We start from the raw sequence: 71,679 nt of genomic DNA on the forward strand, positions 1-71,679 counted from the left end.
TGCTAAGTAAATAAAACTTATATGAGTATGTTGTAAAGTTTTCTTCTGTTCCCCAGTATCTGTCATGTTTACTTAAGCCAAATTAGATAAGATAAAGAGATGTAAGAGATGCTAAATTTCTACACATTCTTGGTTCATTGAAAGAATTTGATTTATAAAAAAGACATGAGTAAGAGCCCATTTTCTGTCTATGCAATCATTGAGGGGCAGAACAGTCAATGACTTTGTCCCATCAGTTAGAATATTCAGCTTTTGGATATGAGAAAGGAGGTGGAGGCAAGGTAAAGTTCTGGGGATCCAGGAAGAAGCCAGGTGTGATGGATTTTCCCCTTTTTCTACCAAAACTTATGGGGAGTGAAATCCTAAGTCCTTTCTATTTAGCATGTGATCCTGAGGGGTGGTTTCTGTCAGGGCAGTTGCTGGATGTTCCCCTTGCTTTGTCAGTCTTGTCCAGGTACCATGCTTTTAAAATTTTGGTTCCTAAAAGTGACCCTGCAACCAGAGCAAATGTCTCCTGCTTTTTGGTGTTGAGGCTGAACAGTAACACTGAGAGCTGTGTTAATGAAGTCCAGCCTAGGTCCTTGGAGCCTTCTTCAAAAATCCTTTGTACAAGCACATTTAGATTGGCTGAGCAGTCACCTGGCCCTGAAGTCTGCAGTTACCCCAGCAAAAAACATTTGGAAGAGAAGGTGGAGAAGTTGAGACCAGACTCAAGGTTAGCTCAGCCCTGAAGGGAACCAGTGGTCCAACTGCTTTAAGGTAGTAGAAGTACAGAGGTAAGACCTTCCTCTTGACAAAGGCAATGTTTGAAAATTTGGGCCTAATCTTGCTGTTTTAAGCAGGCATGAAACCAGTGGCTAAGGTGACTTCAGTGAGATGTGCTGTCTTTCTCAAGAAGGGTAGAAGTTTACCATGTGTTTCTATCATTTGAGGAGAATGTGATGAATTTTTCATTACAGTTTTTAAAAATGTGGTTGTTTGCACGGCAAAGTATTATTTGATGAAAGTTTTTTTGAGGATCATCAGAACGTATGAAATAGTTTGTCAGTGTGATACATTCTCACTTTCTAATCCTGGGGATGAGCAGTGTCACTGTGTTTCAGTTAAAATTGAATTCTTGATTATAACTCAGTATTTTTAGTGAAGCTATAAAGTAGGTGAAGGTGGTATTCATGAGTGAAATGCTTGACTATTTATCTAATGCTATAGTTCATTTGTATCCTTTTTAAAAGTTATTAGTGTTTGTTCCTGAGGCTGTACTGCACTATTTGAATGATGCCATGCATAAAGCTTGATTTTACTTTGTTTGGCTGATGTAACTTTTAAGTATTAGGTTTTAATTACTTGTAGTATCAAAGGTGATTAAATCATTTTGTTTGGAAAAAAGAACTTGGTTGTTAGCATAATAGTAACCTGGTCTTTTATGTCCTCTCCTCCCTTCTCTTTATGCCAGTGGTAGCATTTCTATGACTCTAAAAAGAGACTGGGTGATCATCTGGATGTCTGTTTATATAGCAGCCACCAGCCTAAAGAACAAACACAAGTCTGCTCCTCAGAGTGAAAAAGCAGTGTGGTAAATTCTGTCTGCCTATGGTTTTCTATTCACAGTTGCTGCAGTCATCACTAAGAAAAACCTAATTTGATTCTAATTGTGAAAAATGAAAGTTCACTCTTAGAATATTTTTCAAAAATTTAATAAGGTAATAAAAAAAAGACAATGTCCAGTGCTGGTATGTTCTTGGCAAACAGCCAAAGAAGATGCCCATACATTAAGACAGTGTTATCTATATACTGTTACTTTACTAAGGTACATATATAGTCATAAGTTTCATGCATTATTCAAACATTCTTGTGAACTGTTTGATGTTACAGGAATTCTTCTGTTTGGTTTCTTCATACTCTGTCTTATCTGCATGACAGTCTGTGTGTCAAGTTAATATATTTTATTCCTCCTTGTGTCTCCATCTTGTTGTTTTACATCCTCTGATAAGGATTTAGTATGTCTTCTTTAAATTTAACATGGTATTTTCCAATTGTCCTCCGGTGCTCTGGTTTGTATCACAGTTATCACTTGGAGAGGTCAGTCAGCAGATGTGAGAAACAACTTAATTGCTTTATACAGTTCTCTTGGTTACATAGAAGTATTTTAACATTTTATATTTTGCTAAGGCTTACAGTACAATGCATTAATCACACTATTATTTCTATGAACTATAAGGTGTATATATTAACATAATATATTCATTACACTATTATTTCTGAGCTATATGGTGTATACTTAAAATTAAAAATTAGGTTATGTTAGTAAGCAGCTAAAAGGGGTTATAAATTGCGCTATACTTACAATCAACAACAACATATAAAGACTAATACACAAATGCAAACCCCAATATTATAGGGTTATTTTTAACACTAATAAACACTGTGGATGGTCCTCTCCACCAGAATCCATCTCTCTGCCTGGCAGCCGAGATCTCTGCAAGCCAGGCTTCTGCTCCCTTTTCACCTCGAAGATGTGGCACTGTCACCTGGGATTGATTCCCTGGCCGGCTCCAGTATCTGCTGTTTGACAAGAACTCAGTTTTTTCCCCCCCAGAATGCTGTTGACAGGATCTTGTGTCCTGCTCTGAAGCTGGCGTGAGGATAGCTTCTGCTCTGCTAGTTTGAAGATGGCTGTGTTTTTTCCAGTTAAACGTATTTTGTGTTTAAATTATGTCAGTAGCTATTAGCACTTTGCTCTTATTTTACTGAAAAGCGATATTACCTGGGAAAACAGCGCCGTGCCTGTAAGTATCAAGCACTCGGTTGTTGTGAAAGCCTAATAACGCCGTTGTTGTGCAAGGGGCAGCGGGTAGGCAGGGGATGATGCCGAAGATACTGGCACAGGCACCGCCTCGGCGCACGCCGTGCTGCCGGCTGGCCCCGCCCGTTCCGCTATGATGGAGGGGCGCTTCCGGCGGGCACGGAGGGAGGGACGGCCCGGCCGGAGCCGCGTGTGAGCAGCGCCGAGGCTGTGGGTGCCCGCTGGCCCCGGCCTGCCCGCTCGGCGCCCCCCGCCCGCAGGATGTTCAAGAAGTGAGTGTGGCCGGGCTGGGGGCGTGGGAGGCGCGGGGGAAGGAAAGGGGCCGGGCGGGCCCGGCGCTCCCGACGCCCCCGACGCTCCCTCAGCCCCGGGCTCGGCGCTGCGCTGGCGGATGTGGCCCCGCGGCCTCATTGGGCAGCGCCACCCGCAGCCCTCGGCTTTGCTTTGGGCACTCGCTCGTTAAGTGGATCTGTCATTAACTTGTCCCAACTTCGAGTGGTAGAAAGTGCCGTTCGTATTTCTGTGGTGGACGTGAAGGATTCGCATCGGGACAGGGCTGTGGGTGTTTGTGTTACCAGCAAAATACTCTTGGAGTTGAATAAAATAGCACTGTGTGCCAAGGTTTATCTGTGATATTAAACACGTGTTTTGTGGCTGTACAAAAAGTTAAGAGATGAAGACAGGCTACTGAGGGGGGACCCCTGCCGTCCCCCAGCCCACTGTTCCCAGGAGACAAATTTAAGCCTCATGAAATCCTGCATTTGAAAGTTGGCTAGTCAGTCTACTATTAGACTTTTACAGTGAATTTATAAACATTTCTAAAGACAGCTGCTGAAAAATGCATCTTTTGTGCAGCAAATTGTGCATTTCTAAAATACTTTCACTCACTTGACAGATTTGATGAAAAGGACAATGTATCAAACTGTATCCAGTTGAAGACTTCAGTTATTAAAGGTATCAAAAATCAACTGATAGACCAATTTCCTATTATTGAACCATGGCTAAACCAAATCATGCCAAAGAAAGATCCAGTCAAAATAGTAAGATGGTAAGTATCTTTTCTCTTAAACTTTGCTTTTAAGGTGCTAGGATTGCTTCCTTTGTATGTTTACTTTGTACAGTAGATAAACCTAGCACTTTGGATAGGCGTCCATCATCTCTTAATAGCTAGTAGTCTGTGTTATGGCCAAACTAGAAAGTTGGCATGTGCTCATTGTGCTTTAAAGGCAGATGCTAGTAGGATGCTTGAGGAACTTAAAAATGCTGCCTAGAAGTTAATGTGCAGTGTATTCAGGGTCTCTCCAAGGATCAGCCTATTGTTGAAGGGAAGCATTCAGCTTTATGGACATGGAAGCTCAAAATTGTTTGGATTCCTGTCAGTAACATTTTGTACTATTTTTGGGCTTCCAGATATTATCTTGATTATTTTCCCTTTTTCTAAATAGAGGGTAGTACATTTTTGCTGAGTTCTTCTCCTTATTCACTCCTTGTATTGCATTCAAAAAGTAATGCCAAAGAAATGCAGTTTGTGTATTTTGTCAGTAGGTTTCTTTTTCTCTTAAAGGGGGAAGAAGTGAACAGGAGACCACTGCTGAAGAACAAGTCATACAAAAGGATAATATTTTTAGTTTTAAATTTTGTTGCTAATTGACTGTTTTTATTCTCAAGTGTTAAGATAGACCAGACTCCATAAAGTAAAATACTCTATTTAAACTATAGAAGGGTTAAGTAGCTCTTGGAATTTTATTTTTTTTTATTAATCCTGCAGTCATGAACATATAGAAATCCTCACTGTGAATGGGGAGTTGCTGTTCTTCAGGCAAAGAGAAGGGATTTTTTACCCAACGCTAAGATTGCTTCACAAATGTAAGTTTCCTGAGGGTGGTCATGCTGGGAAGAGAAGGGTAACAGTGTGATTCCACAAGACATCTGTAGAACCAAATTAAAAACAGCTTCCATTCCATATATTCCATGCATATGCATAATCCAGAATAGATCTTAAAGATACAGTATACTTTCTTAACTTGAATTTATTAATTTTCTATTTCACATGTCTATGTGAATTGCTTCCATGCTATATGTTAAGCAGTCTGAACTTTGATAGGTAAGAATTAAATTGTGCAAAGCTCTGTAAAAAAATCTTGAGAGGCTCCCCTTGGACAGAGATATAAATTTGCTGTTGTTGGTCCCTATCTTTTTTCTTCCAAGTCTTGTTATTATACAAATACTTGTAAGTTCTCAAAAGAAAAATATTCTGTCTTCCTGAGTTTAATGATGTAATGTATATCTGTCTCCTGTAGGAACTTGCGCTGCATTTTTTTTACTTTTCACAATTTACTCTTGCAATTTTTTTCTCGCTGTTCTACTTGATTGTGTTACTTTGTTTTGGATCCCAAAAAACGTTATTCAGTCAGATCTCAGTGTTGGCAATACTTCAAGAGGGTGCCTGCATGTGCAGGATGGCTTGTAGAGCTGACAGCTTTCATGAATTTTGTCCATGTTTGCCTGTTTTGTTCTGTTAACATTAAACTGTTTTTCTTTCATGTTGGAGTAATTTGTAAGAGTACATGGAGTTTGCAGGATTTAAGACCCCTTGGTTTTAATATCTCTTAGGATGGGCACTTCCTACCCTTTCAGGACACTCTATATCTAATTGTCCCATTTAAACTGACTTGATAATGAGCTATTCATGTTGTCATGGTGCTGTATTAATTGCAATGCTGTATCTTTCCCCTCCTAGACCCATTTATTCTCCCGCATCAGCAGGTTGATAAAGGCGCCATTAAATTTGTCCTGAGTGGAGCTAATATAATGTGCCCTGGCCTGACGTCTCCTGGAGCAAAGCTTTACCCTGCTGCTGTTGACACTGTCGTTGTATCCTTCTTAACTATGAATTATTGCTCACTGCGAGATGAGTTAAATGTCTGTTCTTGTGTTGTCAGTTGATCATTATTTGTATTACCTTGGATTTTAATTTGATTTCATTAAACAGCTACTAATCAGAAAGGAGCTGCAGAGGTTTAGATATTGCTAGGCAAGGTTAAAATTGTTCATATTTTTTCACTTACTGTATGTTCCAAACCACATAACTATTCCTGCTGTACCATTGGGTGGGCTGCTGTTCCATTAATCTCATTGGTAAGTGGAGCTCTTTAGTGATTTTATGCAGAATGGTAAAAGTAGATGAGGTGCAATGTAATTTGTCCCCTGCCTCCTTAGTCAATCTTGCATTCCCCTCACAAGAATTCTCTCCTGTCCCTAGTGAATTAGGAAAGATGTTTAGGGTCAGCTTTACTGCAGTCAGGACTTGCTCTATGTGTCTGATGAAGTTAGCATATGTAAAATGAGGAAAGTGTGCTAATTCACTCATATTACTGAGAAAAGAACCCTGAACAAACACAGCATTTATAACACCAGGCTGTGCTGCTTTTGTTGCTAGTTAGATGCTATAGGAATAGATCAGCAGTTAACATCACGTGTTGCTAAGCTCTGAAAAGGACACGTGATTTCAGTACTTGTGGTTTTTAAATTGGTGTCTCAGTTCTTCTCTGCCTTGGAATCTAAAATGGCCCCACAAACATGTGCTGTTTTGTTCCAGAAAGGCAGAGACTGTCATCTCTGTGTTGGGCACAAAGGAAGAAATGTAGCACTGGGAGATTTTTTCTGTAATTGCTGTTCCAAGTTCATAAATACATGCTTTGTTCTACACACTGATTCAATTGTTAAATTCAGTGCATTGTTTTGCTTATCTTTAAGAGCTGGAGCTCTAGAATTACTGAAAGGTTAAAAGTTCAACACTGGCTTTTGAAAGTGTTTTTGGAAGTAATTTATTCATATTGCTTTTACTTTTCTGAAATAGTTTAAAAAGAAATGTTTTCCTTAGCAATAATTTGTAGGCAATAATGGCAGAGGGAAAGCAACATGCATTATGTGTGGGAGTAATGAAGATGTCAGCTGAGGACATGTAAGTGTTTTATAACATGTAAGCTGAAATATAACCTGTCCCATGTTGTTATTTTTATGTGTTTGGAGTATAAGCACCACTGTCAAGGTTATTGCATTGCTGTTGCAGTATGTGTTGTTCAAGTACAGAGTTTGTAAGATTTCATTTTGTTGACTGGTATTCAGGGAAAGAAAAGGAGGCAGGGAATGTCTTCTCTCTTTATTGGGAATCAAAATAGTTCTTTTCATGTGAATATGGATTTTAAGACACAAAACAGTACTACTAGAATGTTAGTATTTCTAGTGCTCTGATCATACTTTCTCAAAGATCTTGTTGAACAAAAACATGGTTTTATCAAGTATTTACTACCTGGGCTAGGCAAGAGATGTAATTTGGATTTGAGAGGATTGAAAACATTGAAGAGAGTTTTGTCTGCAGGGACAGCAGTGACTCAAGTCCTACTGGAGCTTGATTGCCTGTCTAGGCTTATTTTTCTCTGTGGTCTGCTCTTTTTCTTTAGGGTGTACCCACATGCAGCATTCCTGCTTGCTATGCTCACTAACTTAGCTGAGCCTCTTGTGAAATTTAGAGGTCTGCTCAGGGGATAAACTGAAAACTATTTGAGAAGGAAAAGAGATATAGAAAATGGAAATGGATGTTAGTTGTTTTGGCTTTCAGATAGTGCTAAATTATAAGTAGCTAAATCACTTTGTCATTTTAAGTTCTATTAACGTCTTGCAGGATGTGAGGTGCACCCAGCAGGTTTGGGCTGTGTTGGTTTCCAGACCCATCAGTCACTTGTGGCAGTGAGGAAGCTTTTTTGGTGAAAACAAGTCACTGTTTTGTGTGGTTAATTCTCAGCAGAAGCCTGTCCTAAGCCGTAATAGTAGCACAAGGCAGAGGGTTGGGAATGTCTTAGAGGACAGGGATAGAGTGGGACTGCAGAAACCTGGATTTGCCCCGCTGTAGCTGTTGAGGAATTATATTCTTCAGGTTTCTTTGTGGTGCTTCAAAAGACTCCAAGAGTAAGTGGAAATAAAAACTAATTGTGTCCCAGTCCTAAGAGTGCAGTGATACACTGTGGTCATTGCAAACCAAGGTCCTTTGTATACCTAACTTCAAATCCACCAGCCTTGTAGCTGAATATCCTGTTCCTGTGAGAAGCAACATGAACTGGAGAGGAAAATTAAATTATACTCCTCTCTGCAGCTTGTTAGCTGCTTTTTTTGTGACATTGTTCCACAATTTTCTGGTTTATGCAGTGGGATTTCAATCTCTTGGTATGATTACTATATATAATGTGTTAATATTGTGTTAGCAGCATTTTCCTTCCTGATTACTTTTGGACAGGTTAAGTAATAGAACACTTGGTATAAATAGAGTAAGTTATATTCCCCAGGGGAAAGAAACTTGTTCTCACTCCCAGAAAGAGATTTGTCTTGTTTATTGTGGCAAAATTACTTCATTTTTTTTTTACTGGAAAAATAAACACATTGAATGCAGACACAAACCAGCAATTTTTTAAAGATGACATGACTCAAAAGATATAATATTATAGAGGATAGCATGTCTGTAACAAACTGCAAGTCCTTGGTATGTAAATTTAGCATTTTTAATTCATTATTAAGTGGGTAGATGACCTGCAGCTAAAGTGAGGCAGCTCACCTGCATTTGATTGTGTCAGTGGCACACTTGGAGCCAGAACTTGTTAGATTCCACATTCCAGTTGTCTTGTACCACATTCTTTGTTGGGAGGGGAAGGCTCACAACTGCTGTGCTACTTTGATAGCGAAATGCTAAAATTAAGAAAAGTAGCAAAGTGTTGTCTGAAGAACTGTGTCCCACAAAGAAGTAGTAAAAATACTGTGGAAAGCTGTTGAAAAAATGTGGAAGGCAAATATTGTCCTCTTATCAGTTAGCAATGTGGGCACATGTAATAACAAATATTGTTTCTTGTCCACCTGCTGTGGAAGATAATGACTTTGTGGTTGATAGTTTTCCCCTTCCAGTTGACAAATGTTTCAGTTTTTGCTTGAAATAATATATTTTGTAGTGTTCTCCTATTTAACGTAGCTAATACTTCTGTATGTTTTTTTTTTTCTACAGTGAGAAGGTCAACAAAGGGATTGGTATTGAAAATATTCACTATTTAAATGATGGCCTTTGGCATATGAAGACATACAAGTGAAACAACAGGAACTGTTACTCCAAAGGAATGCACTTAGATTAAATGTGGACTGCTTTGTAATTCCTTGTTTTTGATGTGACTGAATGTACAAATTATTTTGTTCTGTGGCTATGCTAAATAAATCAGTTGAATGCAAGTTTTCTAGATTTCTTTTTATTACAGTTATTTTGTTTTGTCTTAAACCTGAGTCTTCAGTGACTGAAGATATTTGATGAAAGATTCTGCATGGACCGTGAATAAACTGTTTCAAATGGAAAGGAGGAAAAAGCCAAGAAATGTTTACATTTTTTTGCTCTTCTGAAAGAGTAATATAAAGTGTGTGTGAAATATAAATAGGGTTTATAAAACCTCTGAACCATTTCAGATTTTTTTCTTCTGATTGACATCTTGTTAGTCTACCTAGTTTCTTGAATGTGGAGAAATCTGGTTTTCTTATTGTAATAAGTTAGCCGAGACTCCATGATTTTCATGCAGGAAAAGCCAATTCTTTATTTTCACAACTCATTTTATACAGTTTTTACAGATCTCGTGTGATAAAAATAGGGTAAAAATTCGTGTATAAAATAATAATTCGATGTATAATGAAACAAAGCTAAAGTAAAATTGTAAAATCCAATAGAAGGGTAACCGTTCTCTCTCAGCCTGCTAATCTCAGTTGCAAGGACAGGACGAAGGTCATCAACTTAGACAAAAGACACTGGCCAACCCTGATAAGAATCACTTCCTCGCCAAGGCAAGGAGAAATTCCTTCCTGACGACGATGCCAATTTCACCAACCTTCTGGTGCCACAAGCGGAATGAAATCAACATAAGACGGACTTTTGGAATTGACATAAGAAAGGAGCCTTCCCGGAATGAGACAACTAGACTTAATGAGGTCCGGGAGGGCCATCGAAAAGAAATCCGGACTATTCAACCCACCTTGGACACCTGGACTGCCTAAGGGCAGAAAATTCCTATAAAACGGTGGACTGAGAGCTGCACTGGCGTGGACTAGGGCGTCTGGCACATCGGTGCGGACCTCTATCCACCCAGCGCGCGCTGACAATTTCCTATTATTGTGGTTTTTCTCTTTTTCAGGTGCTCGATATTCTGTTATTAATAAATTGTCATTTATTAACCTGAAATTTGCCTTTGCATTTATAACAGATTTGGTGCCGTGACTCGGATTCGGAGGAAGCTGCGGGGACCTGCGATCCAGGGGGGTACCCCCGCTGATTTCGGCGGCCTGGTGAGTGAGGAGACCCCGCGGCTCCACCCGAACCTCCGAACCAAATTTAGGAGCGAGAAAACCACAAAAATAGGACAGGGGAAAGAACGGATCCGGGGGCAAAGAGAGCTCGGGAAGGCAAAGGGCCTTCGGAAAAGCCGCGGCTTGCAATTGCTCGTAAAACGTCTACGTGCACGAAGACATCCACGCAGGAAAAGGAGCTGTAAGTACTGCTGGTTGAGCGGGTGATTGGGCGAGTGTGTGAGACGTGATCTGATCACGAAGCGAGTGTGGACTTCAAGGTCGCAGTTCCGTCTTTTCCCGCGAGGGGAGCGGTCGGCCGCGAAGGAAGCGATTTCGTGTGAAACTCTCTTGCATTGCTCGTCAAAACCGGGACGAGGGAAGTCTCGGGGACCGATCACGGAGTGGGCAAAAAGGGGAAGGGTACGTCCTGTTGAGCTCGGGAATCGGTAAACCCTTTTTGCCAGCGGACCAAGGTAAGGGTCCAAAGAAAATCCGAAAGGATTGAAAACCGATCAGGAACCCTCGGCACAGCTCGCTGGAGGGGGAGTGATCGAAAAGCCCCATCCCCTGAGAAACAACCAAAGACACAACGCACAGGCAGAAAAGTCGACTTGCAGAGAATTTCGAAGATTTGGTAAGGAAATTCGCGAAACATGGGACAGAAAAAGAGTAAACCCCAGAAAAAAACCCCAGAAAGACCCCCCACTGGTAAGGGAAAGGGAACCATGAAAATCCCTCGAAATAGTCCCTTGGGGTGGATGTTGGAGCATTGGGGAGATTGTCCACAGAGGAAAGAGAAATCTAAGGAAAGAATGATTTACTATTGCATGGATGTGTGGGGTGGAGAGAAATTGGGGGAACACCTCACATGGCCGGTAATGGGATCATTTGAAAGCTGGACATGTAGTAAGTTAAATCGCTATGTGAAAAACAAGAGCCCCTCGGATCCCGAGGAGAAGGAATACGCCCGGCTTTGGCTAAACACCCGAGCTGGTTTATTCCCGATAAAACAGAAAGGGCGGCCCGGAACTGGGACCGAGCCCTGGGAGCCCCTAGATCACCTCCCACCTCCCTACATTGGGCTGGATTCCCCACCCTCTCCAGAGCAAGTGGTGCCCACAGCCCCCTCCGATCCTCCAAACCAGCTTTTGGGGGCACAGGCATCTCAGGTGGGGAGTCATGCCTCCCCTCCATTGTCCCCACTGGCAGCTCCCTCACTGCCACCCCCGCTCCTGCCTCTCCCGTCTGGCCTGGGTCCGTCGGCGGCGCCCCCGCTGATAGATGCCATGGCCACGGGAGCCCCCTCTGAGATCCCGTCTGCGCCAGCTTGGGGGCACTCTCGATCACCTTTTCCGCCGCCACCAGGGTTGCTCCGAGCGGAGGAAAGACCCCCCTCTGCTGCACAGGCGGCAGTCCCACCCCCGCAGTCCGGGAAAGGGAGACAACCCACTGCTACCAGTTCTCCCCCTGCTAGCAGAACCCGATTGAAAGCAAGGATGGTGGGTGATGAATGGGGAGAGAATGAGAATGTGGGACACAGTTTACTTCCATTAAGGGAAGTACCAACTGCCCCAGGGATCATTGGATTTGTAAATGTGCCTCTCAACACAGGAGACGTAAGAGCGTTCAAAAAGGAAATGGGGCGATTGTTGGATGATCCTTTTGGTGTGGCGGACAGGTTGGATGAGTTCCTAGGGAGCAGCATTTATACATATGAGGACCTGATGGCAATCCTGAGGTCTTTATTCAATAGTGAGGAAAGAGAGATGATAAAACAGGCGGGTATCAGAGACTGGGACCGGAGGAACCCACAGGGGACACCTGGGGATCAAAAGTGGCCCAGCTCTAGCCCAAACTGGAATGCACAAACAGAGGACGGGAGAAGGAGCATGATAGATCTAAGGAACATCATAATTCAGGGCATCCGGGAAGCTGTCCCAAGGGGTCAGAACATTAGCAAGGTTTTCAATGAATGTCAGGGGAAAGATGAATCCCCCACTGAATGGATTGAGCGATTAAGGCGAAGTCTACAGATATATTCTGGGACGGACCCTAATTCCCCTGTGGGGGAAGTTCTGCTCAAAACTCAGTTTGTGGCAAGGTCATGGGAGGACATTCGGAAAAAATTGGAAAAGATAGAGGGTTGGCAGGACAAAAGCTTGCAGGAATTGTTGCGGGAAGCCCAGAAAATATACATGAGGAGGGAGGATGAAAAGCAGAAAGTACAAGCTAAGGTTTTGGTAGCTGCGGTGAAGGAGGTCCAGAGACAGGAACAGGCTTCGGGGAAATATAAAACCTTACCCCGAAAGTCTCAAGGCCCCCGAAAAGCAGCCCCAGACACAAGAAGGGAACTGCCCGAGTGCTACTATTGCAAAAGGGTAGGACACCTTCGGAGGGACTGCAAAAAGAGAATGAAAGATGAAAAAGTATTTCAGGAAGATTAGGGGTGTCAGGGGCTCTTCACCTTGGGGACCAGGACATCTAACGAGCCCCTGGTAAAACTAAAAGTAGGTCCCCAGCGTCAAGAAACCGTTTTTCTGGTGGATACCGGGGCAGAAAGGAGCACTTTACAAAATCTACCAATAGGGTGCACGGTCGGTAAGGAGAAAGTTGTGGTGGTGGGTGCAAAAGGGGATCCCTTTAGAGTACCTGTGATAGAAAGCGTGGAAATTGAATCAGAAAATAAAGTCTGCCTAGGGAATTTGTTGTTGGTAGAGGAAGCTGATTACAACTTGCTAGGGAGAGATATGATTATCGCCCTTGGAATTAGCATAGTTGTAAGAAGTTCCGATCTTGTGGTGAAAATGTTTAAACTCACTGAGAAGGATGAGGCAGACATCAATCCAGAGGTATGGCACTCTAAAGGGGAGGTGGGGAAGCTAGAAATAGACCCTATTCATATTATAATCGAGAACCCCGAGGACCCTATACGGGTCAAACAGTATCCCATTCCCCTGGAAGGGAGAAAGGGATTGAAGCAGGTTATCGATGACCTCTTGAGGGGAGGAACAATAGAGCCATGCATGTCCCCCCATAACACCCCTATACTGGCTGTAAAAAAGGCAGATGGAAGCTATCGGTTAGTTCAGGATTTGAGGGCAGTGAATGCCCGAACCAGGACTAGGTTTCCGGTAGTGGCCAATCCGTATACTTTGTTGAATCGGCTCACGCCTGAGGATGTGTGGTATAGTGTGATTGACCTGAAGGATGCATTTTGGACTTGCCCTTTGGATGAGAAAAGCAGGGATTACTTTGCTTTTCAGTGGGAGGACCCCGATACCAACAGAAAACAGCAGTTGAGATGGACAGTGCTTCCGCAAGGATTTGTAGAATCCCCTAATCTATTCGGGCAGGCCCTGGAGCACCTCTTGACTCAGTTTACCCCAAAGGCAGGGACAAAATTGTTGCAGTATGTGGATGATCTGCTAATAGCAGGATCTTCAGAGGAGCGGGTGAGGGAATGTACAGTGGAATTGTTAAACTTTATTGGAGCTAAGGGTCTGAAAGTTTCAAAATCCAAACTGCAGTTCACGGAGCCCGAAGTGAAGTACCTGGGGCATTGGCTGTCCCAAGGGAAAAAGAAATTGGACCCTGAGAGAGTCGCGGGAATTATAGCGTTGCCCGCGCCAAAAACTAAAAGGCAAATACGCCAATTATTAGGGCTCCTGGGATACTGCAGGCAGTGGATTGAGGGTTTCAGTGAAAAGGTAAAATTTCTGTATGAAAGATTAAACACCGACAGGGTGAAGTGGACCGAACAGGATGAATTAGATTTTCAAAAACTAAAAGAGGTTCTCATGACAGCCCCAGTACTGACCCTTCCAGATGTGAATAAAGAATTCCAGTTGTTTGTAGATGTTAGTGGGCAAACTGCACAGGGAGTCCTGACTCAGGAATGGGCCAACAAAAAGAAACCCATAGGATTTTTATCAAAAATCCTGGATCCTGTGAGTCGAGGTTGGCCTACGTGTTTGCAGGCTATAGTTGCAGTGGCACTCCTGGTGGAAGAGGCGAGAAAGATTACCTTCGGAGCCTCTCTGGTAGTTTACACCCCTCACAATGTGAGAAACATTCTGCAACAAAAAGCGGAAAAGTGGCTGACCGATTCCAGGCTTCTGAAATATGAAGCCATTCTGATCAGCTCCCCGGGATTGGAGTTGAAAACCACCTCGGCACAAAACCCTGCACAGTTCATGTTTGGAGACCTTTCTGAGGAACTATTGCATGATTGTGCTGAGATTGTGGAACTTCAGACAAAAGTAAGATCAGATTTGGAGGATCAGGAATTGGAGGGGGGAGAGAAATGGTTTGTGGATGGGTCGGCAAGAGTAGTCGAGGGGAAAAGAAAATCAGGATACGCAGTGGTGGATGGCAGAACAGGAAGAGTGGTGGAATCGGGTCCCCTAAGACCCGAATGGTCGGCCCAGGCTTGTGAGCTTTATGCTCTGCTGAGAGCTCTCAAAGGGTTAAAGGGAAAGAAGGGGACCATATTCACTGATTCTCGGTATGCGTTTGGGGTGGTTCACACTTTTGGGAAAATTTGGGAAGAAAGGGGCTTGATAAACACAAAAGGGAAAGGTTTGGTCCACGGCGAAATGATTCGACAAATCTTGGAGGCAATCAGAGAACCAAAAGAGATTGCGGTAGTGCATGTGAAAGGGCATCAGATCGGATTGCAATTTCAGACGCGTGGGAATAACCTGGCTGACCAAGAGGCAAAAAGGGCAGCATTACTCACAGTAAGAATCCCCGAGGTGATTGGGGAGGAAAACTCCGGAATCCAAATATGTCCCTCTGAAAGGGACATTGAAGGATTTAAGGAGATGGGAGGGGCATTGGAGATGGGAAAATGGAAATTGCCGGATGGAAGGGAATTGGTCCCGAAAGGTGTGGCCCGAGGGATCCTGAGACGCCTGCACGAACAGACCCACTGGGGAACACGGGCATTGGCTGACCAGTTTCTGAAATTCTTTGGGTGCAAGGGGATCTTTGAGTTGGCAAAACAAGAGGTACAGGGGTGCGTGACTTGCCAGAAAGTGAATCGATCCAGATCCAGACAAGCGGCTTGGGGAGGTCGTCCTCTTTCATACCGGCCGTTTGAAAGGATCCAGGTGGATTTCACTGAATTACCAAAGGTCGGGAGGTATAGGTACTTATTGGTTATTGTGGACAAATTGACACACTGGGTAGAGGCATACCCAAGGGCAAAAGCCACGGCTCAAACGGTTTCCAAAGTATTATTAGAGGAAATAGTCCCCAGGTATGGAATCGTGGATTGCATAGATTCAGATCAAGGGACTCATTTTACCTCGAAAATCATAAAACAATTAACCGAGGCCTTGGGAATCAGATGGCAATATCACACCCCCTGGCACCCTCAAAGTTCAGGGCAAGTAGAAAGAATGAATCAGACCTTAAAAACTCAGTTGGCAAAACTCATGCTGGAAACTAAGATGTGTTGGGTAAAATGCCTTCCCCTTGCTTTGTTGAACATAAGAACCATGCCTCATTCTGATACGGGACTGTCCCCCTTTGAAATGTTGTATGGGATGCCATACAAACACGGAATGCCTGTGGGACATCCCCGAGTCGAGGATGTGCAGTTACAACCTTATCTCATCACTGTAAACAAAAATTTACAGGAGCTCAGAAGGCGTGGACTCATCCCCCAAAGTGCCCCTCTCGGATTTGCGATTCATCACATTCGGCCCGGAGATAAAGTGTTAATCAGGACTTGGAAAGAGATTCCTCTCGCCCCGCAGTGGGAAGGACTGTTCCTGGTACTACTCACGACTGACACCGCAGTTCGAACCGCTGAGAAGGGTTGGACTCATTCATCAAGGGTGAAAAAGATCGAGGACTCAAAAGCCTCGGACTGGAAGGTCACCACCCCTCCTGGAGAGCTCAAAATCAAACTCAGGCGTCAACCTAGATGACCGACCAGATAAGTTGTAATACCCCAGGTTGTGAGTGCTTTCCTTTCATTCACTTTGAATGCGTGTACTGTAAACAGGTTTAGGTCACCCATTGTTGGAGAGGGAGTCGACCTAAAGGTTTGTGCACTAACTGTCTAATCGAGGAGCAGGTTAACACAGACCGCCTCTTAGTACTTGCCACTCGGGCCGGACTTTTTGAATTAGATTCTCCTGAGTGGTATCAGATTTTCAAAAAGGGAATAAAGGGAAAATTGGACGCTAAAGCAGAACCCTTAGCAACTGAGTGCCGGAGGACCATCAAGGTACCTTGCCGAGGAGATACAATCAAATTATCCCGGTGGGCAACCTATAAGAGAAGGTTTGCCATCAGGACCACACGGGCCCCTGAAGCAAACCCTTGCTGTCGGGAAGATGGTTTACCCCGCCGTATGTTCCCATACGGGCGATGGGCAAGGCAGAGGGGTTTTTCGGTGGGGAATCCTGACGGTCCTGAGCCTAGCCGTGTGCTGGGCCAAGGGGGCCCTTCCAAGGGCGCTCCTGGGGGAGAATCCTCCCGCGAAGTGTGAATGGTGCTTAACAGCACCAGAAACCGGGCCGATAATGGATTGTCCTCTAAAAAGGCAGTTGGGTGATTGTTGGGCTAATGGCACTCGATTTCACCTTTGTGAATTAGAAGGAAGGGTCCGGTGCCAACGCTCAGGGGCAAGTCCTAAGGGCGGGCTGTTCAGGGATCCTGCTCACTCACTCGTTAGACGAAGGCGGGAGCTCGAAACTCCTCACCCGGTACCAACATGTCAACAATGTAACAAAACTGTATGGATGGGAGGAAAAAGGCAATCTACCTTCCTTGCCTACTATAAGGTGAACCCCCTGTGCTACGACAAAGCGAAACTAAAAATATGTAATATGGGTGGAAAATTGTATTGGGAAGGGAGGAATCTCAAACATGAGGAAACGGGTTTCTTGGACTCAGAACCCATCATTTTCGAGTTATTGCCTCCGGGAGATAAGCGTGTGTGTTTGCAGTTTGACCAAGTTTTTTGTTTTTCAAGGGACGAGGAAGGGATGGACCCTGAAAGTAAAATGAAACAGGTAACATTGGAACTCAGGAGAAAGGAAGCTGAGGCCAGAAAGAGGAGAATTGAGCAGGAAAGGTTGAAATCGCTCAGTGAACAGTACGAGCAATTGGAAAGGCAATACGGGGATGGGGGATTTCCGGCCCCTAACCAAAACCTCTTTGTAGAACTAATGCAGGAGATAGCCACTGAATTGGGGCTGACGGATTGCTGGATTTGTGGGGGATTAAAGTCAGCCGAAAGGTGGCCCTGGAAAGGAGAAGGATTAGCCCCGGAACAACTTCTAAAATGGGAAAGCTCTAAATTGTCAAAAATAGTAAAGAGACCGGAGGGATGGATTTTGGAAAAAAGGATAGTAGGAACTATCTGCATCAGCCGGGAGGGGAAGGAGTTCACCGACCTGGTGGGTTATACTCCTTGCATAAATACCCTAACGGTGAATGACAAAACACGGGTCTGGCAACCTGAACCACCCTCCGGATATTGGAGCCAAATTCGAGAAAAAGATTGTGAGTGGTTTGAGACTATGGGACTTTGTTGGCACAAAAGTCCCGGGGCTAATCCATTTCAGGCACTAGCGGGACTGAGAGAGTACTGGGACGAGCCGGGTAGAACCAATATAGGCTGGAAAGCTCCAGATGGGATATATTGGATTTGTGGAAAGAAGGCCTATAGCGAACTTCCCCGGAAATGGAAGGGGTCCTGTACCCTAGGAATGATAAGACCCTTCTTTTTCACCTTGCCCAGAGCCGAAAGCAGTTTGTTAGGAGCTCCTCTGTTCGAAACATTAAACCGACAGAGAAGGGAGATAAGACGAGTGTTACCCATAGCCGGAGGCAACCAGAAATGGGGGGAGGAGGAGTGGCCCGCTGAAAGAATCATTGAGTATTATGGGCCAGCCACCTGGGCTAACGATGGCAGTTGGGGATATCGAACACCTATTTACCTCCTGAATAGGTTAATTCGGCTGCAAGCAGTGGTAGAAGTGGTTTCTAACCACACCTCAGAGGCCTTGGAACTCCTGGCAAAACAGCATTCACAAATGAGGGCTTTTGTGTATCAAAATCGGCTTGCCCTGGACTACCTGCTAGCAGAGGAAGGAGGGGTCTGCGGCAGATTCAATGAATCAGAATGCTGCATCGAAATCGATGACTATGGGGAGACTATCAAAGGGTTAGCACAGGAAATAAAAAAGGTGGCACATGTGCCAGTCCAGAAGTGGAATTCAATTCTTCAGGCTTCATGGTGGGACCAGCTGTTCGGACAGGGGGAATGGTGGAAGAAGGTAATATTCTTTATAACGTGCTCCATTGCAGGCATTGTCTTCCTCCCGTGTCTGATCCCTTGTTTCATTCGACTGATACATTCAGTCGTCCAAGGGATGCAAATAGCATCCCTTCCCATGGATCCAGAGGCAGCACAAGGGAAAACTGTGTCCAAAATAATGAAACTTGAGGAAGAAAAAGGTAAAAGAAGGGCTGCAGAGGCCCTAAGGGAATTCGAAAAGGAGCGGAAGCTCCAACAAGGTGATGAATCCTCCCAGGAGGACTGGGAAGAATGTGACTTTTTAAACTAAAATTGAGGTCAATAAAGGGAGAAAAGCGAATTTTTAATTTGATGAATTATTAGGTGGGGGACTGTGATAAAAATAGGGTAAAAATTCGTGTATAAAATAATAATTCGATGTATAATGAAACAAAGCTAAAGTAAAATTGTAAAATCCAATAGAAGGGTAACCGTTCTCTCTCAGCCTGCTAATCTCAGTTGCAAGGACAGGACGAAGGTCATCAACTTAGACAAAAGACACTGGCCAACCCTGATAAGAATCACTTCCTCGCCAAGGCAAGGAGAAATTCCTTCCTGACGACGATGCCAATTTCACCAACCTTCTGGTGCCACAAGCGGAATGAAATCAACATAAGACGGACTTTTGGAATTGACATAAGAAAGGAGCCTTCCCGGAATGAGACAACTAGACTTAATGAGGTCCGGGAGGGCCATCGAAAAGAAATCCGGACTATTCAACCCACCTTGGACACCTGGACTGCCTAAGGGCAGAAAATTCCTATAAAACGGTGGACTGAGAGCTGCACTGGCGTGGACTAGGGCGTCTGGCACATCGGTGCGGACCTCTATCCACCCAGCGCGCGCTGACAATTTCCTATTATTGTGGTTTTTCTCTTTTTCAGGTGCTCGATATTCTGTTATTAATAAATTGTCATTTATTAACCTGAAATTTGCCTTTGCATTTATAACATCTCGTATGCAACTTTAATTGGTTAATAGCTTTCTTACCAATTACTCTATTGGTTAGTAAAAGGTATTCTACTTGTCCATCAAATTTTTCTATTCTTGGATTGTTTACGTATTTTCTTTACTGATTCTCCTGGGACAAATCCCTTGTTATTGCAGGTGCATTTCTTTTTCAGCCCAGGAATAGGTTGTTATGCTAACGAGTTTTCATACCAAGATTGTTTTCGCATGGGAACTTGCAAATTACTTAGAAGAAGTGACTGGCTAACTTTGGCAATTTAGCAGAGCAGGCCTGATTTTATGAGGCCTTTCTTTTATAGTTCTTTTACCTGTCATGATATCTCCCCATTTTTTATTAATTTTAAAAGCTCATATGTTCTGATGTTAAAATGTAGGAATGCATTTCCACACCCAAACAGATGTTTCCATATAGGGAAGGTTTAAGATTCACCCCAAAACCTTTTAAGGGAAGAAGACTAGAAGTGTCTGCTCTTGAAAGTAATTGGCTCAGTGCCAAGGCGTAAACACTGATAGGTCTGTTTACTTGTTCCTCAAAAAAGTAGCTATTCCCTATTGGGCTGTTTGCCAAAAACCCCCCACCTAAATCGTCCAATACTTAGGGGGCGGCATGAGGCTTCTCAGTGCATTCTCGAGGTGTTGTAGCAAGTGTATGGGACCTGTCCCTATACTGTGCTCGGCTTTGTTCTTAGTTTTTGTACTATTTTCTTCTTTTATTAAAACCTTTTTGCTTTTTCAAGACATACCTGAACATGCCGTCTCGCTAAATTCTTTAAGCCATTTTCTGTAAGGTGCTGGACACCCTCAGAGGTATTGAACCCTTGCAGAACTAACTCTACCTGGCTCTTTGAGAAATTCAATACGTGGTGCCTGGAACTTGGACTCCTGATATTAAGAAGACCAATTTGAGGATCTGTAAGCTTGCCCTCAACTTATGTGGGCAAAAAATTTTCCCTTGGTTTTCGTTTTCTTAATTCGGGCCTGTGCTGGATTTTTTGTTATTAAAGAAAACCCAGATTTATGGGTGCAACACCACAGAGAGGGGATGTTGCACCAATCTCCCAACCAGTGAGAGGGAGACTTAGCTGGACACTGGATCTCAGAACGCGAAATGAGAGTCCTAAGGACTGATTCTCCTCCACGAAGAGTGTGAAAAACGAGGTTCACTTTCTAAGTAAAATTTATAAATTTAATAAAAATAAAAAGGAAAAGAATTAGAAAACAGAAACCAATCTCGGCAGGGTGACTTGGCCTTCTTCGAAGAGCACACCTTAACTCAGAAAAACACTCCTTTAAATGTATCAGTTTGTTACATATTCAAAAGAACCTAATGCATTATTCAAACATTCCTTTGAGTTTAGAAATTATTTCCTAGTTTTAACTCTCCCACCCTGCCCCTATTTCACCAATTAAGCATTTTATTACTCCTTGTAGATAATTTTCTTGGTGGCGCCTCTTGGTCGTCTCATGTCCCATTTTCTGATAACAGAGGATCAATAAATTCCTTCTTGGAGCTTTGGTTTATCGTTATCTTCATCTGGATAATTCAGGAATGCAGGAGGATTCCTGCTATCCTCCGGTTTAGCTGGTTTAGATGTTACAAAAACTAGTATTTACTTTTAATATTATGCTACAACCTAAAAAAATATATACATTCATCACATCACTATTTCTAAACCCTGTTAATAATAGTAAAACCTCCCCACATTATACATATAGCATTCCTTTTAATATTTGCAAAAAGCCAAGTTTATAATATGCATTTATAACAAGAGGATTCCCGCTTTTGGCAGAGCCGAAACTGCAGGTGAAAAATTTCCGTGATTCTGAGGAGCCAGGAAAGAACCAAGGGAGTGGGAAGCTTCAAAAAGCCGTTTTTGGTGAGTAAGAATGGGTTCCCACCTTTCAGTAGAGCAGCGAGACACCTTTTTAATTTTAATTATAAATTAGCCATTTAAGACTTTAACTTTGATAAAAAACAGCTTAAAAAGCTTGTAAAATGGGTCTATAAAAAGTTTCTGATTACTACAGCAGCTGAAACATTCACAGCAGAATTTTGGGACAGAGTGGGATTGAAGTCATATAATCTGGAGAAAAAGGAAAAATCTACCTTAAAATTATGACCCATCTTTAAGACTGTTTTAAACTTTGTAATGAAACATGGGATTGGAAACTAGAGGATATTAATCATAGAAATTAGAAGATATTGATGAAACAATAGGCATTCAGATGATGTGTATTGCTGCTCTTCATACTGTTTGCTTGAGAAGGGAAGAATAGCAAGGAGGAATGCAAAGAGGCCTGATAAGGGGAAGATGCTTACCAAAACAAAACAGGAGACAAGAATACAAAATTACCAGAGATATTGGGATAACAGGCGCCTTGGGCCCCCAGGACCAGATAAAACTGCCCTTATAGCTTGGACTATGACCAGAGGATCAGTGGGCATGTGCAAGGCAACGGGGTCAAAGTTCATCTCTGAGGAAGACTATTCTTCATCTCTGAGAGCCCCGAGATGCCCACCAGAGACAACTGTGCAGGCGCAAAGGACTGATAAGACGATTAGCATATGAAGTGGAGAGGGGGGAGCCAAGGAATGAATATGCATAGGTGCATTGCGAAACTTGATGCATATGTAACATTCTAGAGGTTAAAAGTGAAGGTGAGTGAGTGAGGGGCTGCGCATGCCTTTGGGAGCTATCCTGCATCGCGCCCAGCGCTGAATAAATCACATACCTACTTTAAAACTCACTCTGTCTCTGAGTTTTAGAGTCTTTCCGCGTGTCGTTTTGGCACCCCAGATGGGATGTTCTCTGCCCAGCCGTAGGACCGGTCAGGGGGGTGGACTTCTTAAGGTGCCCCCGGGATTTTCCCTGGAGGGAATTCCGCTTCTCGGGTCGCTCGCTGCGGGAGCAGACAACGGCTCCTGATCATCAGAGAAACGGTATGTATTCCTTTAAAATGGGGCACTGTAGAGACCATTGATAAGCCGCACAGAAACGTCTGAGCGCACAGAAAGGGTCTTGGTGTATTTGGGCTTGCAAGCAACCGTTGGCCGAAGGTGTGGCTAGCAGTAAGGACCGCTGACCGAAGGAAAGGCAGCGGAGAGGGGTTCGTTGACCGTGGTTCGACCGCTAGCGGTTCTGGGGGCGAATGGAGCGAATTTTTGTTTTATTGCTGCTATTTGGTTGTATGTGAGAGTTTGAAAAGTTCGTATGTTTCGTGTTTGGTTCTGTGCGTGCCTGAAAGCTTGTGTGAGGTGACCGCGGTTTTGGGAGCTGTGGTGTATTTTTGAAGTAATACTGCCATCTTATGTCGAAAGTTACAATTGCATCAAACTACCGCTTATATGTATTCCTTTCTTACCCTGTGCATGAGGGAACTCTGAACTCTTTGCATTTTACTTTTCATATTTTCTTTTTACCGCATGTTATTTTAGGGTTTGTTTAGTGTTGTTTGCCAGGATTTCTGTTCTTAAGGGTTTTTGCGTTCTACTTTGATGGAGTGCTTTCTATAGGGATTGTTTGTTGTGAGTATTGTCTTTAAGGTTTGTGTGATAAAGTGCCATGGTTTTTTTTGCTGCTGTTTGTTTTAATGCTTTTGTTGTGAATATTGCCTTTAAGGTTTGTGTGATAAATGCTGTTCTAGGTTAGTGCGTTTGTCTTAATGTTTTTGCTGTGTGTATTGCTTTTTGTTTAGTGTGCCTTGCCATAAATAGTGCATTGGTGACGATCATTCTAACCATGGCGAGATGACTGGGAGGGGTCCCTCTCCCCAGTTGTTTGGGCTCGACCCTTGGGAAGTTTGTAACCCCCGAAAGTAATTGGGTGATAAGGGGGACACCAGCAGGTTTATTTAGAAAGACTATATAGGACTTTTGCAGGGAATGTGGTTGTGTTAGACTGGAAGCAGCCTGCACCAAAAAGATCTGAATATCCAGATGAACAGGAGTGGGAGCATCCTTTTCTGCAGGCAAGGGCAGCATCTAGCATGGGTATTGGTTAAATGTGGGTCCTGTGGAGAGCAGTGGTGTTGTTCCTTGGGTAGAAGACAGTGCTTGTGCTCAGTGTGGGGAACAGGGTGAAGAGGACCTTGAACTAGAGATTTTAGAGTATTTTTGTGGAAGATCACATGTAGTCCCAGAGATTTGGAGAGTAAAAGGAAAAGATTGGGAAAAGACTGTACAAGAGTGTAAGAAGATATTTGGGTAGAAACAAAACAGGAGAGGAAAATAATGGGATCAGGAGAGGGAAGGAATTTAGAGGCCTTGTTAGATGAGGCATGGAGGGTTTTCAGCAATCGAGAAGAAGGATATAAGCAAGGGAGGAAAAAGGTAATGGCAGTAGTAAAAGAGGAAAGGAAAGGGAGGCAGGGACAAGAACCACCTAGGCAAGGACCACCCCGGCTGGGCAAAGATCAGTGTGCAGATTGCAGAAAATTTGGACACTGGAAAAATGAGTGTCCTAAACAAAGAAGAAATGGGAAAGGGAACCAGAGAAAAGACGTGGTGGTGGCTCACACAAAAAGCAACTGAGGGGGACCGGAAGATCTTACCCCAGGAGATCCACTGGTTATAAAAATGAAACTGGGGAAAGAAGGGAAAGAGGTGGAACTTATGGTAGACACACGGGCAACATTTTCAGTTTTAAATAAAGCTTTGGTGCCAGTGGGGAATGATTATGTTAAGGTGAGGGAAGCAACTGGCCAATCTGAAATATCATATTTTTGCAAGCCACTCAAATACAAATATGGAAAACAGTGGGGCATCCATAAAATTCTATACATGCCCAACTCCCCGGATTCACTCCTAGGGAGAGATCTATTGGAGAAATTGGAGGCAACCATTTAGTTTAAAAATGGGGAGGTTACTCTGGAGGTAAATGATCAGAAATATATAGAAGCACTGAGTTTAATACTGACAGCTACTGAGGCTAAAGAAGAAATTAGTGAGGAGATACTGAACCAAGTGTTTCCAGGAGTATGGGCCTCCAATGTACCAGGAAGGGTGAGAAATGCATTTCCAATAAGAAAGGAAGACAGAGAAGGAATTAGCCTGATAATTGAAATCTCTACCCCGTGGTGACTAACCTATACACCTTGTTACACCAGAGCTAACTTTGTTTACCATTTTAGATTTGAAGGATGCCTTCTTTTGCCTCCCTCTCCACAAAGCCAGCCAGAAAATTTTTGCAATTGAGTGGGAGAATCCCAAAAGTAGACACAAAGTTCAGCTCACATGGACCATTCTTCCACAAGAATACAAAACAGCCCCACCCTCTTTGGAGAACAACTTGCAAAGGATTTGGAATCCCGAGAAGCTCCACCAGAAGGGAAACTGTTGCAGTATGTGGATGACATCCTAATAGCTACCCCAACAGAAGATGGGTGTATGGCCTGGACAGTAAGCCTTCTAAACTTTTTGGGGCTTCAGGGGTACAGAGTGACAAAGAAAAAGGCTCAGGTGGTAAAACAAAAGGTGATCTACCTGGCCTATGAGATCAGTGCTGGGCAATGAACTCTGGGGAAAGAGCACACAGAATCAATATGCCTAACCCTGAAACCCCAGACAATAAAAGAACTAAGAACCTTCCTGGGCATGACGGGATGGTGCAGACTATGGATTTACAACTACGGGTTACTCGTGAAACCTCTGTATTCACTCATTGCAAATGGGAGCAGAGACTTCCAGTGGACAAAGGAAGCCACACAGGCCTCTGGGCAACTGAAAAAGGCCCTCATGTCAGCTCCAGCTTTAGGACTGCCAGATGTGAGTGTGATAAATGTGACATTGGGGTAAAAATTTGTGATAAAAGAATATAGAAATATATGTTAGATTGGTGTTAATATAAAAATGTGAAAAGGTATAGTCTGTAGAAAATTTCCTCCAAGCTAGCCTGCTGCCGTTTCCCAGCCCGAGACAAAGAACAGGACAGGAGCCATCAGGATGAACAAAGACACTAGCCAACCCAGATAAGAATCGGCATCATACCCAGACAGAGAAATTCCTCCCCGAACGAAGGGGAATTCTCCGCCGAGGAATACACATTGAAATAACCATGGACCGGCGAGTCCCATCTGCATGTGAAAGGAACCTTCCCAGAATACAATTTGCAAAGTTCGACAAATCCAGGAAACCCATCCAAAGATGTATTTGGACTATTTGCCAGACTATTCCATGCACCTGTTTCGCCTCGGGACATGAAAAACCCTATAAAACCCTGGACTGCGATCCGCTCCGTGTGGATTTGGGAAATCTGTACCTTAGGGTGCGGACCCCTTGTCCACCCAGCGCTGCGCTGCCCGTCCTATTTGTGGTTTCTCTCTTTATCGGTGATTGGGTTTGTTTTTTTTTAATAAATTGTTTCTTTATTAATCCGATTTTTGCCGTTGCATTTATAACATGAGTAAACCATTCTTTCTCTTCTCTCAAGAGAAACAGGGAATTGCCCTGAGAATACTGGCACAGGACCTGGGCCCATATAGAAGAGCAGTTTCTTATCTTTCTAAGCAGCTGGATGCAGCAGCTAAAGGATGGCCAGGTTGCCTCAGGGTGGTGGCTGCAGTTGTGCTGAACATTCAGGAAGCCCATAAGTTTACCCTGGGCCAGAAAATTACTGTGCTGGTGTCTCATACAGTATCCTCAGTACTGGAAACAAAGGGAGGCCACTGGCTTTCCCCACAACGGTTCCTGAAATACCAAGCTATCATGGTAGAACAAGATGATGTAGAGATAGTGGTAACTAATATTGTCAACCCAGCTTCCTTCCTTAGTGGGAACCAAGGAGAGCCAATTCATCATGATTGCCTGGAAAAGCTACTTACTCTGGCCACTCAGACCTGAAGGACACCCCTTTGGATAATGTGGAAACCTGGTTCACCGATGGAAGCAGCTACGTCATCAATGGAAAACGACATCCTGTGGGTATGCAGTTACCGCATCCAGAGACCTAATTGAATCAGGACCACTACCCACAGGTAACTCTGCTCAGAAGGTGGAAATAATTTCCATGACCCATGCATTAGAGATATCAAAAGGAAAGATTTATACAGATTCAAGATATGCATTTGGGGTAGTGCACGCTCATGGAGCTATCTGGAAAGAAAGAGAACTGTTAAACTCGCAAGGAAAGAGCATTAAACATGCACAAGAAATAATACAACTGCTGGAAGCAGTCCAACTGCCTGAAGAAGTGGCAATCATGCACATTAAGGTGGATTAGAAGGTGAGCTCAGAATTGAAAGAGGGAAATGAGCTGGCGGACAGAGAGGCAAAAGAAGCAGCAAAAGGTGAAGTGACAGTAGAAGGAGCCCTGATTCCCGATGGCCAAATCTCCCTAGAAAGTAAGCCAGTGTATAATAAAAAGGACCGAAGGCTAATTGAAGATCAAAAGAGAACATATAACCAGGAGGGATGGGCTGTTACAGCAGAAGGAAAACTGGTTATCCCCTCCCATTTACTATGGCCATTAGTAAGAGAAGAACATCAGAAAACACGCTGGGGAATTGATGCTTTGTATAATTACTTGATTGGAAAGATCACTGCCAGGAACTTATATGCCACTATCACTCAAGTGGCCTGACAGTGTGAATTTGCCTCCATACTAACCCTAAGAATACCCCTAAACCAAACCTTGGCCAAATTGGAAAGGGCCATGGACCCGGCCACCAGTGGCAAATTGACTTTTTGGAATTACCAAGAAAAGAGGGTTATCGATATTTGTTGGTACAAACAGATACCTTTTCAGGATGGCCAGAGGCTTTTCCCACCAGAACTGCCAAAGCCCGGGAGGTAACCAAGGTGTTGTTGCAAGAAATAATACCACGCTTTGGAGTTCCAGCCACAATATCCTCAGATAGGGGACCACATTTCATTTCAAAAATAGTTCAACAGATCAGTGAGCATCTGGGCATAGACTGGAAACTTCACACACCATACTGTCCCCAGTCAAGCGGCCAAGTTGAGAAAATGAACCATTTGATCAAGCAACAAATTGTGAGACTAGGGCAAGAGGTTAATTTGCCTTGACCCCAGTCCCTCCTGTTAGCATTGCTGCGAATTTGGACTACGCCCAGAACTAAAAAAAAAGTTGAGCCCCTTGGAAATGCTTTACGAGAGACCATATGGTGAGCAGAAAGGGATATCCACCCAAATTGGGGAAGAAAGGCTGACTGCTTATATGATAGCCTTAGGTAAACAACTCAGAGAAATTGAAAAACATGTGGCTGGAACTCAGAGCAAAGGGCTAGATGGGCCAGTGCATGACATACAGCCTGGGGATTATGTGTATGTCAAGTCTCTTACAGAAAAGACTTTGGAGCCACAGTGGGAAGGACCATTCCAAGTGCTTCTTGCCACTTTTACTGCGATTAAGATCCAAGAGCAGAACGCCTGGATTCACCACTTCCGAGTAAAGAAAGCTCTTGAGGCCCCTTGGAAAGTAACACCAGGTGATAAAGAACTGAAACTAAAATTGACCCAAACAAAATAAGTACATTGCATTTGGGAATGTTTTGTAATCTAAGTTGCAAGAATTTAGATGAGAAAATTGTTTTGTTTATAATCCTAATTACAATCCAAGATCTGGAAAATACTTCTAGCCAGAACAATACTGAGTGGCCTTGGTCCCAAGCTTTTACTTGTTACACTGGATCCATGAGAGAATATTCTGATATAAAAGATTTAAACCTATCAACTGTAGTCATGCATGAAAACCAAGTATATGAAAGGCAAGAGTGGCAAAAACAAAGGTTGTGGCCACTCCAAGGGACTGTAGGAGAGGAAATTAGAATAGGATGTCGACTGATTAATGGAACTGCTCATAAGAAAGCAATCCAAATCAGTGCTTCAACTACTCCCACAGGCAAACGCAGGGAGGATTGTAATTGTCCAAGTGAATTAGACTGTTGGTATAACTTTACATTAGTACAGACCGTTGAGGTGGTCTGTCTTTGGGCCCATGATAATACTGGGTTCTCCTTCAAATTTAAAATAAATGCCACAACTAAGCCCATTACAACTTATACCAGCACTCCAGCCCAAACCCAAATCACTCCACCTAGGTTTGAGCCCAAAATTTATGAAATAGGCCCATATGTAATAAGGAACATGGGCCAACAACAATTGTTGTTTAATCCAGAATGGTCTCTCAGGCGTGTTGAATTACTAATGCAAACTAACATCTCTGAAGTTCAAACTGCCTGCTCTTCCTTCCTAGACATCCTTTGAGGGCTGGACAACATGGTTGCAAAGGCAAGCATATACCAAGGGTGTCACACTGCATGACACGAAAGAACGACACTCACCGGTCAGGTTGAGAAGTGAGGAGCAAAAAAGGAAGTTTATTATGATTTGGGGTTTAAAAAGGATTTGGAATTTGATCAAGGATTGGGGGACAAGAGGAACACCCCTCTGAACCCAGTGGTCAAACCAGCAGTCCATCACTGAGAGGAATGCGTAAACAATCTACTTTTGTTTATGTTAAATGCATGAGAAACTCCAGTAGAAATATGTAAACAATCAGAAGGCTGAAAAATCAGGGTGACATCTCACCCTTTTTGCGTTAGAAAAAAAGAAAAAGAAAAAAGGAAAATGAACCATGTTCAGTCTCTGCTTGTGGAGGGACCATCGGAGTGAACACTCGCGTCGTCTGCATCTGAATCGTCACTCGATGGTTCATCTACTTGCTGCCTTTCATTTTGGTCACGGTCTCCAGCTTAGCCGTTGGCCAGATTCTGCCTTTGTGGTCGCAGGTCAGGATGAACACACTTCGTAGGTACCCAGTGTACCCCAATATCTGTGGATACACAAACATACCCGCGCCCCGAAGTGATAAGGTGATAGGGACCTTCCCACTGCTTGGTGACTAAGTTTCTCACCTGAACCTTCGCTTGAGGCTGATGTGTCTCATCTGAAGCCTGCAACAAAAGGTGATGGTTTAACATGACAGGGTTATTAGAATTCTGCGGTACCGTAAGGTGATTGATGGTACACAAAGCTTTTGCCAGCCGACTGTGTGGGATTTCACCTTGCATTCCCCGTTTTTGTTTTTGAAGAACCCGCTTCAGAGTACCATGAACATGTTCTACAATAACTTGACCAGTTGGAGAATGAGGGATACCAAACTTGTGTGACACACCCCACAACTGCAGGACCATTGTCGGTCTTCACAGTAGAAGGTATGCCTAGAATGGCAAAGGCCTGCCTCCAGTGGGAAATGACATCATGGGTCTTTTCTCACATGTGAGCAGAAGCCCACACTGCAGAGGACAAGGTGTCAACAGTGACATGCACATACTTGAACCAGCCAAACTCGGCAACTTGGGTGACATCAGTCTGCCAAAGTTCCAAGGCCCTAAGGCCTCTGGGATTCACCCCTGCCGGTAAAAGCGCAGCCAGCGCGTGACAGTCGTCACATGATTTGACAATGTCATGGGCCTCTGTTGGCGTCAGCTGAAACTGCTTCTGCAAGGTATGTGCGTTCTGATGGAAAAACCCATGTGATGCCTTGGCCTGCATGAGTGTATCAGGCTGAGGTGCTACCCACACTGGGTTAGCCAACTTGTCAGCCCTTGCGTTACCTTTTGCTACAAACCCTGGCAAATTGGTATGACTTCTGACGTGCAGAATGTAGAATGGATGAACCTGGGCCTGAATAGCACACCACAGGGTCTTCAGCAAATGAAACAAAGCAGCATTGTCAACTTCCTTCAAAACTGAATGACTCAACTGCTGTGCTATGTCAGCCACATAAGCGAAATCCATGACCAAATTGAAAGGTTCCTGGAAAAACTTTTGAAATGCCATGACATCAGCCCTCAGTTCAACCAATTGGGCTGATCCATCCTCATGACCTTCCAGAACCTGCCACTCAGATCCATCCCTCCAAGTAACAATGGCCTTCTCTGTTCTTCCCGAACCGTCAGTAAAGACGGTGGGTCCTTGCACTGGCTCCTGACTATTTTTGGGCCGCAAAGAAATTTCAGTGGATTTTGCCACTTGCAATAGCTTATGGCTGGGCAGATGATAAGTGATCTGCCCTGAAAAATTTTCCATAGCACTTTGCAGAGAAATACTGTTTGCAAAGCTCCAGTCAAATTCCTCCTGTGGTACCGGAAGTATGATCTTTGCAGGATCCACACCCATCAATTGCAAGCACCGTTGCCTGCATTTAATTATCAACCGAGCAATCAGCTCAAACAACACAGTTGCTGTCTTCTGCGGCTGATGGGGCAGGAAGACCCATTCCAAGACATGCAAGGAATCAGACCATTCGTCATTCCATTGGCCAATGGTACCTGTAGGATGCAAATCTGTAGTGATGATGAACACAGTGACATCAACGGAGGGATCAATGCGATAAACTTGGCGAGCAGAAACAGCTTGCTGAACCTCCTCCAGCATCTGACATGCCTCAGGGGTCAATGTGCAAGGCGACTTCAAATTGGAGTCTCCCTTTAACAAATCAAACAAAGGAGACAATTGTGCAGTGGTCAGTCCCAAATACAGATGCAACCAGGTGGTGACACCCACCAGTTTCTGGGCATCATTCAATGTTTTAACCGAATGCACAAATTACACCTCTTGGTGTTGAACCGTTCGTTCCAAAATCTTGATCCCCAAATATTTCCAAGGAGGTTGCTGCTGAACCTTCTCTGGAGCCACCTGCAACCCATGAGAATGCAAAGCAGTGAGCAACTGAGGCTGTATCCTCAGCAACTCATCCTGGGTGGACACAGCCATTAATATGTCATCCATGTAATGATAAACATGAGCATCAGGAAACTGCTCGTGAACTCCAGACAAGGCTCTGGCCACATACCATTGGCATATGGCTGGGGAGTTGCGACACCCCTGGGGAAGCACCCTCCATTGATATCTCTGTGCAGGCTCAGCATTGTTGATTGCTGGCACCGAGAAGGCAAATTTCGGCCTCTCAGTCATCGGGATGCAAAGGAATCGTAAAAAAAAATCCTTCAGATCCATGAGGAGGACTGGCCAATCGGTGGGAAGCATGGTGGGCGATGGCATACCAGCCTGCAATGTCCCCATGCCTTCCACCATGGCATTGACTTTTCGGAGGTCTTGTAACAACCTCCATTTCCCAGACTTCTTTTTGATGCAGAAAACAGGGGTGTTCCAGGGACTGGTAGAAGGCTCCAGATGACCCTGGTCCAACTGCTCCTGCACCAAGTCATGAAGGGCGACTAATTTGTCTTGAGGGAGGGGCCACTGGTTCTCCCAGATGGGTTTGTCCACCAGCCACCACATAGGAGGCATAGGACACCCTGCGCCCTTCATCGCAGTGACCCCCATCAAAAATCCGTCCCGAGACACACCCCCCACGCAGCCAGAAGATCCCTTCCCCAGAGATTGGCACAAGCTTCAATTATGACATGAGGCCAAACCATGCCCGTCTGTCCCTCTGGGTTCGTGATCATCACAGGCCTCTGGCTCACGTAGCATTGCGCCGTTCCTGCCAACCCCGCGACAGATGTCTGCACTAGATCAAAAGGCCACTCCGGGGGCCAAGTGGCAAGGGAAATGATCGTGATGTCCGCACCAGTGTTGAGGAGCCCGCAAAGGCAGATCTCAGATGGTGTTGCACCAGGGACAGACAGGGTACAGATCTTCTCAGGACAGTTTTTTGTCAGGACAGCAGTCCAGTAAACCTGAGGCGGCCCCATAGATCCGAAGCTGCTGTCTCCCCGCAACCGGTTCTCTGTTCTATGAACAGAAGACTTAAAAGGAACAAGTTAAGCACTTCTGGTTCCTTTGGGGATAGTGACAGGAGAGGTGGGTGTGGAAACCATGGCATGAATTTGTCCAGTGAAATCCGCATCAATGAGTCCCCCATGTACAATGATACCCTGAGAGATGGCACTAGATCTCCCCATAAGGAAAGCACTCATGCCATCGCCCAAGGGACAAAAGGCATCCAAGGGAATCTTGTGCACTCTGCAAGAGTCTAAGACAACTGTTGCTGCTGTGCAGACATCAAGCTCTGCTGAGCCACTGGTGCCGGCTGTAAGTCGGCCAAGCAAACCTCCATTGGCTGTGGAGCTTGGAGAGAGGCTTGTGTCTGAGTGCATCTCTCCCTCGCGCTCTGCTTCCCGTTTCCCGAGCTCAACAGAGGCTGACCATTAGCATGAACTGTTGCCTTACAGACATTCGTGGTATGATTCGGCCTTCCACACCGACCACACAAAACCAAGGGAATTGTCATCCCCTGTGTTTTCTTTCCCTGTTTCTTGCTGGCCTGAGCATTTCCCTGCTTTCACTGCCCACCCTGTAGCCAGTTCCAGGCTGGCTGCAGGGCAGCAGCCACGGCAGCCACCTTACAACCTGTGGTGCCTACCTTTGCACAGGCCTCTGCCATTTGCAATACAGAAGGATTGCCTGGCAAGGTCTCAATGATTTTCCTGCACTCTGCATTACAGTTGCTTCTCTCAAGTTGTTTGAGCAGAAGCGTCCTAACAGTCGGATCATCCACCTGCCTCTCCACAGAGGCAGTCAGCCTCCCTGCAAATTGCAGAAAGGTTTCCTCAGCCCCCTGGACAACAGTCACAAAAGAGTCTTGCGGGGCAGCCATTTCTATGGTCTGAACCACCGCTGCCATACCCGTTTTTGTGCACTGCTCGAGCACCAGGGGGTCAAAGACAACCTGCTTCTTAGGATCAGCAAAACTGCCTGTTCTCAGCAGTTCTTCCATCCCAATCACATGCCTGGGATCTTGTTGACCCAGTGCAGTATTCTGCATCACTACTGTGTGTGCCAACTGAGCCCATTTGGACTCAAAAATGTCGTATTCGACAGGCGGAAGAAGAATATGAGCCAAATTGCGAATATCATAAGGTGGTAGCGTATCAGAGCCAAAAACTCGAAGCACCTGCATGATTTCAGCACACCCCAACCCATGTTTACCAACCGTATCACGGAGATCCATGCAGGGCTTGCCATGATAAAGCCTGATGGGTGTTACCAAGTGGACCTCGAATCACAGGGAATGCCTGGTAATCTCCTGGGAAGATGTCCGCATCTGCCGGGTCCTATCCCATGGACTCCACAGGAACAGGAGCAGATGCCTGGCTGGAAGGCACCTCAACCCCATCTGATATCACAGTCCCTGCTGCACCAGCAGGGCTGGTAAATTCACCTCCGCCTTCCAGGGGGCGCTGTGCCGAGTCAGTCGTTCATCTCTTTGACTTTGGCTTTCACGTCCCCCCAAAACCTTGCATGGTCTCAGACACACTGTCACCTGGCACAGGGGTAACGTCCATGAACCTGCTAAAGCAGATCCATCACGAGACCTTTTACTCCAGGGAGGTACCGGCCTCCTGGTGGGCATATCCCTGCCTGCACCAAAAGTGAACATTGCGGGGCCAGCACCCGCCGCAGCCCCGGTATTCGTGGGAAGTGAAAACAGTGGGGCTGGACCATCCATGGGCCCTGATGGGGCATACGAGCCCGATGTGGAATGGAGCAGGGTCGACCTGGCCCCCCCCCCAGTGCAGGAGGGAAATGAGGCGCTGGGATGGGCGTGGCTTGCAGAGCCACGGCCCTGCCTCGCTGCGCTGCCAGAGGCTCGGCTGACAGCGGGGGGGCCGGTGCAGGCAGTGTGAGCGGGACAGAACCTGCAGAGGGCGTGGGGTTTGGCGCAGGGCCGCTCGGGCCCGGCCCAGCCGCCACAGCACAAGCAACGTCACTCGCTGTGCCCAGTGGGCCCGACACAGGGAGGGGAGGGGCTGGCACCGACCCTAGCATGGTCCCTCCTGTGGCACGGAAGCCCACAGGGGGTGCTGCCCATCCCGTGCAGGGCGGGATGGACTGCCCACCCACAGGGACCGGGTCCAACAGCAAGTCAATCAAAGCTTGCCCCTCTGGGGCCTCCCCCGCCTCCACAGGCACCTCGACCGGTGCAGCGCCAGGCAAGGCCGCCCCTGGCTCCGCCACTGTTCCAATGGGGTATTTCGTGACTCTTCCACAGTGTGGGCACTGTGTCGTCACCGCATCCAGCTCTAACAGAGGCGCATGCAGAGCCTGCGACTCCTCACCCCCCCCTAGCGCCAGAAAGGCGCAGAGGGATGGAGACCCACCCCCGCTCCTCCGCCTTGTGGGTGCAGGAATAGGCGGGGCGGGTGAGGCTGGCGCAGCCGGCATGGCCACCGTGACAGGCTCCCCAAAAGCCTGTGGGCCCTCCCCAAAAGCCCGTGGGCCCCCACCCAGCAGCCCGTCGGCCGGGACCAGCTGGCCGAGAGCCCCATCCGCCCCCCCCGGGGAACTGAGCTCGCTGACAGGGATGGAGACATCCTCCAGCACAGCGTCCTGAGGGGAAAGGGAAAACTCCTCCCCCCAGTCAGACTCTGAACCTGCCTCAGCTTCTGAGAGGAGTTCCTCCTCCTCAGCCTCAGCATCCGAGCTGGAGAACTCTTCAAGAGAGCTGCAGGCATTCACAGGGGCCTCCGAGCTCTTGTAACTTCTTAAAACATTATCACACTGTTTCCAGAGTGCCATCAGCTCCGCTACGTCTGCATTGTAATTCGCAGACAAAGCCTAAACCAGATAATCACCAAAGCAGCTCCAGGCATCTTCCGATGTTGCCATAAGGCCTCCGTTAGCAGTAGTTAGGCTAAGGAATTGGTTCCTGTGCAGGCCCATGGGAACCAAACCTGAGAAATGAGGCCTGAGAATCTGCAGATACAAGAAACAATGTTTAAAGGACTTAGTGGAGCATGTAGTACATATAGGTATACAAATTACTTGTGAAATATGATTACATGGTTACCAATAAAATGTTTTCTATGGGGGGAGTTAAGTTTAGAAAATTAACCTTAATTTTAGCTAAAGCAAGCGTGCAAAATTTATAGCCGTTAGAAAGGTTACCTGGAAGATGAATGTGAATGTTTAAAGTAAAGTACGTAGGAGACTGCACGTAGGCTGATGAAGTAAGACTTGTAACAAAGGTATAAAAGATGAGCATCTTTTGTAACCAACTTGGGACCCTGACTTTGAGACGCTAGTCCTCAGGTCCCCAGGGCCCTCGAATAAAGCACCGCATAAACTGACACTCTTTTGGTTTGTGTTTTCTCTCGGGAACGGGCAACAGTTTTCTGGCGACCGCGGCAGGACTCTGGAGGTGGCTGGGGCGGTTCGCGAGCTGATCAACTCCACGCCGGCACCAGGTGATTTCTGGGGAGTCATCGACCCGCGCCTGACCCCGCGCCTGACGGACAACTGTGAGAAGGTAAGCCCAAAAGGTGCTTTATTCTTTAGGTTTGGGTGCCTGCCTAATAAGACGGGACGGCGATTCCCGCAGGGTTGGGCAAAAGACGTCTATGGTCTGGGAAGCCTAGGCGCCGACCGTCAGATGAGGTGAAAGCCTCGCAGGATCGGCACTTGCCCCTCGCGGTGACGAGAAGTGGCAAGATTGGTGTTGGTATTGGTATTGGTATTAACACTGGTATTAATATTAGTATTGGTGTTTGAGTCTATCCATATTTAGTGTGTGTGTGTGTGTGTGTGTGTGTGAGCAACTTAAGGTGTAAAAAAAAAAAAAAAAAAAACTGAAAAAAAAAAAAAGATGACGTTTAAAACCTTTAAGGCTTTGGTACAATCTAATGATAAGGTCCCAGGGAATTCCCCCTTGGGATGTTTACTGGGAAGGTGGAAAAAGGAAGGATTCCACCAAGAGTTACATAAAAGTAAAATGATTGATTATTGTAATCATCGGTGGCCACTATATGAAACTGGTGGCCCAGAGTGGCCTTTGAATGGATCTGTTAACCCTGATGTTATAACCCCCTTGATGTGCTTTTTACAGAATAATGAGAAATGGGATGAGATACCTTATCTTGATTTGTTTTATGCTCTCAAAAACAAACCAGATATGGCCGGAAAATGGGTCTTTACAATTAGAACTTATATCACAACTGATGCCACATTGTAAACGAGAATCGAAACTTGATGAATTGCCATACATAGATCTTTTCTTTTATTTAAAAGAGAAACCGGCATGGTTGGTGGAATGTGGAATACAAGCACTGGTCTTAGAAAATAATCATTGTTTGGCTTGCGTCCAAGATAACTGTTGTGTAGAACACCTGGTTTTGGGAAAAAAAGGGAGGAGATGATTTGGAAGCTGATTTATTTGTAGGACCCACTGCCCCTACCAACGTTCCCTCAGCATTAAGTTTTACTCCACTTACTCTCACCCCACCTGATTCTGTTTCCTTTCCCCTGCTTGCGCCTATCCAAAATGCTTCTCCTGGCTATCCCCCTTCTCTACTGACACTTGCTCAAAGATTTATCCCTCTACCGACCCTCCTCTCCCACGTACGCCTATGTCATCGGCTCCTGTCCCCTATCCCCAGTCCTCCTCTGCCAGAGTCGCCCACTGCTTCTATCCTTGACAACGATCAGGATTTGACTGTGGGGCGGGGATGAAGGGAAGGGAGATGCAGAAGGGACAGAACGGAAAGCAGTGATGGTGGAGAGGATAGCTCAAATGCAGCCAGGAAATATACTGGTCTTCAGATAGATAGTGAGCAAGCAAAGATTCAGCTCGCCTTTATTTTTTTTTTTAGACCAGTCACAGGAGGACATTAGGAAAAGTTACAGGAACTGGAAAGCGGAAAGTTAAGAAGTTTGGACAAGCTTTTAGAAGTGGCGAGGACGTAGTGGCAGAACCGGTCGGGACAGTAATAGAAGTGGTTTTGGCAGAGGCTGTGGAGTATTAAGAATAAATAAATTAGAAGGACATTGAAAGCGAGAGTGCCCAAACTGGTTTAGTCAGTATGTTCAGCCTCAGTTGAATAGCATAGCCAGAGTCATGGATCTGTGAGGGGAAGCCAGGATCAAAGGAACAGATGGTCACTCTGCGCTTAGAAGGGAAAGATGTCACTTTTCTTGTAAATATTTCATATTAAATTATGTAGAAGGGCAGATTGGAAAAAAAAAATAAAAAAAATTGACTGTAATTATTGGAGCCACAAGGAAGGAGGAGATCTGGCCATTCCTGCAACCCCTAGATCTGAGCTTTGGAAATAAAACTTTAACACATGAATTTTTATATATGCCTGGGTGTTCAGCTCTGCTTTTAGGATGTGATTTTCTGGCAGCTCTAGAGGCAGTGATTACTTTTGAGAATGGTGAACTTGTAATGAGGATACCTGAGTCTAAAGCAGGAAAGATTTTAACGGTAAAAGAGAAATCAACTCCAATATTCCTAAAAAAAAAAAAAAAAAAAAAAAAAAAAAAAAAAAGTAGAAGAAGTAGTGATTCCCTCTGTGTGGAAAACGGATATACTAAGGAAATCTAAATTGGCACAGCCACTACAGGTAGAATTGAAGGAAGGGGCAAGTGCCATGCAAATTAAACAATATCCCATCAAGGCAGAAGCACGATAGGGAATAGTAAAGACCATTGATAAATTCCTAAAGTACCAAATTCTAGAAGAATGTGAATTAAAATAAAATACTGCAATATTCCCAGTAAAGAAATTTAATGGTGAGTATAAACTTGTACAAGATTTAAGGGGCATAAATGAGATAACTAAAAAGACATTCATCTAGTAGTTGCTAATCCTTATACATTGCTAGCATCAGTGAAAGAGATATACAAATGGTAAGTATAGACTAGTGCAGGATTTAAGGGCAATAAATAACATTGTCAAAGACATTCACCCGGTGGTGGCCAATCCATACACTTTGTTAACATCTGTGTCAGAGAAATTCCAATGGTTTACAGTTATCGATTTAAAATATGCCTTCTTCTGCATCCCACTGGCATTAGAAAGTAGGAAATATTTTGCCTTCAATAGGAAAATCTGGATACCAGACGAAAAAGGCAGCTCACTTGGACATGACTTCCCCAAGGATTTAAGAATTCTCCTACAATTTTTGGAAATCAATTAGCCAAAGAGCTGGAGGAATGGAAGATGACTCAGGTAAGAGAATCACCCTTCTTTTACGTTCTCCTCCAGTATGTGGACAACATCTTTTTGGCTATAGAACAACAGGAGGTCTGTTTAATCCTAACCATAGAACTGCTGAATATGCTGGGACAAGGAGGATATCAGGTTTCGAAGGAAAAGGCCCAATTAGTCCAAGAGAGTGTGATATACCTAGGCTGTGAAATCTCAAAGGGGGTCAGGAAATTGGGAATCAATAGAGTTGAAGCTATCTGTGCAATACCCACACCCCGAAACCACCAAGAATTAAGATCCTTTTTAGGAATGGTGGGTTGGTGTAGACTCTGGATACCAAACTTTGGGCTAATGGCTAAACCCCTTTATGAGGCTTTAAAGGAGTCTCAACTGCAGTGGAACAAACCACAGGAGAAGGCCTTCCTAGATCTGAAACGGGCCTTGAAAGAGGCACCTGCACTCAGCCTACCAGATTTAAATAAAGACTTTCAGCTATACGTCAATGAGAGGCAGCGACTAGCCCTGGGTGTGCTAACCCAAACCCTCGGATCGTGGAAGAGGCCTGTTGGGTATTTCTCTAAACAACTGGACACTGTGAGCGCAGGATGGCCAGCATGCTTGCAGGCAGTGTCAGCCACAGTAATACTGATCCAGGAGGCCCGAAAATTGACTCTGGGGAGAAAGATGGAGGTGTTTGTGCCCCATATGGTACTGGCAGTTTTGGAACAAAAAGGGGGGCATTGGATGTCCTCTAGCAGATTGTTACAATACCATGCATTGCTCAGAGAACAGGATGATGTTGAGCTCAAAGTGACTAATTGCATCAATCCAGCAGAGTTCCTCCGCAGTGAACAGAATGAGGGCGAATTAACACATGACTGTATGGAAACCATCAAACAGGTATACGCTAGCCGACCGGACCTGAGAGATGTGCCCCTGGAAGTGCCAGACTGGGAACTGTATACCAATGGATCCAGCTTCGTAGAGAATGGAACCAGGTATGCCGGGTATGCGATGGTGACCCTCACGCAGGTGGTGGAAGCTAAGGCCCTCACCCCAGGAACATCTGCACAGAAGGCTGAAATTATAGCATTAACCAGAGCCCTGGTCCTGAGCAGTGGGAAAAAGGTAAATATATGGACAGATTCAAAATATGCATTTGGAGTTCTGCACGTACACGGGGCTTTATGGAAAGAGAGAGGACTGTTAAGTTCACAGGGGACATCCATTCGACATCGGAATGAGATCCTGCTGCTACTGGAAGCTGTGTATAAGCCAGTGGAAGTGGCTGTGATGCATGTGAAAGGACACCAGAGAGATGAGGGAAAGATTTTTCGAGGGAATCGACTGGCTGACTTAACAGCACGAAAAGCTGCCAGAGAGGTCTGGACTGAAATGGCGCTGATTCCAACGAAGGTAGGACCGGTACAATCTTATATGGGACAAAAACCCAGTTATTCCGCTGAGGATGAGAAATTGGCACAGCTGGTCCAGGCCCAGAAGAATGCAATGGGATGGTATGTGACTGGGACTGGCCAAGTTGTGGTCCCTACCAAATTGATGAAGGTGATCTTAGAAACTGAGCATAATAAATGCCACTGGGGAGCAGAGGTATTGGTAAAATTTCTGAAGAGGGAAATTATCTCTAAACAGATGTTAACAATGCCTAAACGAGTGAATGCTATGTGCCCAGTGTGTCTTAAAAATAATCCAATAGTGAGGAAACAGATACAACTAGGGAAATTACAGGTAGGGGCAGAGCCAGGAGATTATTGGCAGATAGATTTTTCCGAATTGCCCCGATCACAAGGATACAAGTATCTGCTGGTGTATGTCTGCACATTCTCGGGATGGCCAGAGGCTTTCCCTTGCAGAACTAATCAGGCCAAAGAAGTAGTGAAAACATTAATGAGGGAAATCATTCCAAGATTTGGGGTTCCATTAGGGATCTCTTCTGACAGGGGACCTCATTTTGTGGCAGGAGTGGTACAGACAGTCGCCCGACTGTTAGATGTTACCTGGAATTTGCATACCCCATGGAGGCCTCAATCCAGCGGGCAAGTAGAGAGGATGAATCAAACCCTGAAAGGACAGATTAAGAAAATCTGTCAGGAGGCCAAAATCCAGTGGCCTCAGGCCCTGTCATTAGCCTTGTTAAGAATTAGGATTAAACCCCGGGAGAGGATAGGAGTAAGTCCATACGAGATACTGTATGGCAGACCATATCATGCTACAGTATTAAAGGGAGACCCTCATGTAGTAGGGAATTATGTGCTTTTTAATTATGTGTTGTCTCTGAATAAGGTACTTACTGCCCTAAAAGGATCCCTGCAATGGAACAGACCTCTGCCGCTGGAAAATCCTGTCCATGACATCCAGCTGGGAGACCAGGTCTATGTGAAGAATTGGAACACAGACCCCTTGAAAGAAATATGGGAAGGCCCACGACAAGTGATCATGACTACCTTCACCGCAGTAAAAGTCGAGGGGATCGACAACTGGATACATTACACCCGAGTCAAGAAGGTGCTGACCCGTTGGGAAGTTCAACCGTTAACCTCCACTCGAATGGTGTTCCAGCCCAAGATCAGATTCTGACGGTTAGGTTCTTGCTGATCTGTTTATTACCTTTAACCAATGAATTTTTAGTTATTACAGAACTCGAACCCAAATAGTGATGATGGAAGGAATGAATGTGTCTATGACCTGTCTGTTCACGGACAACCAGAAAGTTGGATCCGAAGAAGTCAATGTAAGGTGAAAGAGACAGGGGGCAGAACAAATTCATACAGGTATAACTATGGTTTGGGATAAGGATGAGCAAAAAGGAAATACCACCCTGCAACTATCCAATGTCACGATAAACAACAGCAACGTTTATCGTTGCGCAGTCTAGATAAGAGAAAGCTTTGATTATGGGAATTTTAAATTGAAGGTTTTACCATGGGATTCTGGGAAAATAAGTGAAAAAAAAAACTGTAGCTGTAAATGTAACTCCAGTCTCAACTCAGGTGGATATGTGGGACGGACCTCCTTTGAGAATAAATTGTACCTTCAAATTGGAAAAGAAATTTTATCAGGATATCCAAGTCAAATGGTGGAAACAGAATAAACATCAGCAATGGGAAAGACAGCTGGGGAATATAAGTTGGTGGACTCTGGGAACTTATGGGAAAGGGTGGCTGAATTATACTGATCCAAAAATAGGAGAGACAGAAGGTATATATCTGTGCATAGTGTCTTGTGGAGGGAAAGGGAATTTTGGGTTACGAAAGGTGGAGGCAAGGGCCCACTTAGGCTCTGAAATTAAGGCCCAACATGGAGAACACCGAGTAACCAAAGGGAAGGATGTGATTTTTACTTGTGAAGTTAAAGAAGGCCAGCATTTTTCCGAGTATGGATGGTGGTTTGGGAAAAATTTAACATCTGGAGGGAAGTATCAGATAGAAAGGAGATTAGGAGAATCAATTATCCTGATAGTAAGAAATGTGCAGCCAGGGAAAGATGAAGGCATTTACTGGTGTTGGATAGCACAGGATGATTGGTGGGCACATGCAAGAACGACGATGTACCTAGGTGAGATGAGAGTGACTCGGCAGGTAGATAATGAGGTAGGGTTACCAAGAAACTCTAAACAGGAAAATCTGGTAGTAGGACTGATACGAGACTTTGGAAAAACTCAGAATGTGTCATCCATAACTGCTTGTCTACCTTTACCCCATGCAGCAGGGGATCCCATACCCTGGGGAATTATTCCTATCACTGAAATGCCTCCGATCACCAGAAATGGGACAAAGGAATGTAGGAAAGAGTTGCATAATCGTACTGAGTGGACAGTTAAAACAACAACTCTCCGCAAACAGTGGTCATCACCTGGAAGCAGAGGGCATTGTGAAGCCTTAACCAATTCCAAATTTATCACGATTGGACGATTCAAAAATGTAGGATGGTGTGAATATGATGAGGTACAATCGCATAAAATGCCCACTACAAAATATTACTATGAAGTGGTTTGCCAGGATGGCAAGGAAGAGTGGACTACATGGCAAGCAATCTGGGGGCCAAGCTTGCTGGAAACATATAGTTATCTAGGGAAAATTGGATGGTGTATACAATGGACTGGTAGAAAGAACCAGACACATACCCATGTCCTGACAGCAGAAACAAGTCATAGGAAAATGACAGAGAAAGTAGAGTCATGGAATTGCACAAGGGTAATTACATGTGATACACCAGGAGAGCAGATAGGGCTGGTACCAGTGAAGATTTTGCTGAAATGGGGATGGGAATGTAGAGGATACAACCACTCTATAAAAGGAGAATTAAAAGGGCAAAAGCAGGTGAATTGCAAAACTACTACCATAAGGAGTCCAGGGAATTTAGTATGGGTCATGGGACATGGAATGTGGACCACACATATACCTATAGATGGATTGGTAACCCAAATAACGTTGGGAGTGCCCACATTATGCCCATTCTGGAAACAATCAAGATTGACAGATTTGGACATAGGAAGGAGGAATAAAAGAGAGGTCATGGAGGGAATAAATCCAGAAGATGAGTGGCATGAACCATCAGGAGGGGTCAAATTAGGTTGGATGTTAGAATCATTATTTGCTCCCATATCGACCTATAGAAATAGGGAAATGCTCTACCGGCTTTTGGGACAAACTGAGAGATTAGCATTAGCCACTAAAAAGGGGTTTAAGGATTTGAATTTGCAGCTACAAGCAACTAGTAGGATGGCTATACAGAATCGAATGGCATTGGATATGTTGTTATTAAAGGAACATGGTGTCTGCGGGTACTTACATGATAGAACAGATCATTGCTGTATCCATATCCCAAACGTTACAAAGGAAGTAGAAAAAGACATAAGTCAATTGGACGATATAGAGTCTAAGAAACAGGAAACCAAAGAAGATTCTGAACACAATTGGATTGGGGCAATATTTAGCTCTTTAGGGATCCAGGTTTCTGGTTGGATATCCTCTGTTATTCAATATGTAATAATGATTATAATCTTGGTTGTGATTATTTTTGTAGCATATCGTTGTTTCTTAGGAATGATCTTTAGGGAAAGGATGCATACGAGAAGAGTCATGAAGGCCATGACCCGAAATGAAGTCATGACAAGAATTACTTCACCACCATCTTATATAGAGACTGCTGCATGAAGAAGAGAATTGAGCATCCTTGCAACTGGTTGAAGAATGCTCAAAAGGGGGGAGTTGTTGCCATAAGGCCTCCTGTGGGGGTGCTGGAATAGTATCATAAGTTTCTTAGTTGTAGGTTTGATGTGAATTGGACTTTAACCCTAGCCAGGTAAAGCTACTGTCTTGGAATGTGCTTATCAGAGGTTGATAAGAGTTGCCAAGACAACTCTAATCCTCTGCCCTGGGTTTCGATCGTCCTATTGTGTTTTCCCCCATCCCATTGTACTTCTCCCCCACATGTCCACCACCCCCCAGACCCCAGACCTTCAGGAGAGGTGTCTGACAGGGATTGGTGAGTCTCCCAGGGCCACATCCCAAATCCACCTGATTTGTTAATGTTGTGTATTGCATTTTGACCTTACCCACCTGGCTTTGTGTGATTGGTCTTGTAACCTGTATCCACCCCTGAGATTTTGGGGGAACAAAAACCCCCTGTAACCGAGGCCCGGGGTCACTCCCCAGAGGCACAGGCCTGGAACCAGGGGCTGCTCCCTGAGTTACCCGAATAAAACCTTTTCTCCCTGAGCCTGGAGTGTCCCCTCTTTCTAACCACGGCCGAGACAGCTAAGGCAAAGGGACTGCGGAACCAAAAACCCACGCGAAGGTACTGTTGGGTGTATCACAGCTAGCAGGGGGGCCCAGCTGACGCTGAGCTGACCTGAGAGACAGATACGCGAAGCAACAGATTGGCGCGCCAACTGTGGGGCCTGCAGACGCCTTTTGACCCGCTGTGCCGTGGGAGCTGACACGGAGGCCTGAGGAAGACTCGGACCCTGTGACCCAGAGACCTTCTGAGAGGACGTCGCCTTGTCGTGTCCCGAGGTCTTCAGCATTTCACGGAGCCACTGGGGTTGCAAAAAAAAGCACCCCTGGTGGAAGAAGGGAACAGCTCCTGCCCAGAGGAGTCCCTTCAGGCTCGTGGTTGCCCCAGCAACGTCTCCAGTGTCCCGAGGGCTTGGTGAGTATATTTCCTCTAAGGGAGGGAAGGATACCCACCACAGAGGCTTGGGAAGCCTCAGGGAACCCTAGGAGGGACGGGACAGGGGGGGACCGGGGGTCCACCCGAAGGAAGCCCTTACCCCTAGGAAAGGACGCCCACAGGGATTTGGGGGGTGGTTTTGCTGGGAAGGGGTGGTGGAAAAGGATAACAGCTAGTCGGAATGGGAAACGGACTAAACACCACCCAGAAAGAGGTTTTTAAAAGTTTAATTGGAGTTTTAATTGTTGCCAAAATTAAATACTCAAAAAAGGAACTGAAAAAGTTTATTAGGTATTTGTTTTTGCATTTTCCGAATGTTAATTCGGACCAAGTGAACAGCATTTGGTTCTGGGAAAATGCTTCTAAAAAGTTGGAAAAATTAGGGAAGTCAGGAGACGTCCTGGCTGCAAAATTTGCATTCTGGCCGTGGCAAATAAAAGCTGCCTTAGAAGAGATCACAGGAATGCAAGATAACAAAGTTGCATTCTCTCAGAGCATTCACTCAGTCCCTTCCCCCCATACCCCTCCCCCTGCCTCTCCCAAGTCCCCCCAAACCCCCCGGTCCCATCCCCCGGCCTCCCCGAAATCTCCCAAACCCCCCAGGTCTCCCCTTTTCCCCTCCCCGAAATCGCCCAAGCCCCCCAAGTCCCCTAAAACCCCCAAAACCCCCCCAGGTATTTTAAAAAATGCTCCGGCACCCCCGGGGTCCCCCTCGCCAAGCATTTTGAGAATTCCTGGGTCCCCCGCGCCCCGCAGCCACGGCCGGGCTGTTCGGGGCTCCCGGGGCAGTCTGGCTGGCCAGAACGCCCAAACCCCCCCCACTACCCCCCCGATTTCCCCAGCCAACAAACCCAGAGTCCGTTTCTCATTCGCCGAGGAAAACCGCCAGTCCCCAACTAGCCCGGGTGGGTCCGGCAGCGAAAACGGCTGTGAGAAACCCCCGAAGGGAGACACAGAGACCCCCCCCTCCCCAGAGAACAAAGGAAAAGGCCTCCATAATGGCGGCAGCCACGAGGTGCAGCCTCTTGGTGCCCTTCCCCCTTCTTCTTGTTCCCAGAATGCCTTTCAGCCCCCTCCTACTGGCCCTTCCCTGTACCCGCCCCCTTTTCCCTCACAAGGCCTTCCCCCGCCCCTTCTCCCGCCCCTTCCCCCGCCCCTCCCCACGCCCCTTCCCCCGCCCCTTCCCCCGCCCCTTCCCACGCCCCCGCAGAGCCAGGGGTGGGGTTTACCCAACTCCTACTGTGAGGGCACCGCCCCAACTCCGCCCAGAACCTTCCCCCTGCCCGCCCCGCCCCCGGGGCGGGCGGTTCCTTCCTCCGAGAAGACTCCTTATCCACCCCACCCCCTTTTTCCCCAACCAAGTTTCCCGGATCCGAGCTTTGCCGAGCCATGTGGGCCCGGGGAAACCCCGCACCCCCCACCTTCCCCACCCCTGCTCCTGGGACCGGGAGGGGATCAGGGCAAAACCCCAACAGCGTGGGGCTCGCCGCTGCCCCCGGGGCTGTCGGCTGCCCCTCCCCCGCCGGCACTGCCGGCCCCTCCTCCCCCGTCGGGGCTGCCGACTGCCCCTCCCCTGCCCGGGCTGCCGGCGCCGCCCCCAGTGCTGGGACCGCCCAGTGCTGGGACTGCCTGGGCTGCTGCCTCCCCCCCCCCCCCGGAACCGCTGCTGCCGGGGCTGCCGGCGCCCTTCCCGGAAACGCAGCCGCCCGCTCCCCTCCCCCCACCGAATGCCGGCGCTGCAGCCGCTTTTGCCGGGTTCCCGGGACAGTGGCTGAAAAGACCGGACTCCGTGGCCCCCCCTCCCTTTCTCCCCCCGCCGCAGCAGCACCCCACAGCGCCGTGGAGCCCCTTCCCTCCCCCCCACGGCACGAGCGAGGCGCCGCCCCTGCCCCAGCCCGCCCCCCCGCAGCCACCTCCCACAGGGGGAGCCCCACCGGCACCGCCCCCGCCCTACCCCCCACTCGGGAACACGGTGTCCCCGACTGCACCTTTTTTGGGAAATGCTTTTCCAAGCTTTCAACGGCCACAGCCGCCCGTGCCACAGGCAGGCTGGGAGCAGCCCCCAGCTTACAACTGGGAACCTGAGGCAGCGGCTGGGGTCCAAGAGGGAGGGAAGCAGGAGCTCGGGGATGCAAACACAGATGGGGTACCCACAGTTACTCCGGTGACATACCGAAGGAGCAGGGGGCAGGGAACCACGGTAGCCACCTGGAAAGCGTTGTCACAGACGCTTGTTAAAGACCTCATGAAGGCATTAAAGGAATATGGGCGACATAGCCCTTATTTCGAAGGCTTGTTGTTTACTTCTTTTGGTGGAATCACAGTTGTACCTTTTGATTTGAAGCAGATTTTCAAGTGCCTCTCAAGCAAAATGGAATTTGAGCTATGGGAGGTCACTTGGAAAAAACTGCTGAAAGCTGCATTGCCAGGTTTGCTGGAGGACCCAACCACAGCAACTGATAATGCAGGCAATCCTATTACCCTAAACCACCTGTTAGGGGAAGGGGATTGGAAAGCAGCCTCAGACCAGGCTACTAACATTCCCCAAAATGTCCTTGAGTTTGTAGCTAATCAAGCATGCAAAGCCTTTCTGAAAATGCGGCCCGATGGCCCCTCACAATATTACTTAGACATTTTTCAGGAACCACAAGAACCCTATGTCAAATTTGTGGAGCGACTTGCTTCAGCTGTGGAACAGCAATTTAATGGAGAGGAGGCACAGAAACAAGTGATTCAGCAGTTGGCTTTCTCTCATGCGAACGAAGAGTGCACTGCTGCAATAAATCTGATACCCAGAGAACCAGGCTCGACACCTCCTCTCAAGGAGATGCTACAAGCTGTCAATGCCGTCGTCCCACGCTGCAGAAAACCAGCCCTTAGAGAGGGGAAAACGCGCCATACACTTGCCATCGAATTCCCACCGGACTCTGACTCCAGCAGCGAATGTGATTCAGATATCTCCACTCCAGACCAGTGACACAAATAAAAGAAAAAGGGGGAGGTGTGGGGGTGCTGGAATAGTATCATAAGTTTCTTAGTTGTAGGTTTGATGTGAATTGGACTTTAACCCTAGCCAGGTAAAGCTACTGTCTTGGAATGTGCTTATCAGAGGTTGATAAGAGTTGCCAAGACAACTCTAATCCTCTGCCCTGGGTTTCGATCGTCCTATTGTGTTTTCCCCCATCCCATTGTACTTCTCCCCCACATGTCCACCACCCCCCAGACCCCAGACCTTCAGGAGAGGTGTCTGACAGGGATTGGTGAGTCTCCCAGGGCCACATCCCAAATCCACCTGATTTGTTAATGTTGTGTATTGCATTTTGACCTTACCCACCTGGCTTTGTGTGATTGGTCTTGTAACCTGTATCCACCCCTGAGATTTTGGGGGAACAAAAACCCCCTGTAACCGAGGCCCGGGGTCACTCCCCAGAGGCACAGGCCTGGAACCAGGGGCTGCTCCCTGAGTTACCCGAATAAAACCTTTTCTCCCTGAGCCTGGAGTGTCCCCTCTTTCTAACCACGGCCGAGACAGCTAAGGCAAAGGGACTGCGGAACCAAAAACCCACGCGAAGGTACTGTTGGGTGTATCACAGCTAGCAGGGCGGCCCAGCTGACGCTGAGCTGACCTGAGAGACAGATACGCGAAGCAACAGCCTCCGTTAGCAGTAGTTAGGCTAAGGAGTTGGTCCCTGTGCAGGCCCATGGGAACCAAACCTGAGAAATGAGGCCTGAGAATCTGCAGATACAAGGAACAATGTTTAAAGGACTTAGTAGAGCATGTAGTACATATAGGTATACAAATTACTTGTGAAATATGATTACATGGTTACCAATAAAATGTTTTCTATGGTGGGAGTTAAGCTTAGAAAATTAACCTTAATTTTAGCTAAAGCAAGCGTGCAAAATTTATAGCCGTTAGAAAGGTTACCTGGAAGATGAATGTGAATGTTTAAAGTAAAGTACGTAGGAGACTGCACGTAGGCTGATGAAGTAAGACTTGTAACAAAGGTATAAAAGATGAGCATCTTTTGTAACCAACTTGGGACCCTGACTTTGAGACGCTAGTCCTCAGGTCCCCAGGGCCCTCGAATAAAGCACCGCATAAACTGACACTCTTTTGGTTTGTGTTTTCTCTCGGGAACGGGCAACACCGAGACAGCCGTCATGGCAGCAGCAAAGAAGCCTCTTGCCTTTCCATAACAATATAAACGCTGAAAATCTTCCCCAGAAACAGAAACCTGTTTCCGCTCCAGCATGCCTTGCCACAGGTCCAAGACCCAAGCGTCAACCCCGGAGACAGGGAATATCATTTCTGCAAAGGCGACCTATACATAACCCATTACCTTATAACAGTCTCACTGACTCCACACGCTATAATTCCTCACACGGGGCATATACCAAGGGTGTTACACTACATGACACGAAAGAACAACACTCACTGGTCAGGTTGAGAAGTGAGGAATGAAAGAGGAAGTTTATTATAATTTGGGGTTTAAAAAGGATTTGGAATTTAATCAAGGATTGGAGGACAAGAGGAACACCCCTCTGAACCCAGTGGTCAAACCAGCAGTCCATCACTGAGAGGAATGCATAAACAATCTACTTTTGTTTATGATAAATGTGTGAGAAACTCCAGTAGAAATATGTAAACAATCAGAAGGCTGAAAATCAGGGTGACACAAGGGTAGAATGCAAAGGGATCTGACTGGAAGATTAGGGACAGGGCTAGGAGTTCTAAATGGAATTGATTCAGAAATATTAATGAATAAATTGGCCACTGCAACAAGTGATCTAACAAAATTAAAACAACCCTTAGAGTCATCTTTGTTGGCATTGGGAACCAGTCAGTAGCAGGTTTCAAAAGTGTTGTCAAGTTGGGGAAAAGTGGAGGACCAAGACCATAGGTTAATCATAAATGCACTTGGTATGGCTCAGAGTAATGTGTCTTTGGCTTTTGGCTGTATACAGGCACAATTGTGGTTGCAATCAACAGCTGCCTTGATTATAAGAGAAGGAAGTGAAGGAGCCTTTCCAATGGAAATCCAAAAAGCTGTGTGGGAAAATCCTACTGATTTTAAAAATATTTTTTGTTGAGTTTTTTGTGTTTTATCTTAAGGTAATAAGTACATAATAGTTTAGGAAAGTGTTATCTCAACTTCTTAAGATGACTAGTGCTGATATATTGATTACATGATGTGAATTTGTTAATTTTCTATATTTATAACTGACTTCTTATGTGCTTTAACATTTCTTTTCTAATTATCCAAAAGATACCTTTCATTTCAAGATCCTTCTTTTTTATTTTCTACCTCCTTAAACATTTCCTAACTACTATTGTTAAAAGCTTTGTTTAAAAAATGTATTAAAAGATATCATTCTAGTATAAAGCCGGTGTCCTGGCCATGCATTGACTTTAACTAAATAAGATGTTTCCACAAAAAAACCCCAGATGTTTTTCTGCACCAAAATACTAGATACAAGTCACTTTGACTTGACAATTTGACCTTATAAATATGACAGCTGTACAGACTTTTGAAGTAAACCTGGAAACCTTGCTTGAGAAAGGATACCCAAGTCCTCACTAGAAAAGAGTTTTTCAGCTGTTGCAGAATGTGGGACAATGAGACAGTATTTTGGTAATTAACAATCATTCAACTTCACATGTGTTATTGTTAACAGTCATTAATTGTTTGTCGTCTGAAATATTCTTAGTTGTTGTATTTGAATTTTTTCCTAATTGTTTTCAGTTTTAGCAAGAGTTATGCATTTTTTCATCAAAGTACACTCTCTCTATTAACCTGTAGCAAAGAGCTTACTTGTGTTTCTGCAGATACAGAACCCAAGTGAATTCCTGCAACAAATGTGAAGTCATATCAAGCACAGAAACTCTAACAACTCCAAGAACAGAGAAGCAAGCATGCAGATGTGAACCAGTGCAAAGACTGCAACCATCTTTTTGTTCTACGTACAAAGACTTTTGGGCTTAGGTTTTCTTTTTCTTTCTGTGAGAAAATGTAGCGTAGTGTTGCATTTCAGAGATTCCCACGAAAAATAAGGCCATTGAACATGAACTTTGATCAAGTATTATACTTGTGCCTTGTTATCTCACTGATTGCCTTAAGCAATGCGGCAGTTTTGCCCATGAGTCAACCAAGGGAAAATGTTTGGGAAACTCTAGCCAATGCATCAGGCTGTAGTTCTGTATGATTTTTATTATTGAATTTCTGTAATGGTTCATTCCTACTCACACCCCTTTCCCTAATCCCTCTTGTTATCCCCTTCAATAGGCCTCTCCGTCCCCATTGTACCCCCTCAATAGCCCTCTCCCAGTCTATTGTACCTCCCATTGTACCTTATCAATAGACACACCCTGGTACTAGAGTACCCTGGCAAAGCCAGCTGGCTCAGCCAAGGCTTCAGGTATCCCCCCACCCCTTTTGCCCCAAAATAGCAATGTCAATGCCCCCTTTACCTAAATCACTCCCCCTCATTTCCATCAGGAACACCCCTGTACTTAAGGGCAGGGGAGACCCAAAATCCTCACACACACTCTCACGCTCTCTGACACCAGGGCTTTGCCCTAAATAAACACCTTCCTAATTACCACCAAGTGTGAGCCACTCCTTCTTCCAAGCAAGATCACGTCTCTGTTTGAAATCTGGACCCAAAGGAATAACTCATTTATATGGTATCTGAAGAGCAAGCTAGCCGGAAGACAAGCTCGGAAGAACCATACACAATGGATAGATAGGGTGTCTAGACCAAATTTCTTCCTGTGGCTCCTTACAAACCTCAAGAACTAGAAATCCTTAGTTCAGTGGAAATGGATTTTTGTATAATCAATTTTCCAAAGTCGAAACAGAGCGAAAACAAAATGTTAGATGTCACTCCAAATTATATTATTTATAAAAATGCAACATCTTGGTGTAGTTACACAAAGATGACAGACAAACCATCCAACCAAGTTCCAGCACAATTGCCATGATAGATCTTTTTCATTTGTAAGAACAAACTTTGGCCTGCCATTCCTGCAAATGTCAAAGATGGTCCATGCAGCATTGAGAGACTTTCTTTGCTAACGCCCAACATGACATTGATAAAAGAACAAAAACGTAGAAGAAAAAGATCTGTTACTCAATATGATCCCAATTGTGATGATAATGTTAGCACATGGAAAAGAGGCCAAAGATTTATAACAACTCTGCTTCTGCCACAGGCACCAGCAGGAGCAGCCTTAAAACAATTGAATCTTGAATCAAATGGGCTGTTGGTTGAATAAGCACACCCGGGCTACCTCTTTCACACTGAGTGATTTGTTAACTAATGTTGACAGTGTAAGACAAGCAACTCTTCAAAACAGAGCCACGATTGACTATCTGTTATTAGTGCATAAACATGGATGCAAAGAATTTAAAGGAATGTGTTGTATGAATTTGTCAGATCATTCAAAATCTATTCATAAGAGCATAAGGAAATTAGAGAATAGAATGAGCAAACTTGAAGAAGAAACTAGATCTTAGATGGATGGCATGTTCAATTTATTTAACCTTTCACCAATGTGGAAGAAAATTTTAAGAACAGCAGTATATGCATTAATTAGCATTGTAGTCCTTTTGATAATTGTGCTGTGTCTACTTCAGTGCATTTGACAATCCATGGACAAAGTTGTCAAAGAGGTGTTTTTAGTTCAAACAAGAAGGGGAGATGTTGGAGTCCAGGGCACAGGCAAAACCCCTCAAATTGCCCTGGGGGCTTTGAGACCCTTGCTGGGACCCCAGGAAAGCATTGCCTTTGACCTTAGTCCATGGGAAAAACTCCCAACACTTATGGATGAAATGAAAACAGCAAAAATTTAAATTAGATAGTAGTTTAGTTTGTCACAGGGTAAAAATTTCTAGTTTTGGGTTTATTAGAATGGAAGTAGATAGGAGCAAGATGGAGAATTTTGGACCGTACCTTAAGTTTTCTTCTTCTTCGACTCCATCTTCTGCTGTGACGGTGGCACAAAGACATTGGTAGAATGGATGTGAGGTAGAAAATTGTGTGTCTAGAATTGGTAGTAATTATTGGTACAAAACTGTAAATATAGTACATTTTAGGAGTTAATTGGATTAGAAACCTTTAAAAGACCTTGAACACCAAGTCTTGTGTTCTTGGCAGCAGTGTCTTTCAGTGCACTAAGCTTGGTGTAGGGCGGTGCGCAGACTTTTGAGATAAGAAATTTAATAAACACCTTTTAAGACTGAGCTGCAAGTTCCGCTCATCTTTTAAACCCTGGCACAGAACTTTGAAAGGAAAAAAACCCTAATTAGGGGGATCTTGGAATTGAAACACAAGACTGATGGACCTTGGTAAACTTCACCTATGATCCAACTGCTAACACGGCTACTGCTTTTGTGCTCACCATCTGCAACACCACAGTTTATGTTATTCACCCCATTATAGCATTAGGACTGAATCATGACAGATCAGTGCTCTACCCTTCAGAACACAGAACATGGGCACAGAGAGTGGATGAAAAATGGCAAACTGTGAATCTGGAATCTTGCGTTACCCAGGAACAACAGGGGTTCATTTGTGAAAGAAACACAATCAATGCTCGAGATATATGTCTTGATACTGAACAGGGTGTTCGTCACTTTGAAATTCATCCGAACACTAGTCAAAGGACTGTACTTGTATATTTTAGTCAGGGTTGTGTATGTTTAAAGATTGCGTGTGCTTTTATAGAAATAGACAGGGATAATGTAACTTTGTTTAGCAAGAATCATTCTAACCTCTGTATTTGTAACTTTGTTAAGATTTTAGGGTGTGACTTTCTGTATTCAGCACCAGTGGTGTCCCACCAGCTAGTTAAGTCTGACAATATATCACAAGTTGTCACCCACACCTATTGGGATGAATCTCACTTTAGTAGAGAAAACTTTAATTACTGTCCATCACAACACAAAAGAAATAAACAAGGTTCTACAAAGAGTGAAACAAGATGCAAGTCACAATTGGTGGGACACACTCTTTGGATGGTCACCCACTGCAACTGGGATCCTAAATACATTATGTCACCCCATCATTGTCTTACTAATATTAGTTGGTATAAGTTTAGTGCTGTCTTTTGTGATGCTTATTTGGAATTGGGAACTGTTAAAATGAGTAGCAATATTAACCTCTTTATCCCAAGTACATGGCAAGGCATTGAGAGACATATATCATAAGAATTGGAATTTGTACTAAGTAAAATATTTTACTGCCTTATTAAAAAGGGGGGACTGAAACATGGGATTGGAAACTAGAGGATATTAATCATAGAAATTAGAAGATATTGATGAAACAATAGGCATTCAGATGATGTGTATTGCTGCTCTTCATACTGTTTGCTTGAGAAGGGAAGAATAGCAAGGAGGAATGCAAAGAGGCCTGATAAGGGGAAGATGCTTACCAAAACAAAACAGGAGACAAGAATACAAGATTACCAGAGATATTGGGATAACAGGCACCTTGGGCCCCCAGGACCAGATAAAACTGCCCTTATAGCTTGGACTATGACCAGAGGATCAGTGGGCATGTGCAAGGCAACGGGGTCAAAGTTCATCTCTGAGGAAGACTATTCTTCATCTCTGAGAGCCCCGAGATGCCCACCAGAGACAACTGTGCAGGCGCAAAGGACTGATAAGACGATTAGCATATGAAGTGGAGAGGGGGGAGACAAGGAATGAATACGCATAGGTGTATTGTGAAACTTGATGCATATGTAACATTCTAGAGGTTAAAAGTGAAGGTGAGTGAGTGAGGGGCTGCGCATGCCTTTGGGAGCTATCCTGCATTGCGCTCAGCATTGAATAAATCGCATATCTACTTTAAAACTCACTCTGTCTCTGAGTTTTAGAGTCTTTCTGTGTGTCAGTAACATCAGAGAGTGAAAGACTCAGCAGTGCAAATTTAAACATACCTCGAACTTCAGAGAGCGACACCGGGCATAGCACTTCTAAGACTGGCGATAAAAAAGGAGCCAGGAAAATTAGTTTCAAAATGGTTCAAGCTTGGGTTAGAAGTAAAGATGAAAATGAGTATTCTGATTCTCCAAGTCCCAGGGAAATCCATTCCAAGGAAGCCCTGAGAGGCAGGTGTGGGGTGGCTCCGAGTGCCCTCCCCAGCCCCCTCCTTCTCCAAGGATGGGAACTCAGCCAGCTCTGGCCATGCAAGCTAAGTTCCCGTCCATCCCACCCCCTCATCCCCTTGGTCTCCTTCTTGTGGTGCATTCAGGCGATCAAAGTCTGTAAATTATGAACACGCGAGTTTTAACACCGTGCTGAAACTGCAGTCTCAGAACAAAGACCCATGTGGCCATCACCATGTTCCTGAGGCAGGGGCTTCAGTCCTTCATGGGCGGGCTCTGTCCACCCTGACAGTGCAGCACGCCCACTCTGACAGGTCATTCAGTTCCTCCCACTCCAGCCCGGGACGCTCCCCTGAACCGGGCGGTGCCCGGTCCCTGCCCTTTATCACTGCCCCAGCTCAGAATGGCATGCCCATGCTGTGAGGTCTGTGAGAACCAGAACTGACATTGTTGTGGTTTGAAAGCAAAACGAATGAGAGGCTCCAAGTCAGAGATATAATTTAATAAGAAGAAAGGTAAAAAGGTAAAAGTAAAATAAAATAAATGTAATAACATGAAGTATCACTGACAGAGTCAGAATACAACCTGAGCAGGATGGTGGAAGCAGTCCAGGTGAGGTGCTCTTCCTGAAGCAGTGATCCTGTAGAAAGGTCTGAGAGCTCTGGTCCTCTTGGAATCCAGTGGATAAGTGCTACTTGCACTGTCCCAAATCCCAGCTTATATCCAGTTGAGAATGCTTGGCTCCTCCCCCTGGGCAGAGCATCTCACAATAGCATGAGAAGTGTGAAGTGGGTCCTTGATGGCCCATTAACAGAGATAACCCCTGGAGGGAGGTACCTGTGACTCATGGGCCATTAGCAGAAGACACCCCAACAGTCATTAGCAGAAGACACCCCAAAGGCGTTAATGGGCCATTAGCAGAAGACACTCCAAAGGCCATTAGCAGAAGAGGCAGGGGGCTTGGGAAAACACTAGCCCACCTGGTTTCAACAGTTCATGAAGATGGTGATAGAATAAATACTTTGTGTACATCCTACACTGCAACCCAGGACAAGCAGCTTCCTCCTTGGAAGTATTTAGGATCTAGGATTACAGAACAGACCGTAACACCACAAAGGCTTCAACTGAGACACAATCCAAAACCACTTAATGAAATGCAACAACTCATAGGAACTATCAACTGGATCAGCCCTCTACTAGGAATTACAAATCAGGACCTAAACCCTTTATTTGACTTATTAAAAGGAGACACAATATTAAACTCTCCATGAGAACTCACCAAAGAAGCCCAAAATGCTTTAAAGTGCTGCAAGCCATCCAGACACATCAAGTGCACCAGTATAACCCTAACCTGTCTTTTTTATTTGCAGTCCTAGGAGAAAACCCGCAGCTCCATGGTTTAATTTTCCAGTGGGATCTTGAGAAGAAAGCCTCTGACCATAGGCTTTCACCTAGCTTGACTATGACTGCAAACTCTCACTGCAGGGTCCAGCTGCAGACCCAGACTGACCCAACAGCAGATTCCTCACAGCAATCTCTCTCCTATTTGGTCAGTCTTCTAGTCTTCCCAAACCGTTCCTTCAATACCTTCAATTCCTTCTTCCTCAGGATCTTCCCCTGACTAGCTAACCCATTCTTTTATCACACTCATAACAACTGTGACTTATCAGGGTGAGGTTGTCTAACTTTTCCTCCTAAAAATATATCAGTCATAACTATCTGAAAAAGTTGAGATAATATCTTCCAAACACTTATGTATCTATGATAGTAAAATGAAACGAAAGAAAACACTGAACAGCTTACTAGTACAATCAACAATAACTCAGATTAAATAACACTCAAACCTGGTATAAAACCTGTTTCCCCCAAAAAACCCACGGTGGAAAAGTGGAAGGGAAAAAAGTAACACAAAAAAATCTCTAAAAACCGCATGCAGCAAAAGGGGGCAAAACACCAAAAACAAATACAGAAAAGGTTAAAAAGGCATGTTATAAACGAATCAGCCAATTTAATAATTAAATTGAATTTATTAAATTATCAAAGTCTAAGTTTTGAAAAGCCACAAGCAACACAGAGCTGAGCCAGGCGATCAGCACGGGGTGAACCAGGTTTGAACTCTATCACTTCAAAACCTCTGTGGTTCACAAATTTTGCTTTCACAGGGTCTTGTTTTATACTTTCTTCGGCTGAGCGGGGGGGGTCTTTTTGCTTCTTTGTTGATCTTATCTTTTTAGCATATTCATGTATTTTTCTTTTCTTGCTGTTGGTCTGACGAAAAGTTTCCCAGAATGGGTGAATAATTAATTTCCTTACTGGAATTCTGTTTGGGAATAAACATCTTTGGCGACGAATATTATTTTATCGTTGGTGCATATCTAATGCATATCACTGGGGCCTTGTCAGATGGAAAAATCCTTTGGAATAAAAATTGTGGAGAAGGCTTATCTTTGCTTGGTGAATACCTCTTTCCTGATACAAATTGCTTTCTTCCTGTCACCGGCTTTGGTTATACAAATGGTGTAGTTTTAATTTTCTTGCATGAACTATTTTGTAACATATATTACAAGGCACAAAGTGCTTGTGGCTCCCACCTCCTGCCCTGGAGCCCGCAGAGCTCCGTGGAGAGGAGCCGTCGATCCAGGGGCCCACCCCGGCAGAGCCACTGGGTCTTTTGAAAAGCCCACGCACTGAGACTAGGAGGGAATGTCGTTGGAACTTTCAGCTATGGAAATAAGTTGTGTTGCAGGAAATGTTGTCCAGTTCCTGCTGTTGTCAGAGCTCACATGTTCCGTATGGAGCTGCGAACTGACAAGTGCCAGGGGGCTCGAGGGTTTCTGGAGGATGACACCCTCTCAGACGATCGCCATGCCACCCCCAACCATCCCCCACAGCCGCCGTAGCTCCTGGGAAGTGGAAGCTGGCAGCCCCGTGCTGCTAGTCTGTTTCATCCCCTGTTTGTTCAATATAAGTGTTCACACATATATTATCGCTTTTTCGTCAGCTGAAATTCGTGATCTAAGATTTCTCATATTTTATCCCTTTATAAGCTCACAGTCTGGACGTTACCCCCTGGCCATGCTTCCTCATGAGTGGGTCCATTAACGTGTGTACGCTCTGTGCCACGAGTCTTCCACAGCATATTTTTCACTACTCTTTTGGCCACTGTCTCCCTGGCTCAAGGCCGTAACTCTCCCACAATTCTCGATTGTGTCTCTGTGTTGCTTCGCGTATCTGTCTCTCAGGCCAGTCCAGCGGTCGGCTGGACCACCCTGCTAGCTCTGATACGCCCCAACAGTACCTTTGCGTGGGTCTTGGCTCCGCAGTACCTTTGCCTAGGCTGTCACGGCCGTGGTTCGAAAGAGGGGACACTCTTAAGGCTCAGGAAGAAGGTTTTATTCGGGGATCCCAGGGGCAGTCCCTGGTCCCAGGCCTGTGCCTCTGGAGAGTGACCCAGGGCCTGGTTTGCAAGGGGTTTTTGTTCACCAGAAATCTCAGGGGTGGGCACAAGTTACAAGACCAATGAAAACAAAGCAAGGTGGCTAATGCCAAAAGCAATACACAACATTAACAAATCAGGTTAATTGGGGTGGGGTCCTCGGAGATCCACCAATCACTGTCCGACACCTCTCCGAAGGTTTCGGGCCTGGGAGATGATGGGCGGGGAGGGGAGATGCATTGAGATGAGGGAGAAAGACAATGGGATGACCGAAACTCCAGGCAGAGGATTAGGTTGTCTTGGAAACTCTTATCAACTTCTGATAAGAACATTCCAGGACAGGAGCTTTACGTGGCTAGGGTTAAAGTCCAAATCACATCAAACTTCTATCTAAAAACCTAAAAACAATTCCAGCACCCCCACACCTCCCCCTTTTTCTTTTATTTGTGTTACTGTTCTGGAGTGTAGATATCTGAATCGCACTCGCTGCTGGAGTCAGAGTCTGGTGGGAATTCGATGGCAGGTGCCACGGAATGCACTGAGGGGGTGGTAGTGGGGAAAATTGCATTCATGATCAGGCTTTTGACCAAACCAGAAACAATGGCTACAATTAAAATGATGAACAGAAACAGCAGTCCAGTTTTGACCCACACGCTGGCAATGTTAGAGAGTCCAACACCTTTGAAGAGGTTGTCAAACCAGTCCCCTGTTTCTTGCTTGATGGAATTGACCATTCCTCGCAGCTGCTGGATTGATTTTTTGACATTCTCAGCCTTAGATGATAGAACTCAGAAAAAAAGTTAGTTAAACAACCACTGAAAACATTCAGCTGGAGGAAACAGCTCTTCTGCTTCCTCTTCATGCCAGAAAACCCAGGAGGGAAGAGTAATTGGGCGAGGAGGACTTGTCTCTGTGCCCGCTTCCTCTTCCTCCTTTTTCCTCCTTCTCCAGAGGCCACAGGGACCTGGGGTACTTTTGTTTCTGAAATCTTGGGGACATAGGGTCTCACACTACTGGAGGGGATCCACCGCAAACCGGTGGGAGTGGAGACGCAGGCGTACCCGCGTCCCCAGGTGACCAAATCGTGAGGACCCTGTATCCTCAAAGTTTCTGGATCTTTGACAAGGACTTTTGGCCTTTCCCGGGGCTCTAACTGTGAGCTCCCACGGAAGTGCCTTGTCACCGGCGGGTTCATGGTCTCAAAGGAACAGTTAAGAAAATTCAAAGTGAACACAGCACGGGCTAGTCTTACAGACGGTTGCTCAATTTTGAGGATCGGTTGCTGCTGGCTGAGGACTCTTTTGAGGTTCTGATGGGTCCTCTCCACAATCGCCTGACCTGTTGGGGAGTGGAGGATACCAGTTTTGTGTTCCACTCCCCATTGCTGCAGAAAACTGCAGAATTCCTTGGATTTGCACGCTGGCCCATTATCTTTTTTCAGGGACCTTGGGATGCCCAGGACAGAGAAAGCCTGGATGAGATGCTTGATAGCATCCCCAGCCTTCTCCCCTGTGTGGGCAGAAGCAAAAACAGCTCCTGAGAACGTGTCCACAGAGACGTGCACGTATTTCTGCCTCCCAAAGGGGGCAAAGTGCGTGACGTCTGCCACACTTCACAGCTGGACAAACCATGGGGATTCACGCCTGTGGGCATGGATGGGATGGCCTACCTGTGACATTGCGGACAGCCAGTCACAATCGCTTTGGCCTGGTCACGGGTTAAGTTAAACTGCCGGACCAGACCTGGCGCGTTTTGATGGTGAAGCTGATGGCTGATTCTGGCTTGCTCAAAACGATTTGGCAGAGGGGTCACCTCCACAGGGGCAGCGAGAGCATCGGCTCTCCTGTTTCCCTCTGCTATGAACCCTGGGAGCTCTGTGTGTGTTCTGGTGTGCATCACATAAAAGGGTTGCTTCCTGTGGGAAATCAGTTTGACCAGCTTAGAAAGCAACTGAAACAGAGTGACGTTGGAAACCTCCTGCAGCACAGAATGTTCTGCTCTAGAAACTATCCCTGCAACATAACTCGAATCTGTTACCAAATTTAAAGGTCCAGGGAACGTCTCAAATGCTCTAACGACTGCGGCCAACTCAGCGACTTGAGGCGATCTTTCCACCTCAGCAACCTCTGATTCCCACCTCTGGGTGAGAGGGTCCCGCCAAGTCATAACTGATTTGTGGGACTTTCCGGACGCGCCAATGAAAACGGTTAGAGCCTTAAGAGGCTCCTTGCTTTGGATACTTTTTAACTCCAATCGAAATTGGGCATCCGAATTGAAAATTTTGTGGGCAGGCTGATGAATAGAAATTTGACCAGGGTAGTTATCTAGGGCAAACTGCAGTGCTTCATTCTCTTGAAGCAAGTGCTCTAACATTGCTTTTGTAATTTGACCCGATTTTAATTTGATTGGCATGTGAATGCACTCAAAGTCACAACCAGCCAGTTCCCGAAGGTGAACTCTGGCTTTCCGAATCAGGTCAGCCATCAATTCTTGTGGCTTTGTCATCCTTTTGGTCCTGTGGTGGCTCAGAAAGACTCACTCTATAATAGAGAGAGGATCTTTTTTGCCTTGGACCTCCCTTGATTTTTGGAGGGTTTTGCTGTTCCATTGGAAAATCATCCCATGGAGATGTGGCAGCTTTCCTAAGATGATGAAACGAAAAGGCAGGTCAAGTTTACATCTGTTGGCCTGTCTGGTCGACAATGCGTGTTGAATGTTATCCAGTGCAATCTTTGCCTCTGGGATGAGGGCCCTGGGTGAGCTCAATTCAACTCCCCCTTTTAACAAATTGAAAAGGGGGGCCAGGTCTTCAGTAGAAAGACCCAGCCAAGGTCTCACTCAATTCAAAGCTCCACACAGCTGATGGACATCTGCAAGGGTCTGAATTTGGGTCTTGATTTCCAATTTTTGAGGAACAATAGTCCTCTTCCTAATTTCCAGCCCTAGGTATTTTCAGGGTGGCATCCTTTGAATTTTGGATTCTTGCAGCTCAAAACCTGCAGAAACCAATGCAGACACTGTGAGGTCGAGTGCATGAGCCAACAGGTCGTCTGTTGGTGCGGAAATCAACACATCGTCGATGTAATGATGGATTATTACTTGGGGCACCGCTGCACGCACAGGTGCGAGCAGGGAAGCAACAAATTTTTGACAAATCACTGGCGAAACTTTTAAACCCTGCGGAAGGACTCTCCACTGATACCTCTTTCGCGGAGCCTCTCGGTTCAAGGTGGGCACCGAGAAGGCAAAGCGTGTGGCATCATCAGGATGGAGAGGAATGTGGAAAAAACAGTCTTTTATATCAATGACAGTCAAACTCCCGTTTTCGGGGAGCATGCTTGGGGCGGGCATCCCTGGTTGCAGGGATCCCATGTCCTCAATTACCTCATTAATTTTGCGGAGGTCATGGAGGAGCCTCCACCTAGTCTTATCTGCTTTCTGAATGACAAACACTGGAGAGTTCCACGGTGAAGTGGTCTCTTCAATGTGGCCTTTTTTCAGCTGTTCTTCCACAAGCTCATTGAGCGCCTTTAACTTTTGCTTAGAAAGTGGCCACTGTTCAATCCAGTCTGGTTCATCTGACAGCCAATTCAGTTTCTGGATGGGACGCTCCTCAGTGACCGCCACCTGAAAAACCTTTGGAGGGTCAGGAATGTTAATTGTGACCCCCCATTGGGACATCAAATCTCTTCCCCACAGAGGTTCGTCAAAATCCAAAACGAAAGGGCGTAGCGTGGCCATTTGCCCTTTTGGCCCTTCAATTGTCACTGCCTTTTTTGACTGCTTGGCCAATTGCAAACCTCCAATACCGTTTACATGTTTGACAATGTCCTGCAGTTCCCAATGTGATGGCCACATCCTTTCTGGGACGACCGTCACATCAGCGGCTGTGTCCCAAGCTCCTTTAAGGAGTTTGGATTCCCCACCCACGGAAAGCTTACAGAAATCTTTTGGCCTGTCTGAGCTTATTTTTTTTACCACAGCGACAGTGGTGTCTTCGTCGCTTTCTCCTTTGCCACTTTCTGTGGCACTGTCCTCTGGACTTGCTTTTACTGCAAGCCCTTGCACTGCTGGGATGGCCTGGGCGATAATTTGCCCTTTTGGTAGGAAGGTGGGTGGGTTTTCACTGCGGAGCCACACAACCAATCGCTCTGGGTCAGTTGTGATTGTCCCAGGGGCGATCATTATGTCTGAGGGGGTGAACTTACAGTCTCCGATGACAACAAATTTTGTCTCCACCATGTGCCATATGCGGGGTTCCTTTGAGACCATGGCTGTTTGCCACTGACTGTCCCGCAGGTGAAGAGGCTCTGCCAACTGGAGCCTAAAGGGCTCATACCTGTCTGTTGTTGTCAAGGATCCTGTTGGCTCAGGCAATACTATGTGCCTCGGTTTCCCTTGTTTTGTCAGGTCCTGTGAAGAGAGAGACAAATCTGATTTAAACGACCTTTTTTCTTTTTGGGTTATTTGGGCTGCCCGATTGGGGTCTTCATGCTGGGCAGTCCCGCGCTCCCTACTTAGTTTTTTGGCACCCTGGTGTTCTTTTTGTTCTCCCTCCCCTCATTTTCCCTTTCTTGTTTTAAAAAATTGTCAAATCGTCCCTTCATTGGACACTGGTTGATCCAGTGACCGTTCTTTCCACAGAGAAAACACGGGCAGTTAGCTTGTGCAGGAGTGTTCCTCTTGTGTGGCTCTGGTGTTTTAGGTGTTTCCACGGCAGCAGCGGTGATTTTCTGGCGCGATTTCCCCTCTCTCAGGGCTGGTTTTCTGCAGTGTGGGACGATAGCGCTCACAGCTTGCAGCATCTCCTTGAGAGGAGGTGTCAAACCTGGCTGTCTGGGTATGAGATTTATGGCAGCAGTGCATTCCTCGTTCGCATGGGAGAATGCTAACTGCTGTATCACTTGTTTCTGTCCCTCTTCTCCAACCAACTGCTGTTCCACAGCTGATGCAAGTCGCTCCACAAACTTGACATAGGGTTCTTGTGGTTCCTGAAAAATCTCTAAATAACATTGTGAGGGACCATATGGTTGCATTTTTAAAAAGGCTTTGCAAGCTTGATTAGCTACAAACTCAAGGACATTTGAGGGAATGTTGGTGGCCTGGTCTGAGGCTGCTTTCCAATCACCCTCACCTAACAAGTGGTTTAGGGTAATTGGGTTTCCTGCATTGTCAGTCTCTGTGGTTGGATCTTCCAGCAAGCCTGGAAGGGCATCTTTCAGCAGTTTTCCCCAAGTGACCTCCCAAAGCTCAAACTCCATTTTGCTTGAGAGGCAGTTGAAAATCTGCCTCAAATCAAATGGGACAACTGTGATCCCACCAAAGGAAGAAAACAACATGCCTTCACAGTACGGGCTATCTCGCCCATACTCATTCAAGGCTTTCATGAGATCCTTGACCAGGGTTTGTGACAATGCTTTCCAGGTGGCAACCGTCGTTCCCTGTCCCCGACTCCTGTGGTACGTCACCGGAGTCACTGTGGGCACACCACCTGGAGTCACACTCCCCGGCGTCTGACTTCCTCCCGCTGGGTCCCCCATCGCAGCATCAGCTGCTGGCTCCGGGGCAGCTGCTGCTTTGCAGCATGTCTCGGAGCCCCAGTTGTAGGCTGGGGGGGGCATCCAGTCCGCCTGTGGCACGGGCGGCTGGGGAGGCTGGAAGCTCGGAAGAGTGTTCCCCAACAGGGGTGCAGTCGAGAAAACCATGTCACCAGGTCGGGGGTAGGGTGGGGGTGGGGTCGGCGGGACTCCCGCCATGGAAGGGGGCTGTGGGCTCCACGCTCCCATCGGCAGCGGCTGCGGCTGCGGGGGGGCGGTGCCGTGATTGGAGCAGCGCCACACGGCAGTGGGAGAGGAACAGAAGCTCCGTCCGCGCCGCGCGGGGGCTGCGGGGGGGCGGGCTGGGGCAGGGGCGGCGCCTCGCTCGCGCCGCGGGGGCGGGGAAGGGGCTCCACAGCGCTATCGGGGGCGGCCGCGGCGGGGCGGGGAAGGGAGCCAGGATCGCGGCAAGCGGCGCCGGGAAAACGGGAATTGCGGCAGCCGCGGCGCGTGGCGGGGGAGAAGGGGCCAGGCAGGCAGGGGGGGAAGCGAGCGCCGGCGGGAACGGCGCCGGCGGCGCCAGGGAGGGAGCAAGCGGCCGCGGCTCCGGCGGGAACGGCTGCTGCGGCGCCGGGAGAAGCGACGAGCCCCACGCTGTTTGGGCTGTGCCGTGATCTCCTCCCGGTCCCAGGAGCGGGACCGGCGCGGTGGGGGGATGTGGGGGGTGCGGGGCTTTCCCGGGCCGAACGGCTCAGAAAAGCTCGGCACCGAAAAAGTGGGGGGAGGGAAAAGGGGTTGGGGCGGAGTTGGGGCGGCGCCCACACTGCAGGAGGCGGGCACACCCCACCCCTGGCTCTGCTGGGGCGGGGGAAGGGGCGGGGGAAGGGGCGGGGGCAAGCCTTGAGAGTAAAGGAGGGGCGGGTACAGGGGAGGACCGATGGGAGGGGGGGGAAAGGGATTCTGGGAGCAAGAAGGGGGATGGGGAAGCGAACAAATAGACGATGGCTGCTCCTCGTGGCTGCCGCCATTATGGGGGCACTTTTCTTTGTTCTCTGAAGAGGGGGGGCCCTCTGCGTCTCCCTTTGGGGGGTTTCCACAGCCGTTTTCGCTGCCGATCCCGACAGGGGATGTCGGGGGCTGTTTTTCCTCCTCGGCAAACGAAAAACGGACTCTGGGTTTGTTGGCTGGGGAAATCGGGGGGGTAACGGGGGGGGTTTGGGCGTCCTGGCCAGCCAGGCTGCCCCGGGAACCCCTCGCAGCCCGGCCGTGGCTGCAGGGGCAAAGGGACCCCGAAATTCTTAAAGCGCCCGGACAGGGGGATCCCGGGGGGGTTGGAGCACTTTTCAGAATACCTGGGGGGGGTTTTTGGGGACTTAGGGGGCTTGGGGGGCTTGGGAGACTTGGAGGGAGGGGAAAGGGGAGACTTGGGGGATTTGGGGGACTTCAGGGAGGCAGAGGGACGGGACAGGGGGGGCTTGGGAGACTCAGGAGAGGCAGGGGGAGGGGGATGGGGGGTAGAGACTGAGGGAATGCTTTGAGAGGATGCAACTTTGATTTCTTGCATTCCTCTGATCTCTTTTAAAGCAGCTTTTATCTGCCATGGCCAAAATGCAAATTTTGAAGCTAGGACGTCTCCTGACTTCGCTAACTGTTCCAACTTTTTAGAAGCATTTTCCCAGAACCAAATGCTGTTTACCTGGTCCGAATTAACATTCGGAAAATGCAAAAACAAATACCTAATAAATTTTTTCAGTTCCTTTTTTGAGTATTTAATTTTGGCGACAATTAAAACTCCAATTAAACTTTAAAAAACCTCTTTCTGGGTGGTGTTTAGTCCGTTTCCCATTCCGACTAGCTGTTACTTTTTTCACCACCCCTTCCCAGCAAAACCACCCCAAATCCCTGCGGGCGTCCTTTCCTGGGGGTAAGGGCCTGCTCAGGGCGGACCCCTGGTCCCCTCTGTCCCGTCCCTCCCAGGCGTTGCGCAACCTAGATCCCTGAGGCTTTTCCAGGCTTCTGTGGTGGGTATCCTCCCCTCCCTTAGAGGAAAATTACTCACCCAGCCCTCGGGACGCTGGAGACGTTGCTGGGGCAACCACAAGCCAGAAGGGGACTCCTCTGGGCAGGAGCTGTTCCCTTCGTCCACCAGGGGCGCTTTTTGAGCAACCTCAGTGGCGCGTGGAGTGCTGAAGACCTCGGGACACGACAATGCGATATCCTCTCAGAAGGTCTCTGGGTCACAGGGTCCAAGTGTTCCCTCAGGCCTCCGTGTCAGCCCCCACGGCACAGCCGGGTCGAAAGGCGTCTGCAGGCCCCGCGTTGGCGCGCCAATCTGTTGCTTCGCGTATCTGTCTCTCAGGCCAGTCCAGCGCTCGGCTGGACTACCCTGCTAGCTCTGATATGCCCCAACAGTACCTTTGCGTGGGTCTTGGCTCCGCAGTACCTTTGCCTTGGCTGTCGCGGCCGTGGTTCGAAAGAGGGGACACTCTTAAAGCTCAGGAAGAAAGGTTTTATTCGGGAATCCCAGGGGCAGTCCCTGGTCCCTGGCCTGAACCTCAGGAGAGTGACCCAGGGCCTGGTTTGCAAGGGGTTTTTGTTCACCAGAAATCTCAGGGGTGGGCACAAGTTACAAGACCAATGAAAACAAAGCAAGGTGGCTAATGCCAAAAGCAATACACAACATTAACAAATCAGGTTAATTGGGGTGGGGTCCTCGGAGATCCACCAATCACTGTCCGACACCTCTCCGAAGGTTTCGGGCCTGGGAGATGATGGGCGGGGAGGGGAGATGCATTGAGATGAGGGAGAAAGACAATGGGATGACCGAAACTCCAGGCAGAGGATTAGGTTGTCTTGGAAACTCTTATCAACTTCTGATAAGAACATTCCAGGACAGGAGCTTTACGTGGCTAGGGTTAAAGTCCAAATCACATCAAACTTCTATTTAAAAACCTAAAAACAATTCCAGCACCCCCACATCTCTGCAGCTCACTTGGTCGTATTTCCACGGTTCTTCAGACTGTGCCCCGTGTCTCCTCGGATGCAATATATTTTCCGGCTCTTGGCTGTTCCCTATCGCTCGTTTGTCCGTGCTCTCCCACGATTCAAGATCTTGTCTCCCACATCTCCATGGACGTGATGCATTCTCTGGTTCTTGACTGTATACTCACCATGGTTCTTGAGACTGCTGTCTCCCCATGTCTCTGGATGCAATGCATTTTTCAGTCCATGTTCACTCCCCTCCCAGAAGGCGCCTTCCCGGGCGCCGTTTGCTTCTATGCGTTCTGTGCCATCCGCGGTCCCGTGCACTCACCACTTGGGTCCCACTCTGCTGGCTGGTTCTTGTCTTTGCTTGTTTCTTGCCGTCCCGCGGCTGGCTGTAGCTGTAGTCTTTTGCTACTTTGTATATTCACTGCTTGAAATTCCTTTCGCTGCAGGCTGTTTGTTCCCGACTTTGTGTATTCCATCTCTCAAGTCCTGTCTTGGCTTGGCTCGTGTCCTTTTTTGCAGCAGGCTCGGCCATCGCTTCCCACGATTGCATCGGGTCATCAGATATTGTAATAAGTTAGCCGAGACTCCATGATTTTCATGCAGGAAAAGCCAATTCTTTATTTTCACAACTCCTTTTAGACAGTTTTTACAGATCTCGTATGCAACTTTAATTGGTTAATAGCTTTCTTGCCAATTACTCTATTGGTTAGTAAAAGGTATTCTACTTGTCCATCAAATCTTTTTATTCTTGGATTGTTTACATATTTTCTTTACTGATTCTCCTGGGACAAATCCCTTGTTATTGCAGGTGCATTTCTTTTTCTACCCAGGAATAGGTTGTTATGCTAACGAGTTTTCATACTGATGGAATCTTGCATGGGGTCAGATATTATAAACCCCATGAAGGTCCGTCACCTCTGAGGATCCAGCCCTTGCAGAGAAATGGCTTAAAATAATTAGCGAGACTGCTCTTCAGGTGTGTTTTGTAAAAGTAAAAGGTTTAATAAATGAAAAATAATAAACATTACAGAAATAAAAGAAAAGCCAAGCACAGGTGTCTGAGAAGCCTCTGACACCTTGCTAAGACACCCTAAAAAGCCCTTGAGTTCTTTTGTGCTGTTTCTTTTGTACAAGGTAGTTTAGGTGGGCTGTTTGGCACCCTGCCCAATGAAATTGCCAACAGGCTTTGAAGTACACTTCCAAAGCCCAATCAATGCTCCTGTGCTGGCACTGAGCCAATCACAATGAGAAGGGCACAGAACTTTCTGGTTTGGCTTCTTTATATGTTTAGGTAAGCTGAAACTTTTTCCCTTATATAGAAACACCTGCTCAGTGTGGGAAATGCACTCCTACATTATACCAAGATTGTTTTCACATGGGAACTTGCAAATTACTAAGAAGTGACAGGCTAACTGGCAATTTAGCAGAGCAGGCCTGATTTTATGAGGCCTTTCTTTTATAATTCTTTTACCTGTCACATTTTCTGACATTATTTTTTAGCTTATTAAGAACACTACTTCATTTTACTTAAGGATTTTCTCTTTTTAATATGCATTTATCTGTATAGGATTTATGAACTCAGACTGATATGTGGATTAGAAATTCTTTTATGGTGGCTCATATCTGAAGACTGTATGTATGTTCAGATTTCTACCTGCCAACACTTTGATACTGCTCTCCTTCTAGTGAAGTTTGAAGTAATGGTGGGCACACTCCCAGTGAAGTGTGTGCCACCCTGGTGCCTGATGCTCTCTATTCCGTGTGTTGCCTTATTTTAGGAGCAGAAACAAAATCACTGTTAAATAAAGTCATGGCAGCAAAACATGTTTTTCAGTGTAGCCAGGAGCAACTTTTTCAGGCAGAACTTGAAGAGCTCTCAGCTTGTGCACACTGCCACATGTCCCCACGCAGCTACAGAATGCGTTCAGGAGCACTGTGTGTCTGTCTGGATAACCCAATCCTTTTTTCAGCATACCCAAAGCTATGCCTATGGAAAAATGGAATACTGTAATAAATTAAGGAAACTTTAAAGGTCTACCACTCATAACTGTCTCTGGAAGCATTTATTAGCATTTCAAGTCTTTATTCTAACACATTGTTGTGGTTTAGGGCAAATTTGGGAGAAAACCTCTGAATGGGGTCTGTCTGGGAAGCAAACCCAAACACCCCCCTCCACCAATTGGTCTGGAAAAGAATTTCCTTGGAGAAAAGTGGAAAAGCTATTTATTTAACAAAGTGCCCACAAGCACAAAAAATGAACAATATGAAACAACAAAACCTCTCACCACTCTGAAGAGAGATGGCAAATTGAGAAAGTCTTTGCCGTGGGTGTAGCTCAGCTCACTCAGTCTCTTATCAGTCCCAGTCCCTCTGGCACTGGAAAATGCTGTCCTGGGCCCCGGTGGGCTGCAGGTGTGAGCTCCAGGTGCTCTTTTAGGTTTTCAGTCCAGAGCAGGTTTAAACAGTCCTGAGAAAAAGAGGAAAAAAACCCCAAAACAGTCCAGGGAACTTCTCTGTCTCAGTGTTCTGGGTTGACGGTGCCCCAGCTAGCTAGAAACTAACTAAAAGCAAAGGAGATCTCTGTCCTGCTGTCTGTCTGTGCTTCAAATGAACACAGTCCAGGAGCCGGAATGTGGAGGAGTGAGTATAGTTTTCTGAAAACAAACTGCATGCTTCTTCTTTCCGCCCTTCACTCTCAGAACCAGTCTTAAAGGTACAGAACACAATATCCAAGACAAACAGAACAGATGATTGGGGATACAAGTATCATAAAGTCACTCTAGGGCACACATACATTTTACAACAGCAGAATGTAACTTTGTGTGCCAGCACCTTGTCTTGGTGTTGTTCTGCAGGCTTGGTTTCCCCACCCTGGGACCTTTACAGATGATAATAGCCAAGGTGTTCTCCATCTGATTCTAAAGCCATGTTAAGACATGGCAGAAGGAATGCATTGTCTAATACATGCTGCTTTTAAAATTCTGTAAAATTATTTACAAGACTGTACTTCTGAAAATGGCAGGGTAAATCTGAAACTATTTTTCAGTGTAGGAAGACAAAATTTAAGCAGTGTTGCAGAAAGTTCTGATCAAACCTCAGACCTTGAGAATGCTGGTGAACATTTCTGTGCATCTTAAAGATTTCATTGTAAATGTACTGATTTCTGGTTAGTACTATGGGAAACCAGTTTATGCTTGTGTTTTGTTTTGTTTTTGTGTTTTTTTTTTTTTTTTTTTTTTTTTTTTTTGTGTAAAATGAGCTAATCTTGCCTTTTGTGGTTTGCTTTTAACCCTTCCATCTTATCTCTTCCTGTTGTCCTACAGCACCTCAAATCTGTGATAAATGAGATTTTTTTTTCTCATTGGAATTGTTCACTCATTCTCCTATGACTGCTGTTGCTGCAGGGGGGTCAGAACTGTTTTTAATCATCAGAAACACTGAAATGAAAGTTTTGCATTCTTTATCTGGTTTTGTCAAAGTTTTTGCAGCTGTATTATTCTGTAAGAATTAGGCTTAATTTATATACCAATTTAGCAAAACATCAAAGGTACAAGTTTTACCTAGGTTTTGGCAGCAATTGTGTATGTGTTGCTGTCAGCTGAGCTCTGACTGACAGGGAGGACGAGAAGGTGCATCTTGTTTCACCTTTCAAAAAGCAGCTGAGCTATGGTAGCTTGTATGGGGGTCTGAGTAGTTGTCTTACCTTTCTTGTCAAAAACCTGATGCTTAAAACAAAAAAACCCAAGATGCGGATAGTCTCATCAGCTCTGAAGCTACTTTTTCACTTCCCCACCTGCCCACCTGCAGCTCAGGGTAGGGTGTTACAACTGATTGGTTAAAGGTGAGATAACACAGTCTGCTCCCACGTTTTATGAATATTGTAGTACCAACAAAGCCTGTGATAGTCCTAGATGTAACAGATGGATGTAGTAGCTTCAAGTCTTGAAACACCCATGTCAGGTCAGTGAGTTCTACATGGAGTAAGTACTGAAGTGCTCTTTGCACATGGTGTGAGTGGACAAGAGTGTGACCCAGGAACTTATGTAAAAACTGAGTGCACTCTATTGTAACAAAAAAACAAAAAAACAAACAAAAAAAAAGCATTGAAAAATCCAAACACCAAATTGTACTGACAATTAACAAACTTTTTCCTTGTAAACAATATTAGCACCCAATAACAGGAGTAAAAATAATACTGAACCTTTATTCTAACATGCTTATAGATGGAGTGAGATTTTACATGACCAATTAATCTTGTGGTAACAGACTTCTTGACCATATTAATACCTATTCAAATACGGTTATATTTTATTATTATTCAAATACGGTTTATATTTTTCTTTTGTCTGCTTAGAAACAGTAGTCCAAAGGGCACTTGATATTACTCTGTTGCAAGATTTTTTGTCACCTTGCTTTCTGCTGTTAGAAGGCTGTACATGAGGTGGCAGGTGCTGTATAAGCTCAAGCTATTGTGTAGTTCAGTGTAAAAGAAATAGCCTAAAGTTACAGTCTGAGATTGAATCTGTAGTCAGTTTTATTGGTACATCTTAGAAAGATATAAAGACATTCTAGAAATGCCTGCAAGAACTGAAATAAAGTCTTGCAAAAATATATTTGTAAAAGTAGACTAAAGTTCAATTGAGTTTTCATTAATAAATATTTACATGTACACCCCCCATAAACCTAATTTCCTTTCATAATAAACATTAACAGCTTCTTTTTATCATTTCATTCCAGCACTGTCAAAAGCCAGAAGCATTTCTCTATAAAAGATTTAGAAAAAAATTCTCCTTCCACTTTGTTGGGGGTTAGGTTTGTTCCTTTTTTACTTTAAAGAATTTTTCCCCATAAGTTCCCAAGGAGACTAAGTGTTGGATACTTAAGAGTACTTGACCAGAACAAAAAGGTGGCCAAAGCTCGGTTGGGGAGATTTTTCTTTATCTGTTGTAACTTCAGAAGGGAGGGGGTAACTGCCTTCTCTGATAACAAGCCAGCTGTTAAAAACCAGGTGGGGTATTGTTTCTTATCTCTGCTC

General features: G+C 45.8%; 1 protein-coding gene and 1 long non-coding RNA gene across 5 annotated transcripts; both read left to right on the top strand.

Annotated features, from left to right (window-relative positions):
* Nucleotides 1-2,970: 2,970 nt before the first annotated feature.
* Nucleotides 2,971-9,070, top strand: LOC310922293 (malignant T-cell-amplified sequence 1-like). The gene is made up of 6 exons (XM_083882747.1): nt 2,971-3,075; nt 3,699-3,851; nt 4,572-4,669; nt 5,544-5,677; nt 6,700-6,767; nt 8,853-9,070. The coding sequence occupies exons 1-6, from the start codon at nt 3,065-3,067 to the stop codon at nt 8,932-8,934; spliced, it is 546 nt and encodes a 181-aa protein (XP_083738873.1). The 5' UTR covers nt 2,971-3,064; the 3' UTR covers nt 8,935-9,070.
* Nucleotides 9,071-21,918: 12,848 nt separating this feature from the next.
* LOC310922303 lies at nt 21,919-35,689 on the top strand. 4 transcript variants are annotated; one of them, XR_014592391.1, is made up of 4 exons: nt 21,919-22,113; nt 22,222-22,395; nt 27,746-27,899; nt 35,555-35,689. It is a non-coding gene; the product is annotated as an uncharacterized lncRNA (long non-coding RNA). The 4 variants fall into 4 exon arrangements; XR_014592393.1 differs by lacking the exon at nt 35,555-35,689 and adding an exon at nt 28,667-29,452; XR_014592392.1 differs by lacking the exon at nt 27,746-27,899.
* The last annotated feature ends 35,990 nt before the right edge of the window (nt 35,690-71,679 follow it).

Source organism: Zosterops lateralis (assembly GCF_965231275.1).
Source record: "Zosterops lateralis genome assembly, chromosome: W".
Lineage (NCBI taxonomy): Eukaryota > Metazoa > Chordata > Aves > Passeriformes > Zosteropidae > Zosterops > Zosterops lateralis.

What these genes read in the sequence shown, in the direction of transcription:
- LOC310922293 (XM_083882747.1), top strand. An exon ending in CCAGTCAAAATAGTAAGATG is followed by an intron (nt 3,852 to 4,571) that starts GTAAGTATCTTT and finishes TTAATCCTGCAG; the next exon opens with TCATGAACATATAGAAATCC. An exon ending in GCTAAGATTGCTTCACAAAT is followed by an intron (nt 4,670 to 5,543) that starts GTAAGTTTCCTG and finishes TTCCCCTCCTAG; the next exon opens with ACCCATTTATTCTCCCGCAT.